Source organism: Quercus lobata, chromosome 1 (assembly GCF_001633185.2).
Source record: "Quercus lobata isolate SW786 chromosome 1, ValleyOak3.0 Primary Assembly, whole genome shotgun sequence".
NCBI classification, from domain to species: Eukaryota; Viridiplantae; Streptophyta; class Magnoliopsida; order Fagales; family Fagaceae; genus Quercus; species Quercus lobata.
In genome coordinates, this window is record NC_044904.1 from 44,635,374 (window position 1) to 44,707,462 (window position 72,089).

A 72,089-nucleotide genomic window follows, 5' to 3' on the forward strand; every position below is an offset into this window, starting at 1 on the left:
GGATGGTACTATTAAATGTAAGAAAAAAATAAGAGAACCACCGAATGTGACAAAAGAACTGTCATATGTGATGTTGGAACTACACAATGTGAGGATGGAACTGTCAAATGTGAGAAAAAAGTAAGGAAATCACCCAATGTGACAAAAGAACTGTCACATGTAAAAGAGCAAATGCGATGTTGGTACTATTTAATATGACAATGGAACCATCGAATTTGAGAAAAAAAAAAGAAAAAGGAACCACTATATGTGACAAAAGAACATTCAAATGTGATATTAGAACTGCACAATGTGATAATGAAACTGTCAAAAGTGAGAAAAAAATAAAGGAATCACCGAATGTAACAAAAGAATTGTCAAATGTGATGTTGGAACTGCACAATGTAAGGATGAAATCGTCAAATGTGAGAAAAAAAAGTAAGGGATCCACCAAATATGAGAAAAGAACTATCCCGTGTGATGTTGGAACTGTATAATGTGAAGATGAAACTGTCAAATGTGAGAAAAAAGTAAGGGAATCACCAAATGTATGAAAAAACTGTCACATGTGATGTTGGAATTGCACAATGTGAAGATGGAACCGTTAAATGTGAGGAAAAAGTAAGGGAACCACTAAATGTGATAAAAAAACTGTCACATGTAATATTGGAACTGCACAATGTGACGATAGAACCGTCAAATGTGAGAAAAAAATAAGGGAACAACCGAATGTGACAAAAGAATTGTCACATGTGATGTTGGAAATGCATAATGTGAGGATAGAACCGTCAAATGTGATAAAAAAGTAAGGGAACCACCAAATGTGAGAAAAGAACTATCACATATGATGTTAGAACTGCATAATGTAAGGATGAAACCATCAAATGTGAGAAAAAAGTAACCTGGTATGGCAGATTATCTACTAGTGGGTATCGTAGCCCCCCCCCCCCCCTTTTTTTTTGGGTACCGTAGAATTACCCTCAAATTAAATATCTTCAACCATTTGCAATGAATGTTTTGTTATTCATACTTCCTTATTTATCATTTTATTTTGTGAGCCTAACTATGATGCTTAACTTACTTAATTTTTAATGAACACCTTTTTAAGAAAGAAAACAAATAAAAAAAGAACAAAATAAAAAATTAAATATGTGTCATTGAAGTTTCTATTAAGTAAAATTATAAATCTAGAAGATTTAAACCACTAATAAATTAGTGTTCTCTAGGTAACAAATAGAATACCATACATCACAATTTTTACTTTCTAAGTATGACTAACACATAAAATTCAAAATACACAAAAAAAAATTTTGGGACATTAAATTTACATGAGACAGTTTAGATATTGCACAATGAAATATTCTAAGAGTCATAAGATTTTGTTAAGGTTTAACTAAAAGAATAATAGCAGGGACTATATACTTCTCTACAAAATATAAAAGAGGAAATTATTCAACTTTAAAGTTAGGGGATGAAACTACTTCAAACATAAAGGGGAAAAGTATTTTTTTCATATATATATATTTTTTTGATGTGATCCATAATTCTTTTTTGTTAGTAAAACTATGTGTTTTCTACTTTAACCAATGTGTAAAAAAAAAAAAGTTAGCCCAAGAAGACTGTCTGTAAAACTATGAATTTTGGCCCAACAAATTGGCTAAACAAAAAATAAAATTAAATAAATTAGGAACATAATAAATGTCAGGATATTTTTCAATACCTTTATTTTAGCTATGGTGGGCCAATGTATTTTAGGGTAATTTTACATCCACAATATTTTCACAACAAATCCTAGGTGGTAAATTGTTATTGGTTTTCAATTGAGACAACCACTTTAAACTATGCATTAAAAGGAAAATTGTATGTGAAACAATGAATTTTTGCTCACTAAATTTGACTAAACCAAAAAAGAAGTTTAAAAACACAACAAAATGTCATAATATTTTCACAATACCTTTATTTTCAGCCGTGGTAAGTTTCAATCTGATATATTATTATTTATTTTATAGAAATACTATCTCTATAATATTTTCATAACAAATTGTAGAAAACAAGTTGTTACTGATTTTAAAATGGACCCATGACTGATATCACTTTTTTTATCTATCAATAGTAGCTTACCTATGATTTGTTTTGAAATTAATGTGAAAATGTTGGGGACTTAACATTTTTTTATTTGATCTATAAGAAACTAAGATCTCAAAAATTATGAAAATATTTTGATAACAACAAGTGTTACAACATTTTCACAAAATATTTATTTTCAGTTGTGGTTGTTCACAGTCTCATATTTTATTATTTTATTTCGACTTATAAGAAATTGACACCTCAATAATTGTGAAAATATTATGAAATTTGTTGTATCAGTATAACAATATATATGCCAACTCATATATATACATATATATATTTTTTAAAAAGAGCCAAACAAATGACTGGAAAAAAAAAAAGAAAAAAAGAAAAAAAAAAGTGATGAACAATACATATTGAGCAAACTAAAAAATATTTTAGCTTTTACACATTCACATAACAAGTGTTATAACATTTTCACAAAACATTTATTTTCAGTCATGGTTGGTCACAGTCTCATATTTTATTATTTTATTTCAATCTATAAGAAATTGAAACCTCAATAATTGTGAAAATATTGTGAAATTTGTTGTGTCAGTATAACAATATATATGTTAGCTAATATAAATATTTAAAAGAAAAAAAAAAAAACTCAAACTGATGACTAAAAAAACAAAAAACAAAAAAAAAAAACACTATAGCTACTGTAGCTACAGTGTCAATTGAACAAACTAAAAGGCATTGTAGCTACGCGCATTCACGCTTTATATATATAATGTTTTTTTTTTTTTTTAGAAAATTAGATAATAGGGGAAAGAGAGTTAGGGTTCTCCCACTGACTTCCAAGTTCCAACCATCCTTAATTTTTTTTGTTATTGTAGGGGTATTGGGCCTAGGAGCTCATTATCCATGTATGTATTAGGCCTAAAGCCCAAGCCGAGAACTAGAGATCATCCGAGAAGGGGTAAACGTTATCAAAAGAGTCCATGTTAGTAGATAACGAGGTCAGTTTTGGTCCTAATGGCACAATAGTGTAGGCCGAGGACAAATGTCACCTTGTATAACCAAAGTCGAGGTCCGAATAGGTGGTCTGCCATCCAAGGGGATGTTCTAGGAAGTTTTGCTGGCACAGATAAGCATTGCAAAACAAAGTACTGAGGGGAGTCTTAAAATATCTAAGGAGAAAGCTACTACTATCGCATTTACTGCCCTGTAGCTTACTCTTTGGTTGCATTAATATGAAGGTGATACTTGAATAGTAGTTTTCAGCCTTATAGCTACTACCTAAAGATTTCAGGAAGATGTTGATGGGACAAGGATAAAGACTAACCATCTAGCCTGCACGTGGAAGATGGAGATGAAAAGAGTAAAGAGTATAAAAGAAGAAAGAAGCAATGAGAGAGGGGGATCGGAAAAATCAAGAGAGAAACACTGTAGCAATTAAGAACCAAATCTGTAATCAAACTTGTGTGAAATATATAAGAACCGATCTCCTCGGATTGTGCCGAGAATGATTTTCTCTAGAAAAGCCAATCTATCTTCCTGTTCTTGTCATTTTATTTTACTGTCCAACTCATTTTAACCCAATTTTCTAACTCACTCTCTACAAATTCATTGTTTTGGATTTTTTGGGCTTAAGTCCATCAACCTTTAGGCTAGGAATTCAAACTTGGTCTTTACAATTGGCGCCATCTGAGGGAATTACTGGGGTTATAATGAGTCTAACGTTCAACGATGCTAAGTTTAGGTTCAAATCAAGCAGAATCCATGGGGTCTCAATGTCAAGATCACTTCCATGATCTTGAGTAGAGGAGAGATCGGGAGGGGAGTGTGCACTCTACCCATATGAGTAGGAGTTATTCTAGGGGTGGTAGGCACCTTTCTCATGAGAAAAATACTAAAGCCACGCAGTTGGAGATTGATCACTTGAAGAAAAGCTTACGCCATGAGTGGCGAAAGAGAGCTCCTTCCACTTCTGACTTCTCTTCCGATGGTGAAAAGGATGGTAGTTACAGGCGCAGATTAAGGACTCCTCCTAGTGAGTCTTTCTCGTATGATAAAGACTACCATCAAAAGCGCAAAAACAAAAATTTATCTGCGAGAGGCTTGGGAAATGATGCTATGAGTAAAGCACTCAACCAAATTTTCAGATCACCTTTTACACGTAAGATTAAGGGAGGAAGACTTCCTCGACGGTTCACTTAACCTACATTCATCATGTATAATGGTCGAACAGACCCTGTGGAGCATGTTAGCCATTTCAACCAGAGAATGGTTGTGCACTCCAAGAACGAGGCCTTGATGTGCAAGGTATTCCCATCCAACTTGGGGCCTGTGGCAATGAGGTGATTCGATGGTCTGGGTGCAGGTTCCATTGATTCCTTTAAGGAACTCACTCATTTAGATCTCACTTTATCACGTGCAGTAGGGTTCCTCAGCCTTTAGATTCCTTATTGTCCCTATCCATGAGAGTAGGGGAGACCCTGAAAACATATTATGATAGATACTGGGAGATGTTCAATGAGATAGATGATGATTTTGATGACGTAGCCATCATGACTTTCAAGGTCAGCCTACCTACTAAACACGGCCTAAGGAAGTTTTTGACCGAGAAGCCTGTTACTAGCGTATGCCAGCTCATGGATTAGATTGATAAGTATAAAAGGGTTGAGGAGGACCAACAGCAAGGTAAGGGAAAATGTAAGATTATCCCTCAGGAGAGGAGGGATTTCAGGTCGAACCGCTACAATAATAATAGACCTCAGAAGGATTTTGCTAGGCAGTCAGGACCTATAGCTCCTTAGAGGGTTAACACCGTGTTCCGAGAACCGGTGCATCAAGTTTTGAAGAAGATCAAGAACGAGCCATACTTCAAATGGTCGAACAAGATGAGTGGAGACCCCTCGAGGCGTAATCAGAGCCTTCATTGCCAATACCACTAGGAGCGGGGGCATACCACTAAGGACTGCAGAACTCTGTGGAATCATCTAGATCAGCTGGTCAAAGAAGGGAGGCTATAGCAGTTTTTGTACTGACCCAGCGGGCAAGGAGACCAGTCAAGGTCAGGGGCTCAAGGGAATGCTTCCTTAAGGCCTCCGTTAGGCATAATCAATGTCATTTTCGCTGCACCTGGGAGAATTGGTTCTCAACCATCTAGGATAATGTCTATTGTTCGGATAGCTACTGAGGACTCTAATTCGGAGCCAAAAAGGTCTAGAATGAAGGTCTGACCGGTGTTGAGTTTTTCAAACGAGGATAAGATGGGAACCATTTAGCCACACGATGATGCATTGGTGGTCACCCTTAAAATAGGGGGTATGATGTGAAGAGGGTGATGGTGGACCAGGGTAGTGGTGTAGAGATTATGTACCCTGACTTGTACAAAGGGCTGAACTTAAAGCCTGAAGATCTGATAGCCTATGATTCACCTTTGGTGAGCTTCGATGGAAAGGTTGTCATCCCGAGGGGCCAGATTAGGTTGCCCATGCAGGCAGGTTTAGAAGTGATTGAAGTGAATTTCATTGTAGTGGATACTTACTCTCCTTATACGGCCATTGTGGCAAGGCCCTGGCTTCATACTATAGGGGTCGTTTCTTCAACTCTGCATTTGAAAGTAAAATATCCATCGGGGGACTAGATTGAGGAGCTAGTAGGGAGTCAATCCATGGCTAGGCAGTGCCTTGTGGCTACAATTATGTATCAGCCTACAGCTGATTCCTCGACCTCTACTGAGGAAGGCTTATAGTAGTCAAAGTCTTTGATTCCACCTATAGATGGGCCAACCGAGGATGCAAAATGTGAAGATTTAGAGAGAATTGTCGTAGGTGATGACCTAGAGAAGTTTTTTCAGGTTAGGGCTCGATTATCGCCTCAGGAGAAGGAAGAGCTTGTGGAGTTTCTCAAGAGGAACGTTGATGCGTTCGCTTGGAATGCCTACGAAGCTCCGGGGGTGGATCCAAGCTTCATTTGCCATCATTTGAACGTTAATCCATCTATCATCCCAAGAAAGCAACCACCTCGACACTCATCCAAGGATCATTTTAACACTGTCAAAGACAACGTGATGAAGTTTAAGCAGACTGGGGCTATTAAAGAAGTGTTCTATCCTGAATGGTTGGCCAATACTGTGGTTGTGAAGAAGAAGAATGGAAAGTGGCGGGTGTGTGTGGACTTCTCAGATCTGAACATGGCCTACCCAAAAGACCCTTTCCCCATGCCTCGGATAAACTAACTAGTGGATGCCATTGTAGGTCATCTTCGGATGAGCTTTTTGGACGCTTTTCAAGGCTACTATCAAATACCTTTGGCTTTAGACGATCAAGAAAGGACAACCTTTGTTATTCCTATCGGGAATTACCATTACAAGGTGATGTCCTTTGGTTTAAAGAATGCAGGGGTCACTTACCAGATGATGATGACCAGGATGTTTAAGCCACAATTAGGAAAAAACATTGAGGTCTATATAGATGATATGGTGGTCAAGAGTAAGCTGGAATCTGAGTATGTTAATGACCTCGGGAATATCTTTGAGATCTTGAGGAGACACAAACTGCGACTTAACGCTTCCAAATGTTCTTTTGGCGTCGGATCAGGGAAGTTCTTGGGCTACACGGTCACACACCGCGGAATTGAAATAAACCCTTACCAGATTAAAGCAATTAACAATCTGTAACCACCTCAGAATCTCAAAGAGGTCTAAAGGCTAACAGGGATGACCGCTGCTTTAAACCGATTCATTTCTCGGTCAGCAGACAGGTGTAGGCATTTCTTTCAGTTGCTGAACAAATGGAAGGGATTTAAATGGACCGAGGAGTGTGTCTTGGCTTTCCAACAGTTGAAAGAATATCTATCTTGGCCACCCATTATGTCCAGACCCGAGGTGGATGAGGTTTTGTTTGTCTACATTGTTGTGGCCCCCCATGCGGTAAGCTTGGTGCTGATACAGATTGATAGTGGTGTGCAGAGGCCAGTTTATTACGTGAGCAAGTCACAACATGAAGTCGAGGTTCGTTACTTACCACTAGAGAATGCCATTTTGGCAGTGGTGCATGCATGCTACACGTAAGCTCCCCTATTATTTCTAATCACACACAGTTGTCGTCCTAACCCAGCTCCCACTCAGATCTCTACTTCGAAGTGCTGACTACACAGGGAGAATTGCAAAGTGGAGTACGATCCTAGGGGCTTTTGACATCAAATACATGCTTCGCACCTCTATCAAGGGTCAAGTCCTCATCGACCTAGTAGCCAAGTTTGCTGAAACTCCATTAGAAGAGAAAATATAGGAACAAAACATGGATGAAAAATCAGTTGGTGCAATCTCCCTACAAGAACTTTTGTCCTGGAAGGTCTATGTTGATTGCGCAGCGAATCATAGAGGATCTGGAGTGGGGCTAGTGATGGTATCCCTAGAAAGGATCACAATTGAGAAATCATTGAGATTAGGATTCTCGGCCACGAACAATGAAACTGAGTATCAAGCTTTGCTAGTAGGGATGACCATGGTTCAGAAGATGGGTGGAAAAGTAGTGGAGATATTCTCTGATTCGAGGCTGGTTGTAGGCCAAGTTCAAGGAGAGTTGGAAACTAGAGATCCCAGAATGTAGGAATATTTAAGCCAGGTTAGACATTTATAGTCTGGATTTGAGTCTTTTAATTTATCACAAGTCCCTAGAAATAGAAATACACATGCAGACTCTCTTGCCACACTAGCAACTTCCTCGGCACAAAGTTTACCTCGAGTGATCTTTTTGGAGGACTTATGTAAACCCATTGAGGTAAGAGGAAATATGGTTCATGTTCATCAAATAAGGGTGGGTCCTAGCTGGATGGATTCTATTGTATTATTTCTTAAGGAGGATGTCTTGCCCGAGAATAAGTCCGAGGTTGACAAGGTATGGAGGAAGGCTCATTGGTTTTGGCTGTCCAAGGACCAAAAGTTGTATAAGAGATCCTTTTTTGGCCCATATCTGCTATGCATACACCTTGAAGCAGTTGAGCTATTCCTGGAAGAATTACATGAAGAAATTTGTAGAAGCCACACGGGGGGCAGATCTTTGTCTCACAGGGCCTTCACATAAGGCTATTGGCGGCCAAATATGCAAAAAGAAGTACAAGACTATGTGAAGAAGTGTGACCAATGTTAAATATTTGCACGAAGAGAAAATGCTATGGTTCAATTGGCCTATTATCAGCACAAGCTTAAGCAGGGGTATGATGCCAACGTAAATCTAAGGCCATTGACGGTTGGAGACTTGGTCTTAAGAAAGGTTTTAGGAATTGCAAAGAACCCAGCATGAGGAAAATTGGGACCTAACTGGGAAGTGCCATATCGTATCACATCAGTGGCTGGAATAAGTGCGTATTATCTTGAAGATCTAGAAGAAAAAGCTGTACCACGCCCCTGGACTGTAAATAACCTGAGAAGGTATTACAATTAATGAAAGCTTTCTTCACCATATTTGGGTCTGTTATATTGCGTGTCACGCGTACTACAATCTATCTAAGTATCAAATAGAATCTTAGTCATGCTTGGCTCCTCAAACCACATACCTTAGGTAAATTGATATCTTTTAATCATTGTTCTAAGTATTAAACATAACCTTAGCTATGCTTGACTCCTCGGACCACATGCTTTGGGTAAATTAATACTCCTTAACATCTATCTAAGTATCAAACAGAACCTTGGTCATGTTTGGCTTCTCGGACCACATACCTTGGGTAAATTGATATCTTTTAATCATTATTCTACGTATTAAATAGAACCTTAGCTATGCCTGGCTCCTCGGACCACATGCTTTGGGTAAATTAATAGTCCCTGACATCTATCTAAGTATCAAACAGAACCTTGGTCATGTTTGGCTCCTCGGACCACATACCTTGGGTAAATTGATATCTTTTAATCATTGCTCTAAGTATTAAACAGAACCTTAGCTATGCCTGGCTCCTCAGACCATATGCTTTGGGTAAATTAATACTTCCTGACATCTAGCTAAGTATCAAACACAACTATGGTCATGCCTGGCTTCTCAGACTGCATACCTTGAGTAAATGGATATTTCAAGCTATTTACCCACGCATCGCACAAAATCCTAGTTATAATTAGTTTCTCGAATTGCATGCCCGAGGTAAGTAAGCCTATCTGACTATTTCCTCAAGGTCTGTAAGCCTATTGAAAATGATGTGGATAAATATTCTATTATGATATATGGATTTGGAAGTTAAAACTATGTTTTAATGGTGTTGTGGACTTAGTAATTTTTCATTTGTTCTGATGACTAGTCAAAAAGGCAGAGGAATTGTGTTACCATTCATGCAGATAACTAAATGGGGTCATATCTCCCTGTCATGATTAGTCAAGTACTAAGTAAAACAGAACTGAACAAGCCAAAGATACAAGTATCACAAATATGAAAGAAATATATATATTTCATTAAACTGTGCCTTGTAAATGGCAATTTACTTACAAAATGTCGGATTATATTACAAACAAAAAGCAAAACAGTTCAAAAAACATGATAAGGACAGGACAAGGACAATTCAAGATTTCATTTTGATCACTAGCTTGTCCTTAGGTGTCTTAGTAGGTTGGGTGGTAGCTGCTATGGAGGATGCCACCTCTTTGCTTTTTGGATCTTCCTTGGCAGGGATGGGAAGAGTTGCCAGGACCAATTCAAGACTCTGAGAGGCTCCCCCATCCTTGGAGGTGTCCTTGGGGGCGTCCAAGGGCTTTGTCATATCAAAGGGGGCTTCCTTGAGGGCTTTTTGCTCTTTGGCCTACTCTTCTTTTCTCTGTGGGTTGCTAGGAGGGGGAGGGTCCTTGGATGGGGCCTCTTCAGTGGGGCTAGCAACGTTGGGAGCTGTGTCATCTTGGGAAGGTGAGGGGCCTGAGGTCCGAATGGCAGGAGGGTAGTATAAGTTTTATGGCCTCCTAAGTGCTGAGGAGGCTTCAACCCCTGCCTGGTTGAGAGCCTCGTCCCACACTTGGGATCAGTAAACTCTACACACCCCACTGACCTCAAACCTGAAGGCTTCTTCAGTTTCAGCTACCCCAACGTTGTAGCCGTCCTGCTCAGCCTGGTCCTTAGCTTTCTTAGCCTCCTCTAGCTTTTTCATTAGGATCTTGTTTTGCTCCTTGGTAGAGGCAAGGTCGAGCTCGGCTTGGCAAAGCTGTTTACGTTGTGTCTCGGCTTGCCTCTCCACCCCCTCTAGTGCAGTCGTTGTGCTTTTTCTATCGTTCTCGGACTGGGAGAGTTGGGTTTTAAGCTCCATTAGGCTTTTCTCAGCTACGTTGAAGGCCTCCATAGTAGCGATCCTCCTCCCTTCCTCACTTTTGTATTGCCGATGAGAGTAGTCCACTTACTCCTCGACCTTAAAGACAGCTTGTACAGCCTACGTAGGAAGCACAATAAATAGGTAAAGGCATAAAAAATAATAATAATAATAAATAAAAAGAGAGATAATGAAAAGAAGAAAAGATGGTGAGTGTCAGACTTGACTTAGCTTGGCGAGGTCTCTCTTCAGACCCAAGAAGACCTCATGTGTCCTTAAGGTCCTCATCTCGGTCATGTCGTTGGGTAGTAGCAAAGCTTGCTCTACAGCATCTGCTACTTACCCAGCTTTCCTTTGCTAAGGGTCCCTGATGGAGGAGTTTACTGGGAGAGGGGACCCATCCAACACCAGGGCTGGATTCTAGTCGGGAACCTTAGCGCGGAGGTCGCGTCCTCTGTCTTCGGGAGCCACATCGGTTTGTAGCTTGGATTAGGTAGTCTTAGCTACCTTAGCTCCTCTTTGAGGCTCAGTTTCCTTGGAGGAAACATCCTTGCCTTCCTCTAGCACGTCCTTCCCTCTTTGCTCCCTCTTCCTTTTCTTATCTGCTGCTTCTTGCTGGGTGTCATGGGGAGTAGGGAGAGGAGGGAGTTTAGCTTGGTTGGCAACCTCGGGCGCCTTATTCCCAACTTGGGACTCCATCATTTCCATTAGGCTGCCCCTAGGTTTGTGTTGTATCCCCATCTCGGCCGGAGATGAAGTAGCTTCTTCAAGATGGCTGGATTGAGTTGAGGTAAGCTGGCCGAGGTCACCAGTTGAGGTCTCAGGGGATGAGGGCTGATTAAAAACTTCATAAATGTCTTTTGAGTCTGAAACGTCTACTACCTCTTTTCCTTTTTCTTCTTATTTCTCTTCTTCTCCTTTGGGGATGGGTTGGGAAGAAGTAGTTTCACCAGATGTGTGTTGAAGTGGAAAAGCTACTTTGGGCACACCTTCTAGGATGGGTTGAGTGGTGAGGGTGCCTTCAGGAAGGAGAAAACCAGGGACGACGACGCTTATCCAATGCAGGTGGGGGTTTTTAGCTTTTATGATGCATTTAGGCACTTGAAAACTAGACGAGATCGGCGTGTATCCTAGGATCAAGTGAGCTGCTTATAATTGACCATCCTTGTTTACAAATACCTCGGCCTGAAGAATCTTGTCTAGGTTATCTTTGTTGACTAGGTTGAAATTTGGCTCGGTAGCATGTCTATCTGCAAAATCATCAAAGAAACAAAGAGTCGTTAGAACCAGGAACGACACAATCAAAGGGAACGAGTTAATTATAAAATAATCTTCCTAAGCCTAAATCCCCACCTGGTTACCCCTCTCTTATCGGGCAAGGGAGGCCATCGTGCCATTCCTTTGATACGATCAAAAAATCTTTATTCAGCCCTTTGTTGGATTCGGGAGGCATTGGATAAGCCTAACCTCGGGGTGCCTTGATTTTAGGTAGTACCCCTGTCCCTTTAGATGGTGAAGGTTATAGACCTAATTGACGTCGTGGTGGGTCAACCTTAAACCCATTTTTTCGTTAAGGGCATTTACAGAACCTAAGATCCTAAACATATATGGGGCACACTGGGTAGGAGCTAACCTATGGGCCCTAAGATAATCCCTGGTCACAATGCCCATAGGGATTCTCATCCTGCCCTATATGAAGGCAATCATCGGGATCACCACCTCTCCCTTTTGCCTGTCTTCATGCCATTGCCCCTCTTTATAGTACCTAATTCCTACCCCTGATGGGATCCTATACAGAGCTCTAAAGCTCTCTATCCCCTCCTCAGAGTTTACCAGGCTTTTGAATCTACCCATTTCTAGGAAGGTTTGGGGGAACTAAGAAGATCAAGAGAAGAAAATGGAGCCGAGGAGAAAAGAAGTATAGAATAAAGAAAAATATACGGAAAAACAGAGTATTAAAGTTTATAAAGACTTACAGAAGGGAGAAAAGTATCCTCGGACAGACTTTTAGGATTTATAAAGGAATGAATGAGTGGGGAGGGATTGGCAGGTTCAGTGTATGTATGCTAAAGTGAAGTGAATGCTAAGATAAGATGATTAATTGATTTGAGGGGTATTTATACCTAGGAGAGAGCTAGGAGCGAGAAAATTCCCGCTCGGTTCTCAATGAAATCCTCAACTTTTGGATTCGCATTACACAGTAGAACGTGGGGGACAGGGAGCTGTAAGAATTTAATGAGGACGCGTCTCGAATGTCAAAGCACCAGAAGCGTGTCTTGGGCAGTTAAAAAAGCGTCTTCATAGGAAGAGGTGGGATGCAATGGGCTTAGAGCAACTATAGTAATATCAAGATCCTCCTTTCTTCCCGAAGAGCCAAAAAGAAGAATCTCGAGGGGCTATTGTAGGGGTATTGGGCCCAGGAGCTCATTATCCATGTATGTATTGGGTCTAAAGCCCAAGCCGAGGACTAGAGATCATCCGAGAAGGGGTAAACGTTATCAAAAGAGTCCGTGTTAGTAGATGAAGAGGACAGTTTTGGTCATAATGGCACAATAGGGTAGGCCGAGGACAAATGTCACCTCGGATAACCAAAGCCGAGGTCTGAATAGGTGGGCTGCCATCCAGGGGGATGTTCTAGGAAGTTTTGCTGGCACGAATAAGCATTGCAAAAACAAAGTACAAAGGGGAGTCCTAAAATATCTAAGGAAAAAACTGCTATCACCGCATTAATTGCTTTGCAGCTAACTCTCTGGCCGCATTAATGTGGAGGTGATACCTGAACAGTGGCTTTCAGCCTTATAGCTACTACCTAAAGACTTTAGGAAGATGCTGATGGGACAAGAATCAAGACTAACCATCTGGCCTGCACATGGAAGGTGGAGATGCAAAGGGAAAAGAGTATAAAAGAAGAAGGAAGCAATGAGAGAAGGAGATCGGAAAAATCAAGAGAGAAACACTGTAGCAATTAAGAACCAAATCTATAATCAAACTTGTGTGAAATATATAAGAACTGATCTCCTCGGATTGTGCTGAGAACGATTTTCTCTAGAAAAGCCAATCTATCTTCCTGTTCTTATCATTTTATTTTATTGTTCAACTCATTTTAGCCCAGTTTTCCAACCCATTCTCTACAAATTCATTATTTTGGGCTTTTTGGGCCTAAGTCCATCAACCTTTGGGCTAGGAATTCAAATCTGGTCCTTACAGTTATAAAATTATGAGGAGAATTTGATCTTAGACAACTCTATTGAAAGAGTAATGCTATAATTGTAACAACATATTTCATGACAATTGATAAATTTTTATTGATTCTCGTATGAATTTCCATTGACATCATTTTATTATTTATAATCATTAAAGACTTGTCACAACGATTATTGTGAAACATTTCGTGAATATTTGTGTGGCTTTAAAGTTATCACCATTGGAAAACATATAAAGATAGTATTAATTGGAGGGGTAAAGCTTGTGTTTAGTGCCTGGAAATGATACGGTTCAAACATGTTTTCACATCTTAGCATGTCTAGTATAAAAAAGCACTAGACACAAGTCGTATCCTAATTGGAGTTACAGACTCTTGTCTTGAACAAACAAGAGGCCTTAAAAGAAGTTAAAATGCAAACTACACTCCTAAAATTTAGGATTTTTGGATTTGACACTCTGAAATTTTAGAATTTAGATTTTACCTCCTGAATTTATATTTTGTTTGCATCAGCAATCTTTCTCTCCATAATTTATGTTATATTAAGTGTCACATAAGCTTATCAGGTGTATTTAATTCATCCAATAAAATAATATAAAAAATGATGCTACTTTAATGTGACATCATTTTATTGGATGAACTAGATACACGTGACAAGTTTATGTAGTATTTAACAGGAAATATGAATAGATGGATTGTTGATGTTAACAAAATATAATTTTCAAATGTAAAATTTAAATTATAAAATTTCAGGGTGTAAAATTTAAAGACTGTCAAATTTTAAGGGTGTAATTTGCAATTCAGCTTACAAAACAAACAAACGAATAAGAGGATGATTTAATATTCAAAATAAAAAAAAAAGAAAAGAAAAGAAAAGATGAGGATGATTGATTTGTTAAAAATAAAAGGGTAAATTACAACTTATCCACTTGTGGTTTGCCCAAAATTTAAATTGCCTACTTGTGGTTTGAAATTTGACACTTTACCTACCTGAGGTTTGACTGAAATTTAAATTGCCTACTTGGGGTTTGAAATCTCACGATACAAGTGTTCCATTGGATTCTTTTTGAACTTATTTAATCTTGTTAGTTTATATTTTTTGTGTTTTTGGAGAAGAGAAACATAAAAGTGGAGCAAAATTGCATATTTAGCCATGTTTTTAACAAAAATGAGTTACAAAACTTTAACTAGGCTAATTTCGGGTGGATAAAATGTCAAATTTCAAATTACATATAGGTAACTTAAATTTTGACTAAATCACGGGTAAGTAAGTTGTAATTTGCCCAAAATAAAATAGTAAGTTGGTTAATTTATTAATTGTGTTTTGGTAACGACTACAGTAGTTATTATTTGGGTAAAGTGAGTATAAAAATGCAAGAGAGGCCAAACGCACAAGTTACGGAACACAAAAGTCAAACACACGCACACATCCTCTCCTCTATATTAGTATATCATTTTGCTGATTTAGAAATTTCAACTACTCTCGGCTTACCGATCATACAGCAGAGACTCTTCTAAATACAGAACTAGAGAGAGCGCAGAGAGAGAGAGAGAGAGAGATCCAACGCCTTTCTTTCACACTCTCATCTCTCCCAGAAACCTCCCCTAGGGTTTCTCATTCTCTGCTCTCTGCTCTCTCTGTATCAGAGCAAAGATGAGCTCAGTCGTGCAGGTTCATTCGCTCATTACTCATATATCGATCTATAAGCTATGCAAAAAATGTTCCTCTATTTTTGATTTTTTGACAATTCGTTTTTGTTGTTGTTTCGATTGGTTATTCAGGGTTTCACCAAGTCGCTAGCCATGACTGTGCTCTCTGAGATCGGCGACAAGACCTTTTTCGCCGCCGCGGTTAGTAATATACGCTTTACTATTTATTTTATTTATTTGGATTGATTCTGTAGCCACTTCTGTTTATTGCTTTGGGGAATCTGACTCTTCTTTTCTCGGAAAGCTTTGGGTATTATTATATTTATTTATATGATTAATTAATTGATTTTCACTATTTTAGCATTTTGAAAGTGATTCTAATTAGATTACAGTTTTTACAATATGTATATATTCGTTCAAAGGAGTTTAAAAAATTATTTGTTCTTATCAAATTGAATTCTTTTTAATAAAGCTTAGCATCTTTTTTATTTATTTATTTTTTTAATTTTTAAATAAGAATTATGGAGAATTATTCTATGTAGCTAAGCACAGCACTGATAATTGGCTGGCTGGGCTCAATTGGGCTGTGAAAATTAATCCCACATTATTGACTGAAATTTACACAGTAATTACCTACTTTAGCATCTTCGTTTTTGAATGATTAATTTTTATTCTATGGTTAATAATTTAATCTAGAACCCAGGCGGTTTTTATTCTAATGAGACGTGTTGCTGTTCTGCAACCCATTTCTCTTGACCCTTTACCCTATTGTTTTAAACTTGCCTACCCTGGTGGCTTTTTTCAGTTCTATCCCAATAAGATCTGTTGTAATTCTGCAGCCCATTTTTTTCCTCTATTGGTTAACACTTAACCCAGCTGCCTTCCCTAGTGGTTTTATTATGATGAGATGTGTTGTGATTCTGCAACTCATTTCTCTTCCCCCTCTGCTCTAATGGGTAACACTTTTTTTTGATAAGTAATAAGCTTCATTGATAGAAAAAACAAGTAAAAAAAAAAATAAAAAAAATCAAAGCACACAGTATGTGTAATAAGGAAAGCAGGATACAAACAAATTGGACAAAGAATTAAAAGAGAGAACAACTGACGCATTTATCCACCCAAACAAAGTCTGGAAGAAAGAAGTCTTCAAGTCTTGAATTGAACTTTCGGTTCCTTAAAAAATCTGAGCATTCCTCTCACTCCAAATACCCCACATCAAACAGTGAGGGACCATGTTCCAGATCACCCCATTTCTATGTTTACTAAACTTGCCTGCTTTCGGTTCTATTGGTTAACACTTTACTTAAAAACTGTTTCCCTAGGGGTTTTTTTTTTTTAACTTGCTATATAGAAGTCTACACTGATGAGATGTGTTGTGATTCAGCAACCCATTTTTTTAGCCCTTATGCTCTATTGCTCAGCAGCACTTAACCCAAAAGCTTCCTTTTCTGGTTTATTGCTGTAGATAAGTTCTCTTCCGCTGAGATATTTGTGATTCTGTAACTCATTTCTCTTAGCCATCTGTTTATCAGTTAACACTTCACTTGGAAATTGCTTACAGTTTTTTTTCCTTTTTCTTTTGTTTTTTCATAGAGAAGTTCTGTACGGATGAGATGTGTTTTGATTCTGCATTTATCAGTTAACACTTTACTTGGAAATTGCTGAGGTTTTTTTTTTTTTTTTTCATAGAGAAGTTCTATACTGATGAGATGTGTTTTGATTCTGTAACCCATTTCTCGTCCCTATGCTCTATGGCTTTGAAATTAACCCCAAAATGGCTGTTCCTTGTGGATTTTTTTCTGTAAAAAATTCTCTTCTAATAAGATATTTGTGATTTTGCAACTCATTTCTCTTGTCTTGTTAATCTATTGTTTAACACTTAAACCTAACCTGAAAAATGCCCACCCTAGTGTTTTTGCTGTAAAGATGTCCTATTCTAATGAGACATCATGTGATTCTGCAACTCATTTCTGTTACTCCTTGGCTCTATCTAGTGATTTTATTGTTGCAGCCTCTTCTGATGAGATATTTGTGATTCTGCAATGTATTTCTGCTGAACCTTTACTCTATTGGTTAATACTTCACTCGGAAATTGCCTACCTAGGTATTCTTTTGGCCATAGTGAAGTTCTATACTAATGAGATGGGTTCTGATTGTGCAACCCAACTCTTGCCCCTATGCTCTATTGCTTAGCACTTGACCTGAAAGCTGCCTTTCCTTGTGGTTTCATTGCTGTAAATAAGTTTTCTTCTGATGAGATATTTGTGATTTTGCAACCCATTTCTCTTTTCTCGTTGCTCTATTGTTTAACACTTAACCTGAAAATCAAGTGCCCACTTGTTTTGATAATTTTTTCTGGTTTCTTTTTTTGCCATAGAGAAGTTATATACTGATGAGATGTGTTGTGATTCTGCAACCCATTTCTCTTGCCCTTATGCTCTATTGCTTAGTACTTGACCTGAAAACTGCCTTTCATGATGGTTTTATTGCATAGAGAATTTCTCTTCCTATGAGATATTTATGATTCTGCAACACATTTTTCTTGTTCTGTTGCACATTGTTTAGCATGCTATATTGCTATAGAGAAGTTCTCTTCTGATGAGATATTTGTGATTCTGCAGCCTATTTTTCTTGTCCTGTTGCTCCATTGTTAAATAGTCAACCCAGAAACTTCCCACCCTAGTGCTTTTTTGCTTTGGAGAATTTCTATTGTGAGGAGTTGTGCTGTGATTTTGCAACCCATTTCTCTTGTCCCTATGCTCAATTGGTAAAAAACTTCGGTCAAAATTGCCTACTTAGGTGTTTTTTTTTTGGCTGTAGAGAAGTTCTATGTCAATGAGAGGTGTTGTGATTTTGTGATCCATTTCTCTTGCCGAATGCTCTATTGCTTAGCAGTTAGCACTTAACCCGGAAACTGCCTTTCTTGGTGGTTGTTTTTCTGTAGAGAAGTTTTCTTCCAACGACATATTTTGTTGTTCTATTGATTTATACTTAACTACCAAGAGCCTTGTAGCTCAACCGGTACCTTCTAATGTTTCCAATTGAGATGTCTAGGGTTCAGATCCTCCCTCATTGTAATTATTATGACCTTGAACGAGATCTGTTCTATAGGCTTGTACCTCTGTATCCTTGTCCACTAAGGAGACAGGACGTGTGATCAGAGCATGATTAACGGTCTTGATGCCTTTGTATGGGACCCCAAATTGTAGAGGATTGTTCTCAGCTTGGTCTCAGTCAGTTGGGATGGTCATATGGCTGTCTGACAGGTTCTAGTATTTTTTTTTTTCAATTAAAACATTAGAGGCTAAAAGCGCTCAACCTATAAATTTTACTTGGAATAGTAATGGTTTAGTGGTTGGGTGTAAGCTAAATAGCAGAACAAGGGTTCGAGTCTCTGTACTTGCCAATTTTATTTTTTGCCAAGAGTGTTGTAAGTCAACTGGTTGGCACCTTCTGGTGTTTCCAGTGGAGACATCTAGGGTTCAAATCCCCCCTCCTCCATTGTAACAATCAAAAAAACTATCAAATTTCCCCCCCCCCCCCCCCCCAAAAAAAAAACACTTAATCCAGCAACTGACAACCCTAGCCTTCCCTGGTGGTTTTATTGCTGTAGAGAAGTTCTATTCTTAGAGACATGTTCTGATTCTGCAACCCATTTCTCTTGCGCTTTATTGCAGCTAGGTTGTGCTAATTTTGATGCTTTTTGCTGGTAGAGCTGAGTGTTTTTCCCAAATTTTTTTGATGATTCAAAGTATATATTAAAAAATAAAAAAAAGCTCTGTTCTCAAGGGTATGTGATGATAAAGTGCATATTTCTCTGAGTAAAGGACTATTTTACTTGAATAATTGTTTAATATTTGGGCTAAGCATCATGTTGTTATATAGAATTTTTATTGAATTTCCTCTTGTAAGTTACTTTGAGTGAAAATCAGAACCCTGATTTCATGCTTCTTTTGACACAAATGCTGTTTCCACTTGCTTCATTTTTTCTAACATTGTGATCGTTGTTTTTTAAGATTCTCGCTATGCGTCACCCTAGGAGACTTGTCTTGTCTGGTTGCCTCTCAGCTTTGATTGTAAGTTTGTTTCTTGCATCTATTACCCTTTTTTATTTTTTAATTGGTTTAATTTCTGATCTTTATCAAATTTAATTCCTCACAGTGTTGGAAACATTTGTTGATTCTTAGGTGATGACTATTCTTTCTGCTCTTGTTGGCTGGGCTGCTCCAAACCTGGTTAGGATTCTATTTCTGTTTCATTTCTTAAAATTACTTGTCCTTGAGGATTAACCTTTATCTTGTCCTAAAATTACTTGTCCTAATTATGGTGATTAAGTTTCATGTCTTATGTAGAATACTAGTCAATATTAGAGAGTCAATAATTTTTTCTTGAAATTTGCATATTTAAAAAAAGGATGCAAGAATGGCAGATATATGTTACTGGTGTAAATCTAAAAAATTTTATTTTTTCAGTTTCTTTGGTGTTAGAATAATGGCAAAGTGATTAAATTCATCATGCGATCCTGAGTTTGAGTCTTGTCTCCTTTCTACCGAGGTGGTATATAGTGGCTCTCTGCATGCAGTGGGAAAACTATATACTTTTTCCATTCTACCTTGTATTTAGAAGGTTAGAAATTCAAATTGTTGGGCCGTACTTATTGAGGGGGAGCATGGGCCCATACATGGGGTGATTAAATTTATCCTTTCCTATCAGTTTAAGCGTTTGAAACTAGTGGTAATTTATCAGTTTGTGCATTTAATAAATTAGGCTATTCAACTAAATGAAAGTGAACTTGATTTTTCTTCTGTTAAGCTTTTTTTTTTTTTTTTTTTTTTTTTAAAATAATAAAAAAAGTAATTGCAATTTATTAAAACTGAAATGCATATACAGGAAGTATACAAGGCTAAAATGAAAACAGCAAAGTGAAAATTAAGAAAAAGAGAATGAAGAATATCCAAGCCGTGGCATTAATGGCAAAGACTCAAAGAATCTAGGAACTCCATCAATGAATACGTTGCAATAGTAAATGACTTTGATGCCCGTTCAAAAATTGTCTTTAGAAAGAGAAACTCGAGATTTGGCAAAGTTAACTCCTCTCAAACATCCGTTAATTTCTTTCTTTTCAAATGCACCACAAAATACATGCTGGGGCTGCCCCACAAGCTGTCACACATCTACGTGTTCCCATTACTCCACTACAAGACTTGAACATAGAGTTGACAGAATTTGCATAACCCAAGCAAGCCCAATTTGGCAAAAGAAAAAAGCCCACAGATTAGAACCAATAGGACAATGCAGCAGAAGATGACTTTCTGTGTCACCATCTGATTTACACATACGGCACTAATCTGCTATAACAATATCCTTTTTACAGAGATTACTTGTCGTCGGAAATTTTTCCTAGGGCCACCTCGCAAACAAAAAAAGAAACTCTAGGCGGGGAGAGAGTTTTCCAAATTTGCTTGGTATTGGACTTATATTTTATATTTTTATTCATGATTAACAATGGTCAACATAACAGTTCTCCATTGCTCATCTGGATTTGGATTTCAAGAACTAGATTTATGTCTCTAAAATTAGTTGTACAAAAGGAAAAGAAGAAGGTTCATAAAATTTGCTTAAATCTTGTTGAGCATCATCACGCTAAAGGTGCTGTTCATCGATTTCATCAGATTGGTTGTTGTGAGATACTACTAGCATAATCAACATCTAAGCTGGCTAATATGTCACTGATAAACAGTCCAAAGTTCCAGCATTTGTTTCTGAAAACACAAGGCGGCATCAGGTTTTGTTTCTTGGCACAATGTTCTGATGTGCATGAACTGCAACACTTGATGCTAGATGTTGCAGCCTAAGATCTTTGGTACAAATATTGGTGTCACTATATGCTATTAACAATACTGCTGAAGTTTTTGAGTCTTATTTTTGTTGTAGAATGTAGATCCAAGCTCAGTTGTCATGGGTGATAGGTTTAATCACATACTTTACAACATATGGTCAAGTGCATGTATCTTTTGAAGTTGTGTGAAATAGGTCCTCACTCCTTTGTTACTTTTGTGTTTTAATATGTACATGAATGCTTTGTGATGTAAATTATGCAGATCTCTCGTAAATGGACTCATCACGTAACAACATTTTTGTTCTTTGGGTTTGGGCTATGGTCTTTATGGGATGGATTTAAGGATGAAGGGTAATGGTTTATTTCTTTCATTAAATCACTTGTTTTACTGCCTTTTGCATGAACACGAGTTTGTATCTAAAAGATTTGTACTGGAATCTAATCTTGGTTCAACCTATAGGGAGGCTGAAGAGTTGGCTGAAGTTGAAGCAAAATTGGTAGGTTTTCTGACTGCTGATTCACACCTAATATATTTTTCAAGGCCCTTTTTGACATACCTTTATGATTTGATTAGAATGCTGATTGGAAGACTAACACAGGAACCACCAAAAAGAATAGTAAGGTACAGCATATTACGTTCTTATGCATTTTAATGGCCTAAAATGATTTCATCTCTGTTGCTCTCTTCCTGTGTCTTCTTTTCAGTGACTGTTGCCATGTATCTCATTTTGCTAAACAGCGGTGATACTCTGTTGGAATTCAGAAGATTCTGTACTCTTTACATGTTTGTTAAATCTTGAGTCATCTTTAATTTTGTAATTATGGTGATTGAGTGGTGCATTATGCAATTAGGTTCCTTTTTAACTTATCAGCGACACCGTGCTTGTCTGGACAATTTATAGCAAATTTGATTTTCATTTCAGGATGTTGATGATATTAAAAAGCAGAAACGGCCATTTCTCTCACAATTCTTTTCGCCAATCCTTTTGAAGGTTGTATTTCTATGGATTACTAAATGTAAAATTCAGCAAGGCTAACTTGCACCTAATCACTTCCATCACTTTCATACTGCAGGCGTTTTCTATTACTTTTTTTGGTGAATGGGGTGACAAGAGCCAGGTAAACAATACCCAAGGAATGCATTGTTTGTCTGTGAGTCATTATTACATGGTCAACCATATGTTACTGAGCCTAATTTTCTTTTCAGCTAGCTACCATTGGTTTGGCTGCAGATGAGAACCCATTTGGTGTTGTTCTTGGTGGAATTCTGTAAGTTATGCCTATTTATCTATACTGTCTATAGGAGTCTTGCTGATGTGAACCCCTTCCAGTTATTATACTTGTCATTAGCATTTTGTGTGCGTGTATGTGCATATAAAAGATGTGGACATGTGATATGGAATATCTTCATTATGCAATGCTCCATCTATGGTCTGTTTTCTAGTGTCAGATGCTTTGAATTTCTTAAGAGGTGGAGGATTTTCCAATAATGTTTTAGAGAAGAAAAAAAAAAAAATCTGATATTTAATCCTATTAAGCACATCGAGGGTCTTAATAGTAGTATATGGTGTATACATCTTATAGACACTCAAAATATGAAGTGTTTGTGTTCAACACATCACAACATGATCATAGGTGTGCCATATTTGTCCAACACAACATGATGATGGATGCGTGATATATCTTTTCATGCCTCTTGTCTAGTATTTGCATAACAGGTTCCTCCAACAAAGTAAGACAGGAACATCTTCCTAAATTTCTGTGTTTACAATGTGCTGTTGATTTTATTATACATGTAAGTACACGTAGCCATGTCAAGCATGTTATGTTACACATACACCTTATTTTACCTTGGGTATACAAAGAAGAAAACCAATTTTCTAGTGCATTGAGGTATGGGGTTTAATTTAATAATTCCTACAATCATTTGTGAACCACCCTTGACAGTCGTACCCTTTTCTGTCTACATGGTCCCATACATTTATCTGTTTTATCTACTTTTTTGTGTTTCTGTGCATGTTTGCCAGTGTTCAGACATCAAGGCGTGCACGTAGGCATGTTGACCAACATGTCAGACAGGAAGGCCTTAAATGTCTTTAAATCTGTATATTTATCTCTGGTAAATCTAAGTATGATGTTTCATTCTTTCAGAGGACAAACATTGTGTACTATTGCAGCTGTGCTTGGTGGCAAGAGCTTGGCAGCTCAAATATCTGAGAAAATAGTAAGTCGGGAACTTGAATCTACGGATCTTTTCATCTTAGTCACGGTTGTGGCAAGCAATTTGTGACATCCTTTTTCTTTTCCCTTTTGCAGGTTGCACTCTCGGGTGGAGTTCTTTTTATTGTTTTTGGGATTCAATCCTTCCTTTCAACGGTTGATTCATGATGCCTATAATCTTGGTAATGGTTAGTAATATATTGGCATTTATGTTACATGTTTTATGAAATATGCTAATTAGAGTGGTATGGTGGGAGAAAAGTTGGTGTACCTATCTTAGCCACATTGGAAGGATTATGTATCACTGGTTAGAACACATTTTTGCTGGTCCCAAGTGATCATTCCAAATTGATTTCTGTGGTGAAATTTTGTACTGATGTGGGCAATGATTTCAAAAATTGTTTTCCATTCAAAGTGCGACTCTCTCTCACACGCACAGGGTGCGCGCACACACAGAATTGCAGGATTCTAACAAACCACATCACAATTGCCTCTTGAGACAATGCTAAAATTGGTTTAGCAAGGAATGATATGATCCTTTTTAGTTAGGGTGTCCTGTTAGTTGTGCTTTGGGGAACCCTACTAATTAATTATTGTATTTATGCGTGCCCCACCGCGTGCGCACTGAACACACACACACACACACACACACTCATAGATACATGCATTGCAACTCTATTGATGACTTTCTCTTGTGACAACTGCTTGCATTCAGGGGTTGGAAGATGGATTCTTGAAATAAAGAAATTATACTCTTGACAGTGGGAGAGTTAGTCATGTGACAAATCCGATGAATTATCACTATTTACAAGAACAATGACTTAAACCACGAAAGAACTGTTTCAGATAGCTATAGCATGTTATACAAGATCAAGGCTAAAATGTCTTGTTGGCATCTATGGCATCACTATATTGCATTTTCTTCTTTACTCTGCTATGATGTATGCCACTATTCAGATATATTTAATCAGAGTAGGCATTTTGTTCTTTTTGCCAACTTCACTACTACAAGATGCAAGGCTAAAAATCTAAAAACTACTGTTTTGGCAAGGTTTTGTTTGAAGTTTGAACTAGTTGTAGCACATTAGAGCATTTGTTGGGAACGCACATGACAGGTACCTGTATGTTGCCCAGTGATATAGACATGGGGCTATATCTCAGTATATCCATATTTTGGAAGATCTGGCTTTTTCCCGTATTATATTATAATTATACTTGGTATTAAAAATTTAAAATTGTCTAGGATTATTGATTTGAGAATGTGTTAATCAAAGATGGTTTGATGCATCCTTAAGTAGTCCTCAACTAATCTTTGCTACTTGTCTAATAATCGTTGAAAGTTTCAAATGCCACTGCTTATCCAAGTTTGACTTGATTAACAAACGACAGTGAAATGAATAGATTTCATTGCTTCTAATCTCCGAGTTGTCAAAATGTTCTCTTATTAGTGCCACTCGTCTATTTGCTTAGCTAACATATTTTAAGCCTTGTTGATTTTATTTGCATGACATGGTGCTGAAGGTATCCATTTCAATTGAAAGGGAGATATGAATAGGAACGAGAGTAACGTGCCTGATGGGGGCAATAAAATAGGTTGAATGTTGGGCAATAAACTATTTGAGATGGTCTTATGATGTTGCATGAATTACCTTATGGTTGGGTTTAATCATGATTTACCTTGCATGAATTACTTTTTTCACTTTTTACTAGCAAAAATAAATAAATAAATAAATATAAAAATACTAGTTCTTTCTAGCAAAAAGGTAATTCACAACCGAGCAAATATTGAAATAGTTTCCAAATTTCCTGTTCTTGCCTAAGAAAGGGTGACGCAACCAAATAACCTTTCTTCTCACATAAATAATAACTGCCCAGCAGTGCAGTGTCTCCACCATAACCTGTCGAATCTCTCACTCACACTCAGAGCCTGCCTGACTGCCATGATGAACTCAAAACACCGTCGCACATCAGGAAAATTCGTGCAACGTGGGTGGGTGTGTCGCTTTTGCTTTTGCATTTGCATTGAAAGGGGAACTTAACGTTGTGGCCAAATTTATTTTGGGGGAGGGAGGGAGGAGGAGGAGGAGGTTGCATTTGGGGAATGTGAAGGGACATCTGAGGGAGGTTTTTCTGACTTTCATAGGCTACAAATGTGGTGATGATTTATATTATGTAAATTACTTATAAACAATGATTCTTTTTTTTTTTTTTTTTTTTTTTTTTTTAAATATATGAAAATGAAAAAAGATTAAAGAAGGGTAGAATTGAAAATCTATGTCGAAATAAAAATTTTACAATAACAATACTGTCCTAAATTAATGGAAATCTTCCGAACCATGTAAAAAGAAGAAAAAAAAAAAAGGTATGTGTTGAAGATAGAGAAAAGAACAACAGTACTCACTCACTCCCATGCACATGTAATCCTAGGAGTCTCGTCAGGAAATCCTCGTATCCTAAAAGCATCTCTTTCTGGCTTTGTTTTTATTTATTTTATTTTTAACTATATTCTAGGATATGATAATTAGGCGCCAAACCGACATTAATAAAATTAAAATTCTCTCTCTTCTATTATTTTATTTCTCCTTAATCCGAGTTAGTAAACTATACACGACACAGAATGAGTGATACCCCTCTAAGTTGTAAGTGTCTTAAGACTCTCTAAGCACTACCCTCTACCCAACAACCAAAAATCAGAGAGAAGTGACTTTTAGACTCTTCTGATCTCAGCTTTTCTCTGTGATAGAAGAAAGCAAACATGAGCTCTCTTGTACAGGTTCATCATTTATTTACTAATTAATCATGCTAAAACTATTCAACTTTTTCATCTATATTGGATTTATATTTGTTAGCTCACAAATACAAACGATTATATATGTATTTTTTCTATTAAAAAAAAAAAATTTGGTTCATTAGGGTCTCATCAAGTCGCTTGCCATGACTGTGCTCTCTGAGCTCGGCGACAACACATTTTTCGCCACAGCAGTTAGTTACCTATGCATTGCCTTTAGTTACTTTTGTAGTTAAGAATCACTGTATCAGTATCAGACATAATCTTGCATAGCACAAATTTCTCTCTCATTTCTAAAAAATTTTCTACCTGTGAAGCTAATAACTTCTAATTGGCTTTCTTACATAGAAGTTATCGTTCCTTTTAGCTTTTGTTTTTATATCTTTTAAGCTAAATTCATAATATGTACTTAATAAAATTTTTTATATTAATTAATAAAAATTATCCATAGCACATCATATCCTAAAATTTCAAGAATTAATGTATTATTGTGCACATAATGTATTGTCTATGCATTGCGTATTTGTATGAGTGTTTCCTAATTTGGCTAATGTAGCAGTTTGAAAGTGATTTTAATTAATTAGTTTTTCAAGATTACACTATATTTGTTCAAAGGAGTCAGGAAAAAAAAATTAAATTGATCTTATGAAAAAAAATTAAATTTATAATCAACTTGCAGAGACATTGTTTCAGTAGTTCATGAACATAAAGCTAGACCTTTTTATTTTTGGGGGGTGGGTGGGTTGTGTCAATAATAATTGTGGAGAATTACTTTTTGAAGTAAGTTACGCCCGAATCCTGATTGGTTGGCTGGACTTGATAGTGCACACGCATGTGCGGATTAATCTTCACATTATTGGCTGATATTCATACTGGTTCAGTGTCAATTTCTCCGTAAGGAATGGACTATTCGTTACAATGGTTTCTCTTTGTTTTAGTACTTGTATGTATGGTTGTTTAATTTTTGGGCATCATGTTGTTGTTATGTAGAGTTTTTCCTTAAATTTTGCTTCAATAAGGTACTTTGAGTGAAATCAGAACCCTGATTTCATGTTTCTTTGACATAAATGTCCACTGGCTTCACTTTTTCTAACATTATGATGATTGTTTTAAGATCCTGGCTATGCGTCACCCTAGGAGACCTGTCTTGCTCGGTTGCCTCGCATCTTTGTCTGTAAGTGTCTTTTTAGCATCTATTTTACTTATATTTTTATTTCATTTCAGTTCCAATCTTTGATGAATTTTAAAGGCATCACAGTGATTGAAACATTTGTTAATTCCTAGGTGATGACTGTTCTCTCTGCTCTCGTTGGCTGGGCTACTCCTAATCTGGTTAGGATTCTGTTTTCTTTCAAAATTTACTTGTCCTTGTGCATTAGTTTTTTTGATGCTTGTGGAAAAGTTGATCATGAAAGAATAATGGAATTGTTTCATGTCACTTACCAAAATGATTATTGTATAAAAAAAAAGGATATGTTTTATGTCTTACGTAGAATATCAGTCAACAATGGACATCTGGTTATTTTCGTATCCGTCATGTTTACTAGAAAATTTTATATTTTAAAAAAGTACGCAAGAGCAGATCTATGGTACTGGTTTAAATCTGAAGTTTTATTTGCTTAGTTTCTTTTGTGATGTGCATTTAATATTTTTAGCCTGTTCAGCTAATTGCAATTGAGCTTGAATTTTCTTATGTTAAGCTAGTTTTCAAAAAAGTTGCTTGGTGTTGACATATCTTTCGTGATGAACAAGGATCACACCTAACAGTTCTCTGTTGCTCATATATATTTGGATTTCAAGCATTAGATTTATGTTTCCAAGATTGGTTGAGAGTACAGAAAAGGAAAATAAGATTCACAAAATTGGCTTAAATCTTGGAGAGCATCATGAACACGTTGTCATGCTTAATGTGCTGTTTAGTTATTCTATCAGTTTGAGGATTATGAGATAAAAGTAGCATAATAGTGGCATTATCAATATCTAAGTTGGCTGAGATGTTGTTACTGATAAACAGCCCAAAGGTTCTGCTGTTGTGCTGAAAACATAAGTTGGCATTAGGTTTTGGTTCTTTATGACTATAGGCTAATAATGTTCGGATGTACTGATGTACATGAATGCTTTGTGATCTTAAATCATGCAGATCTCTCATAAATGGGCACATCACATAACAACATTGTTGTTCTTTGTGTTCGGGCTATGGTCTTTATGGGATGGAATTAAAGATGATGGGTAATGTTTATTTCTTTCATTCATTCACTTCTTTTCTGCCTCTTGCACATGAGTTCTCATCTAAAAGATATGTCCTCTGAGTCTATTCCTGGTTCACCCTATAGAGATGATGATGAGTTCGCTGAAGTTGAAGCAAGACTGGTAGGTTTTCTGACTGTTAATTCATGCCCAATATTTAACTCAAGGCCTCTTCTGAATTTACCATTATGGTTTGATTAGGATGCTGAATTGAACTCTGACAAATGAACTACCAAAAAGAAAAGTAAGGTACGTCATAGCACAATCTTCTGCTTAATGCCTCAATGTCCTAAGTTGATCTCACCTCTTTCGGTCTCTCCCTAAGTTTTCTTTTTAGTTATTGTTGTTATTTGTTTCATTAAGCTAAAAAATGATAATTATCTGTTGGAAATGTTCAAAAGTTCCTGTGATCTTTACGTGTTTGTTAAGTCCTAAACATCTTTATCTGTTGGAAATGTTCAAAAGTTCCTGTGATCTTTACGTGTTTGTTAAGTCCTAAACATCTTTTATTTTGTTATTATGGTGGCTTAACTGGTGCATTATGTAACAGGTGCCTTTGTCACTTATAATTTACAAGATACATCATGCTTCATGTTTGAACAATTTATAGCATTTTTTTTTTGTCTTTCCTTGCAGGATGATGATGAATTGAAAAGGCAAAAACGACCGTTTCTCTCACAATTCTTTTCACCAATCTTTTTGAAGGTCGTATTACTAGGGATTATTAAATTTAAAACTCAACCATGGCTAACTTATGCCTTACCATTTTAATTATGCTCATACTGCAGGCATTTTCTGTTACTTTTTTCGGTGAATGGGGTGACAAGAGCCAGGTAAGCATCACCTAGGCAATGCATATTGTTTGTCTGTGAGTCTTGTTACTTTGTCAATATATATCACTGAGCTTAACTGTCTTCTCAGCTGGCTACCATAGGTTTGGCTGCAGATGAGAACCCACTTGGTGTTGTTCTTGGTGGAATTATGTAAGTGATGCCAACCTATCTATCCATTTATCTATTGGAACTTCTCGGATATTTTAGGTTTACAACGTGCCTTGTTTGTTTTCTTAGACAATTCAGTACAGGTAGCCATGTGAAGCATGCTATGTTACACATACAACTTATTTTGCCACAAGATATACAAGAAGAAAATTCAACTTTTGTATAACATAGTGGTTTTCTAGTCTTTTGCACTATGAAAATTTAATAAACGCCAACAACTGCACAGAACCACCTGTGACACTCATGCCCTTGTTTGTCTCTATGGTGCCATCTCTTTATATTTTTTTGTGCGTGTGTTTGTATTAGATTGCATTAAGAAATTAAGGAGTGATGTGTATGTGTCCTAGCAAGTCAGACATTAAGGTCTTATAATCTTTAAATCTTTATGTTCATCAGTTCTTTTGTAAATCTAATTGGTGTTTGTTTCCTTCTCTCAGAGGACAAGCACTGTGTACTGTTGCAGCTGTCCTTGGTGGGAAGAGCTTGGCATCTCGAATATCTGAGAAAATAGTAATTCGGGAACTAAAAATCTATTTATCTTTTCATATTATAGTGACAGTTGTGGTGAACAAGTTGAAACATCCAAATTTTATATATTTGCAGGTTGCGCTCTCAGGTGGAGTTCTTTTCATAGTTTTTGGGATTCAATCCTTTCTTTCAACGGTTGAGTCATGATGCATATGATCAAGGTATTGGTTAGTAATATCCTTAATGCATTTACTTCATACATATTAGGAGATTGGTGCCCATTAGTGCGGTAAACATCTGATGAGAATCAACAAGCATTAAAGGATCTATTGCATGTTCCAGTTGGGCCTTGTTATGAGTAATAGGGGCAAAACAGTAATATCATGTACTTTATATATAAATAATATTTTATGTGTTAGGGTTGACTGATCAAAACCCTAAAACACTTTCACAGTAAACAACATGGTATCAAAGCCACCAACCCGCCGTTGCCGTTAACCCTCCGACCACCACCCATTGGCAACCATATCCTTACTCGCTAGCTCTGACAACCCTAATAGAGACTCTAATGATCTCAATTTAGTGGTTGAAGGAGTTTTCCAGTGCCGGTGACCCTCTCTCCTGTCTTGCGACACCAGATCGACGTTGCCTGATTGCGAGAGAGACAGGGTTTTACTCGCCCTCCTTCGGCGACCATCCTAGCTTACTCACTGGTCCTCACGCTGCCACTCCTGCACCCTAGCGTCACCGCTAGAGTTTTTCAATTGAGGGTTTCAACCATGGTCTGATTTTCTTCTCTTCTTCAACACGTTCTCTGCTTATCTGTTCAAGCAGCCTTAGGTTGATGTTTAGTGGTGGATTAGGCTTTTTTTTTTTTTTTTTTTTTTGGTGTTGGTATGGATTTGTTGCTGCCTTGTTTTTGGAATAGTTTGGTGTTGATTCTTTGATAGATGAGTTACTGTTGGCGTGGCTAATTGGTTGAAGTACATTGGTTGCTAGTTGGAGTTTGTTTTAATTCAGTCCAGCTTATTTCTTTAGTGTTAGTTTGTTCTTCAGATTTCTATTATGGAGTCCAAAGACAGTGCTCAGCCTCCTAATTATTTCTTATCCCCTGATATGTTATCAATTACCTCCATTCGTCTAAATGGTAGTAATTATGCTCAATGGGCACAGGTAGTTGAAGTTTTTCTTCTTGGTAGAAAGAAGTTTGATTATGTGATTAAGGAACCTCCTGTACCTACAGACCCTAAATTTGCTGATTGGAGAGCCGAAGATGCACAAATTAGGAGTTGTTTGTGGAATAGCATGGAGTCTAAGATCAGTTGTAGTTTGGTTTTCTTACCAATTGCTAAATTTGTTTGGGAACAAGCCAAGGAACTTTACTCTGGTGTTAACAATTTGAAGCGGATTTATGATCTTCATCAAAATTATTTCTCCTTGAGTTTGAGTGATATGTCTTTAGAAGACTATTATAACAAGTTTAAGGATGTATGTGAAGAACTCAATATTTATCAGCCTATCTCCTCTGATGTTAAAATTATGAAGAAACAACGAGATTCTATGCATGTTGCTCACTTCCTCTTTGGATTGCCTAAAAGTTTGAATCCAGTAAAATCACAAATTTTAGCTAGTCTAGACCTCCCTTCATTGAGTGAAGTTTTTGGTAGACTTCGACAGGCCACATTATCTGATTTGAGTACTGACCGTTTCTCTTCCTCCAATACTGATGCATTACCTTCTGGTGATAAATCTGCCTTTACCACTTATATGGGGAGTAATAGAGGTGGTCGTGGAGGTGGAGGTTGAGGTCGTGAGGGCCGAGGCCATGGAAGTCGTGACCAAGGGGGTCATGGGAGTGAACAAGGGGGTCGTGGTAAAGGACGTAGTCTTCGTAAGTGCACTTATTGTCATGGTGAGAATCATACAGTAGACTTTTGTTAGGAGTTGTATGGTAAACCCTCGGCTTACTAAGCTAGTTTTCAAGTTCAAGAACCACCTTCACAGTCATTTCCACCAACATCTAGAGTAGTCTCTATTCCTGAGGAAGAGTACAATCGCCTCTTGTCTTTGCATTCCAACTTTGTTGGGTCTGATTCTACTGCTACTTTGGCTCAACAAGGTACTTTGGCTCAACAAGGTACTTCCGTTGCTTGTCTTGCCACTCAGGACCCTTGGGTCATTGACTCAGGTGCTACTGATCATATGACAGGTACCTCAGGTTTACTCTCTGACCTTGAGCAATCTAGTAGTTTGCCCAATGTTACATTGGCAGATGGCTCAGCCACTACAGTTTCTGGTTTGGGCACTGCCAATCTTATTCCTAATCTTTCTCTCTCTTCTATCTTATATATTCCTGATTTTTCTTTTAACCTTTTGTCAATTAGTAAGCTTACTAAAATTTTGAATTGTGCAGCCATTTTTTTATCCACTCATTGTATCTTTTAGGATTTCAAGACGGGGAAGATTATTGGTAGAGGGCATGAAGCCGGTGGACTTTATTACTTGGATTGATGTGGTTCTTCTCGTTTAGTGGCTTCTCATTTGTCTATCTTGCCTTTTCAGCACCATTGTCGCCTTGGTCATCCATCTCTCAAGAATTTGAAGTCATTAGTTCCGTCGTGTCATCAAATTGAGTCTTTACAATGTGATGCATGTCAGTTGGATAAACACCATAGGGTGCCTTTTGCCCCTAGGCGTGAGAGTCGTGTTCATAGTCCTTTTCATTTAGTTCATTCTGATATTTGGGGTCCAATAAACACTCCCTCATTGTTAAAGAAGCATTTAATGGGCTGATTCTAACACAGGACATTCCAAGCTTGGCCCAAAGGAAGATGAAGACGTAATAAATTTAATCCAAGCTATTGAGGGTTGATTTGGCTTAATTGGACGTGATTTATGGAGTGGATTAATGACTGATTGATTTTCCAGCTCCATAACAATTAATAGATATTTTTCCTATTTTGGAGCTGCTAATTTTAGACCAAATCTACCTTAATTTTAGGCTTCTATTATTTAGAACGTTTTTTTTAGTTATTTTCCTATTTTGGAGCTGCTAATTTCAGACCAAATCAACTTTAATTTAGGCTTCTATTATTTAGTACGTTTTTTATTTTATTTTATATATTTTCCTATTTTCAATCATGTCTTATAAATAGCATGCACTCATTGTAATAGAGGATTTATTTGAATAAAAATAAGAAAAACGTGAGTTTTTGCTTCTTCTCTTGGTTCTTCAAGAACTGTTAACTTATCAGGGATTCTTCCTTGTGGCGTTCAAATTTTATACCTTTGGTTCGTGACTCAGTTATAATCATTGGGTCGGGTCTGTTACTTATACCTTTGATTCACGTTTCATTTATAAACATTGGGTAATCTGAATTTTAGCTTTCTTGGGAAAGTATTCTAATATTATTTGTTGGGTCTCAAAGCATGTCGATTGAGGTTCGCATCAACTTCCCAATCCTATTTTAGCCACATGTGAAGGCTTATATTACTGTAGGTTTGAACAAATTTTAGCTAGTCTCAAATCATAATTCCAAACTAATTTCAGTGGTGATTTTTTATACTGTAAAGAATGATTTCAAATATTCTTTTCAATTCCAACAAGCTCTCTCTCTCTCACACACACACAGAATTGCAGGATGCCTGAGCACCACATCCAAATTGCCTATGGAGAATTGAAACCGTTGGTTTAGCAAGGAATGAATGATATTGTCATTAAAATTAGGGGGTCTTATTATTGTGGTACCAGGGACTGCTATGAATACTGCCTCCAACATTTGCGCACTCACACACATGAACACCCAAGTTATTGGAGCTAGCTAGGCAATGCATGTCAACTCTACTGATGGCTGTATTGTTTATATCGCTTGCATTCAGGGGATGAAAATCCTCTATTGAATAAAATAAATTATAATTTGATATTGTGAGAGTTACGCTCACTCCTTAAATCTGATGAAATATTATTACTTACAAGAGCAATGCTTTAATCACAAACTGACAAAAGAACATTTAGATATTAAGTATGTAGACTTGATGTTGCATGCAGGCTGGTGTTGTTGAAGTTTTCTTTCTTTGTCTATAAATTCTGGTTCATTGAGAACCAATTTGTGTTCACATACACACACACACACATATATATATATATATATATATAGAGAGAGAGAGAGAGAGAGAGAGAGAGAGAGAGAGGGTGGCATATGTGTGCATTTCTAAGAAAAAAATGCTGAAATTCAAGGTCTATGTTGGGTTTAAGTGGAGGCAATAAAACCTAAACTAGTGATATGCTTGAAGATTTAATTCCATTGAACTCTCTTGTTTGCTGAGTTTAAGTGGAGGCAATAAAACCTAAACTAGTGGTATGCTTGAAGATTTAATTCCATTGAACTCTCTTGTTTGTTGAGTTGAAGATTGCTCTCAAGATGTGCAAACTTTTTCAATAGTTACTTTGGGAGAAAGGGGATTTGAATTCTAAATGTCTCCATTAAAAACACCAAGATGTGCACATTTGATGCAAGGAAGATGCAATATATGTCTTATTAATTTATTTGGCTGTGTTTACATACGTAACCGTTGCTATGTCATTCATGGAAATTATTGAAGCACAGTTAAATCAATATGAAATTTGGGCTGCATTTGGTTGACATTATATTGTGGGTCTAAATGAGTTTACATTGTGGTTTTCCTTTTTTTGGGTAAGCTACACACATACCAGATAGGTCTTGAAACACCATTTTCTATCTCGCTTTTATATAAGGACAAGAGATGCCATGAGCTAGGGCTCATTGGGTATATCGTGGAATATTATTGTTTGAGGTTTTCATACGACGATCTTATTTTTTAGAGATACGGTAATTATAGAAATTTTGTTGCGGTTCACAGGTTGGTACCTAGGGACTAATATTTTATCTAATCTGATATGAGAATTTCTATTTATTGTTATTTTTATTACAGGTAACACATTGTAGAGAGATCGAGTTGGATCATGAGGCGGCTTCATTTCCCCTGTTTTAAATTTTCCACCTTGGATATGTTTAATATGTTAATTAGAACCTCTCATGTATAACATTTTTGAGTACTTTGTACCATGGAAAATGCATGTAATGTTTGATTTACCTTTGCAATATGACTACTGACTAGCGCATTTAACTACTTCGAAGTTGAAAGCTGAAATCATTGATTTTTTGGGATCCCTAAAGTCAAAGAATATGGGAAATACCTTGGTCTCGTGGTTGGGAGAAATAAGAAAGCAAGCCTAAATTATATAAAAGAGAGATTTTGGAGTAAACTCCAAGGGTGGATGGAAAAGTTATTGTCCCAAGTGGGTAGAGAGATTTTACTCAAAGCAATGGTCCAAGCTATTCCAAACTTCGCAATGAGTTGCTTCAAATTGCCTATTGGATTGTGTGATGAGATTGAGGCACTAATAAGGAAATTTTGGTGGGGACAGAGAAGGGGAACAGAGAAAGATCCATTGGAAGAAGTGGGAGGTCCTTTGTAAGCTGAAAGCTATGGATGGAATGAGATTCAAAGATTTGGTCAAGTTTAATGAAGCTATGTTGGCAAAACAGAGTTGGCGTTTACTGAATGATCACAATTCCCTGTTCTATCAAGTGTTTAAAGCAAAGTATTTTCCTAGAGGTTCTATCCTTGAGGCTAAAACTTCCTCGGGTTTCTATGCTTGGCAAAGCATATTAAAAGTTAGGAATATTATTTCACCTAGGATGTTGTGGAGAGTTGGAGATGGTAAAAATATTCGGATCTATGATGATAAGAGCATCCACAGCAGTTGAGCAAAAAATATAGCTATTTGGCACCTACAAAAGTCACTTTATCTATTTTACCCTTTCACATCCCACAGCAATAGAGCTATATTTTTAGCTATTTAATTAAAATAATACAAATAACTCATTAAAATAATAATAAAAATATCCACAAAAAAAAAAAAAAAACACCAACACAGCACAAACATCCACCACCACCAATCCACAGCAAGAAAGAAAAAACCACCAACCCAAATCTTTAATCTTTTTCCTCAACCCAGACCAAACAAAATCACCAATCACAAACAAAATAAAAAATCACCAACATCTACATTTTTTCTGATTATGTCAATTTGTTGGGAGTCATCATCAAAATGTGGAACTCTTTGCTACAGTGGCAAGGTTTGTATGGCACCGTAAAAAATAAAATATGAATCAAGGAAGCAAGTCTGCCCACTGGAAAAGTTCTTGAAGTAGCTAGAAATCTCCTATTAGAGTTCCAACATAGACCTTTATTACCTGTAGAAAAATCTCGACAGGTTGACAGTAAGTGGAAACCTCCAGCTATCAATGGTTTTAAAGCAAATTACAATGGGGCAATCTTCGAAGACTCATTTGAAGCTAGGATTGGGGTGCTTGTCCGAAATGAGAGAGGTGAAGTAATAGTTGCATTATCCGAGAAAATATCCCAACCATCATTAGTGCAAATTTTGGAGGCTCTAGCAATGCGAAGAGCTACCAAATTCATTGTTGAACTAGGTAGTCGTCATTTTGTGTTTGAAGGGAATTTAGAGCTTATGTGTAAGGCTCTCTCAGTCGCAGACTTTTCCCTTTCAACTATTGGTCATACTGTAAAAGACTCAATGTCTATTGCGTGTTTGCTACGAACTCATTCATTCTCTCATACTAGGAGGCATGGTAATTCTGTAGCCCATGCCTTAGTTAGGAGAGTTAGGTTGTCTTCTCCTTTGTTAGTCTAAATGAAGTTTATTCTTCCATGCATTTCTAATTTTGTTGTTTTTGATCTTCCAGTTATTTGGATAATACTGCTCTGACTCTTTCCTTAAAAAAAAAAAAAAAAAAAAAAAAAAAAAAAAAAAAAAAAAAAAACTACTTTAAAGTTGCAATCTTATATATTTTGGATTGCAGTCATTCCTTGAATTATAAAGTTTTGGTCTGTATTAGCAATTCTAGACTAGGAGTTACAAATATGTTGATACTATCTTTACATATAATTAGAATAGAATTGTTTATTGTCCACTTCCCTGTACTTCAAAAAATAACTCTATTATCTAATTGAAAATGAGTTAACAACTATGAAGCATGGGTGCGTTTCCGGATTCGGGTGCGAGTTCAAGTACAGGTGCAGGACTCAGCAATTTTTGAAAAAGTAGGGTTAGGGGTGTTAATTCGAGTTAGCGTGTCGAGTTCGTGTTATGTCGGGATAGAGGTTGTGGGGACGCAGACCCAAATATATATTGGGCCTTAGGCTTGTCTGAAGAGGCACAGTGGTCCGAGAATAGATCAACAGTAGGGAAGGAGTAAGACCAAGAACTTCACGAGCAAGCTATGACTGTAAAGGTTGGGAGAGATAAGATGAGGAAAAGTATCTCCTCGGCTAAACAAAGAAAGTGTCAAAAGGTGAGCTCTATTATCCAGAGTGACATTCTAGAAAGTTCTGTTGATAAGGATATGCATTGTGAACGTACGGGACAAAGTGGGAGTTGAAAAATATCTAAGAAAAAGCTACCACCACCACCTTTAACGCTCTGCAGCTAACTCTCTGGTTGCATTTATGTGGAGAAGACCTCTGAACAGTGCTGCCTTGGTCGCCTCAACTCACAGAGGGCCTATGAAGGTGTCCGATGGGACAAGCACTCAAGTGGTGGCTTGGACGATCGACAAGTGGAGGGCCAAGATCATTCAAAATGAGATATATAATGTAAGAGACCGCTGATGAAAGGGGGAGGGAGAAACTAAGAGAAAAACATTATAGCAATCAAGAACTAAATTTATAATCAAACTCGAGATATATATATATATATATATATATGAATTGATTTCCTTGAACTTTGTCGATGATGATTTTCTTTAGTTCGAATCAATCTATCTTCCTTTTCCTGTTATCTAAATCCATTTTACTTGTTGTCCAACTCATTAAAGCCCAGTTTTCCAATCCATTCTCTACAAATTCATTGCATTGGGCTTTTTGGGCCTAAGTCTGTCCACCCTTTGGGCTAAGGAACTCAAATCTGGTCCTTACAGGGGTATTCGACTAAATGACTCAACCTTAACCCGACCCATTTAATAATCATGTCATGATCGTTCAACCCTAACCTAACCTGTTAATAAGGCGGGTTGACTTGACCTAACCAATTTGACCTGCTTAATAAATAAGTAATGTTAGGTTGACACAAATATAACACAACCCATTTCAACCTGCATAATATAACATCTGATAAGCCAAAAATGTATTGACCCATTGTGATGAATTAACCAATTAATTAGCCAAGTTAATTAATTAATTTAATTAGCATACAATAAGCGTGGTAACACAAACAAATCACAAACTAAGTTAATATGCAGTGAAAAATAAATTGACACGGTGATTTGTTTACGAATGTGGAAAACCTACACAGCAAAAACCTCACTGGGTGATTCTAAAGTCACCACTCTCGAAAATCCATTATTATCACAACAAGCGGTTATGAGTAAAAGAATTTGAATGTTCAAATAGCGTGTAAAACACTATGAACGTTTAGACCCCCAAATTACAAATTACCAATTTAAGCTTATTATCAAATAATATATGTGCAGAACATGAACATAAGTTAAAACAGAATTGATAAAACAATTTAAACCAAATAAATCACAACCACAACAGAAATTAAATGGTAAAGATTAAGGGAAGAGAGATGCAAACACAAGGACAACACAACGATGTATTATCGAAGAGGAAACTGAAATTCTCGGCGTAAAACCTTTCCGCCGCCCTCCAAGCGGTCAATAATCCACTAAAGAATGAAGAGAAGACCCTCCAAGTCTAATCTACCCAGTGTACCTAAGCCCTCCAAGCTTCTTACTCCAACGAAGTTACGCCAAACCTTTATCTTTTTTAGCTTACCGGATTCCACTATAATCCATAGCATCAACCAATATCAATTGGTCCTTTCCTAATTGCTTTCCAAGTACTAAATAGCCTTCTCACAGATATGGGTATGGTGAGAAAATTTTTGGGCTAATGTACCTCTCAAGGATGTAATAATGGAGAGGGTGAGAGTTGAGGAATTTGAAGAGTCACTATGTAAAGATTGTAGATGAGTCAATCTTGTTTTTTTCTAGGGTTTCTCTCTAGAAGCTCTCAATATTTCGTGGGTATAAGAGGTATTTATATTGGAGTAAGAAAGGAATGCGAAGAGTTAGTTTTTCCCAGACAGAGTGGACTAGCGACTTGGTCTCGCGACTTGACTGAGTTGTGAGTCCAAGCCGCGAGCTAACTGAATGGTCTGTCTGGACTTTTTGTTCTGTAGTGGTACAACTAGCATAACAGTTCAGGTTTTCTGCATGCTTCACTCATGTGCATCATCTGGCGGCTTGCCAGTCGCGAGCCACTCGCGAGATCCAGTCGTGAGTCCTTACTTCAATGCACATTCATGAGTATTTCTTCACACACTCTCACACACTACCCTTACATGATTCCCACCTAAATACAGAGTTTTTAAGTGCTGAATTACAAGCAAATTAGTACGGAATAAAGCCAACAAAATGGTTGATTAAATTCAACCTTACAGAATCCTAATACCTTATACCAACCTACAGTTCCCCAATACCCAATTAGACTTGTTTTGTAGTGACAATCTCTCCTTTTAATGCACGGCTCCTAGTACGTGACTAACCAATTCGATGTGCGGATTCTAGTACGCGGTTTACACACCAACTTAAGAAGGATGTTGGTTGCAAAGTTCTTCAGTTCATCAACACGATGAAGATCACGAAACTCCTTGGTTACAGAATTCTACAGCGTACAAACACAGTAGCTTCTTCAAGAAAAAGATGAACTAGGGCATATGTCTCTGGTTCACAATATGCTTGTGGAAAACTTTTGCATTGAGGTGCATCCACTGTGACGGCCCTTAAAACAATCCTTATATATGTTTAGGGTTGTGAGAAAAGAAAACCCAAACATCTACATATGGATTGGAGTGAAATCAAATCTGAAAAGCTGATTTTCTTAAATCTCGATAGATACCCTATTTATCGAGCAACTGTTGAGCATCGGGCTTAAACAGCCTTTTAAACCTCAATAAATACTAGCTGTCAAGCTAGTTGTCGAGTTTTAAAATCTAGCACTTCTTCACTTGATTCTTAGACAGACTTGCATGGTTTTAACATTTTGACATGAAACCTTGTTCCTTGAAGTATTAAACACATCCTAGATCTACCCAATTACAAGTAAAGTGCGTTTTGTCAAAAGATTAGCCAATTCTATATTGACATATGTTCCTAATATGATTCACAAATGTCCTAACAACATTCATCTAGAAATAATTTTTTTTACATCCCAAAAGCAGTGCATACACTTCAAGTTTTTAACCCATATTCAAAATAATATAGTTCAACAAAAATATAACATTCATCTAGAAATAAGTTTTTTATACTCCAAAACAAAAGTATACACTTCAACCCAAATTCAAAATAACATAGTTTAACAAAAATAAAATAACATAGTTCAACAAAAATATAATATCCTTTGAACTTTCCAAATGCTAAATATCAATATTGAAAGAATTGGAGTAAAAAGTAGGCTAATCCTGACTATGCTACAATTATCATCCATAAATTCTAGTTTATAAACTATCTCAATAAACCCACTTGCAAGATATGCAAATGGTGTCCAACGCTAATAAAAAAAAAAAAAAAAAAAAAAAAAAAAAAAAAAAAAAAAAAAAAAAAAAAAAAAAAAAAAAAAAAAAACATGGCACAAGAAAAAAGCTACAACAGTACATAGATTCAAAGTTTATAGAACAAAAACATTATGCAAAAAAAACTACTGCAAAATTTTGAAACACCAAGAAAATGGTTTTCTTAAATTCTATAACTCACTAAACACATGAGAGAGAGAGAGAGAGAGAGAGAGACTATAAGATAGTAGAGTGAGTAGTACGGCTAAAATAAAAATAAATAAATAAATAAATATTTTTAAGAAGGTTTAGAGATTTAGGGTTTGTAGGGTTTAGAGATCTAGGGTTTGTAAAGTTTCAATTTCCAATTATATCATTTGTAAGTTTTTGTAATTACTCACTTTTCTTTTTAAATTTAAAATAAATGTTGCATATAAAATGTATTTGACAAATCTAAAATGAATATTTATTTGTTATATGAGTTAAATAGGTTGTGTTAAGTGGGTCATTTCGGGTTGACAAAATAAATTGACGTGTTAAACATTTCTATTGTGGATTGCGCGGGTTGACCCGCTTATGATACGTTTCTTATCATGTTGCTTTTGGGTCAACTCGTTTATGATCCAAACTCATTAAGGTCTAACCCTAACCCGTAAAAACCGTTGTCGAGTTCATGTCGTGTTCGCGAGTTGGGTCAAACATTGACACCCTTAAGTAGGGTGGGGTGCAGCGGGGTGCGGTGATTAAAAAATTATTAAAAATATTTTTATTTTTATTTTCTATATATTGCTAAGCATATTTTTTTCACATTATATAAACATATACCAAATTTAAGAGCAACAGTAGATGATAACTAAAACATGATGTTCATAAATTAAATACAATCCACAAGTTTGAAACTAAAACATTGAAATTAGAATGCAGAGAGAGAGGGGCAAAGAGCAGAGAGTAGAGAGAGGTAGAGAGCAGAGAGAGGCAGCGATGGTTTTAGGGTTTTTTTAAAATAAAAAAAAAAAGTTTTTGCACTTTTTTTTTTTTTTTTTAATAATTCTTACTTGAATTTCGGCTTGATTCAAAGTCGGTATTGGCCTGAATCAGCCGATAAGGCTTGAATTGGTTGGTTTCGGTCGGCTGATACTAACCAATTCGGCACGAATCGGCACTGAGTTGATCCAAGTCGGCGCGAATCCAAAAAAAAAAAAAAAAAAAAATGAAAACGCTTGGGCAACGGCGTCAAATGTCGATGCAGCACCCCTGTAGCTGCGTCGGTGCTTTCCAGGTTAACAATAAAATGAATTAAGGGTATAAAGGTAAATTGAGAAATATAAAATTCAAATTCCACAAAACATATGTTCTAATTTAAAATATAACTACTTCACATAAAAAATAAATAAAATATAACCACTTGAAACTTTAAAAATTTTGTATTTTTTTTATTTAAAATTGAAGAGCCTCTAAACACACATATTAGCACGTGAATATGCTAGTTTATAATCAATAAAGGCTTTTAGATATACATTTAATTCTATGTTTGAATCAAGGGAGATGGGAGAAAAAGAGAGTACAAGAGAGAGGAAGTTGTGCATGGAATATTCCCATCCAAACATACTCAATTTCCTACCAGGCATTTCTAGCTATTGTTGCCGTGGACTGATTTCCAAACCACATGTAATTGCATTATATGACCAATAATAATCGTCCAACTCTAGAAGTCCAGTGAGTCAGTGAACATGAGTACCAGAATCATTACTGGATGGACATGGGAGCTAGCACCAACTGATGTTCCTATAGTATATGCTTGAATGAGGTGATGACTTGAGAATAAAATGTTCATGAATATATCCTAATTATCTTTAATTAACTCATGGGTCAGCTTAGGTTTGATTCCCACAGAATAACTTGCTTGAAGTGGTAAGAGGATGATTTCGTGTATGCATAAGGATTAGTCTCCACTCAAATGGAGTAGGAATATCCTAATGCGATTTCCTAAAATAACACATTGTATTCTAGGTCGTAACTGTAAATTAAACCAATTTTATTCGAATCAACAACCATCCCTGTCTTAATTTGACAATAGGATGAGCAAGATTCATTAAAATATGAGTACTGCTGGTTTATGTACATCGAATACCTTACAAGAGAGCAGTAAAATCAATAAACCATGTGGTTTCACTGGGCCTGTCCTCGGCTCCCGCCACTTGCAGGTTCAATTGAGCTGAGAAGTCCATTGCCCCTTAGTTGCATGCAGTGATCTTCGGCATCTGCCTGGGCACAAATTATCACCACTGCCAAGCCATTGTAGTGTGCTTCTTGCATAATATTAACTGCATTATCAAGAGTCATCCCAGGGATAACCTTCATCAGTACTTGGACAACATATTCCCGTTTATTGTAGTTGTCATTATGCAGTATAACATGATAAGGTGGAGCCGTTTTCCTTGATTTCCTTAACAGTCAGGAAATAACAACGTTAAAACTGCTGCATTCCATTTCATTATATTCTATGAGAAAGAAACATTTAGCACCATGTTTAGCGCAAATGCATTCTAATACAATATATCCTTTACTCAGAGAGTTCAATCTGGTGAAAAGAAATGAGGATGAATATTTCAATCACCGAACTACTAACTTGATTCAGCAGGGGGATTTCATATTATGAGGGACTTTGAATATAACAACAGATGTCTTAATAATCACATCAACAAATTATAAAACAAATACTTAAGTGGTTAAAAACCAACATTTAAATTAGAAACATTACCCAATTAATGAAAAGCAACAAACTATATGTACAAGTAATTAGAATTGGCTACAGGAGTTCTTTGCAGTACCGCCGTTAAGTCCTAATTACCATGTCCTCTCCTAATTTCAACCAAGTTCTTTTTGTCCTTACACTATCTTCAGCCTGCACACCACCTTTATTAGTGCATGCATTGCCTTTCACTCAACATTGCACATAACAAGACGACCTGAACTGACATTCCTTTGTCTTACCCTCTATTGGTTTTTGTAACTCCTCACTGCCATTCAATCTTTAGTCAGAAAAGTAACTTAAACCATAGTATTTAACTTATACATTTTTTCATTTTAATAATGGTAGAATAATGGTACTTCTCCTTTCAAACGTCTAGCTTGATTGAACCCATAACAGGTGCAGAATTCATGGGGTTAAGGATCATTGAATACAGCACTTGGAGAGAGAGATAATTGAGCCTTTAATGTGTTGAGCTTTCTAGGAATCAAAATCTCTATTTGATAAGTAGGAAAGATAAAAGAGTCTATTTTTGAGATCTTTATATGACTGGATTTCTGCTTTTGGTAGTATTACTTTTTCTTCTTCTTTATATTTTCTTGAATTTTATATTATAATCTTTAAAAACATTTCTTATTCTCTCTGTTTGTTTCGGCGATAATGTTTTCTAGAAAATGAATCATTTTCCAAAAAGTATTTTCTATAAAACCATCTCATTTTCCTATGTTTGGTAGAAATCTTAAATTAGCTGAAAAATAAAATTCCCTTATTTAGCTTATTGTGAGATACAGTTGTTTTCAAAAAAATAAAAAAAAATATTGGAAAACAATCTTTAAAAATAAGCTATACTTTTTTCTGTTGATCAAAAATAGTTTTTCTTTGACTTATTTTTTCTAATACTACCAAACACTAGAAAAGACAGAAAACTATCTTTATACAAGGTTTTCTATCCAAACAAATAGAGTGTACTTGAGGTTTTTCCTCTCTTTTTAATAAAGGTTCCTATTACTTATCTGAAAACAAGAGTAAAGATACAACTAATTACATGTCAAAACTATTTGAAAATAAGCAGCATCAAAATTTTGCCTATACCTCAAATCAAACTATGATTCACGGCCAGGAGTAGTTTTCTCAATAATTGGTCTCTCCAACAAACCTCCTCTTTTACCCTGTCCTGTTGCTGATACAGCCATGGGAATCCCATGATTTGTGCATTGTCCTTTACATAGGGAATTTTTGTCCCCTGTTGTAGATATTTTCAACTATTATCATCAATGAAAACCAGTCAAACATTTGTTCAAGAAGACAGATGACCCTCAAATAATGCTCTATTCATTTTTTTTTTTTTTTTTTTTTAAAGGGATTGACATGTGAAGCTCTGGGGTTCCACTATTATTTATTAGTTAATAAAAAGAAGGCGAAAATACTGTTTTGGTCCCTATATTTTGGTATCACGGTCAATTTAGTCCTTACATTTTAATAACAGTTAATTTGGTCCCTATTATTTTTAACATATAGTCAATTTGGCCCCTACCGTTAACTTACTAACGGAAAATATCTATGTGGCAAACAGTTCGTAAGATTGACATGTCTAATATTAAAAAATTAAATGAGATGAGGACGTGTCTAAATTTTATTGGCCATGTCAGTGATTAGTTGGCAAAAAAAAAAAAAAAAAAAAATGCCACATTAGCTTTTACAAATATATTTCTTTTCTTTTCTTTCTTTCCTCTCTTTATTTTTCTTTTAACTTTCTTTAATCAAACATAATTTTCATTTTATTTTCATTGTATACCAAGTGAATGTATAGCAGCCTAGGCCACTAGAAACCCATACAGAGGATAAAAACTTTCATATGCAGTTGTTAACCAAACGAAGAGGACATGGATCTGATCCGAGTTGCATGTCAAATTGGCAAACTTGAATAGAGCAATCGTTCTAGACCATTTTGAATTAGAATTGGAGGTCCACTAAGGGGCTGGATTTGGAGCGATTGGGATTTGGATCCGCATGGGAGAGGAGGATGAGGATGAGAAATCCCAAGAAGGTTTAGTTTCTAAGGCATGAGATCCGGATTTGGCTCAGTTGTGGTAGTTGATAATGGGATTTTTCTTCCTAATTTTGTTTTGAGGGAGTGGTTTGGAGAGAGGGAGAGAACCCATAAAGGACTTGATTGTGCTATCTAGAGAGATAATAGTTGCGGTGAGTGCGGTTCTTGTGGTGGCGGTCAAAGATAGGTGGCACAAGCACCAGTCGTTAAGTGAGGAATAAGAGATTATGAGAGACGGAGGGCTATCCTGGGTTTGGGGAAAGAACAACGAAGAATTTTCTGGGTTTGGGAAGAAGAACAATGAAGAATGTGGGAAAATAAAATTAATTTTTTAAGAAATCGTAGGAAAATTGAAAGAAAAAATAGAGTAAAAAAAGAAAAGAAAAGAAATATATTTGTAAAGGTTGATGTGGTTTTTTTTCCAACTAAGCACTGACATGGCCAATAAATCTCACTTAATTTTTTAATTTAGTCATGCTTACTGTACAAACCGTTTGTCACATAGACATTTGCTGTTAGTAAATTAATAGTAGGGACTAAATTGACTACAAGTTGAAAATAATAGGGACTAAATTGATTGCTACTAAAATGTAGGGACTAAATTGACTATAACACTAAAATATAGGGGGACCAAAATAGTATTTTCACCTAAAAAGAAAAAACTAATCTCAATTCATGCTATTAGGTTAAAAAGTAAAAAGAAATCAGATTAGGCAAGGCAACATGAAAGGAAAAAGCTATTAGAAAGAAGTACGGCAAAGCATATTCAGCAAAAAACTAATAAAAAAATATGAACTCACGTCATCAGGATTTTTGAACAGTAATGATTAGAAATCACCAAGCAAAATGTATATCTTATAAGCATTCCAAGTGCTTTTAATATAATCTATTAATGTTTAATCAAGAATTTTAATATCCAACTGTAAAGTTTTAACAAAAGAAAAAATCATTTAACCTAGATAAAGGTCATAAAATTAATACTAATATTTTGGTTAAGACCTAGAAGAAACGCTTAATGAAATCAATACAACAACTCCATCTATGTCTGGGCTTAGTGTCAAATATTTTGTTCACAGCCAGTGTCAAACCCAGAAAAAGGAGAAGGGTTGTCATAGATTGACAGCCAGTGTAAAATTTAGTTACTTTATTATGATTGGATCCACTACAAGTTGGTGAAAACAAAATTCTAGCGCAACTTACAAGTTACAAGTATAATAAAGTGATGGAGAAACTTAGTCCATAAAATCAAGCACAGCAACCACACTTTAAGGAGTCAAAAAAGCAACCAACTTGTGGAAAAACATGCATCCTTAAGCAGTAACAGGTACTCCATCAATTACCACTAATTGTCACGACCCAAATCCATGGAACATGAATTTTGATGCATGACTAACTTGTTGAACTAATATCACTCAATAAACATGATTAATTTAAACATAATTCAAAACTCCAAATAAACAATGCTATTGATAAATCTCTTACAAAAATCCAAACTCCTCAAATTTAGAATAATCTCCAAAATACAGTGCAATCTAAAGCGGAAATAAAAGAAATAACTAATAATCTTTTAAGACTTCAAGTATTATTGACTTTGCCTAAAACTCCCACGCTCTACCTTGCACCTTATTAAGCAATCCAAAGGTTCTGTTCCCCAACCAACTTTAATCTGAAAATTGTAATTGATGGGGTGAGCCACACATCGAATAAGTAATTATACACAATATACAACAGAATAGAGTCAAGCAAAGCACGAGTTTGATTTCACAATTTCACTCAAAATATTCGATATAGTTTTCCAAACATATAAAGAACCACTAAACACATGTATATAATCAAATCTTAAAGTTATTCGAAAACACATACAGATAATTGATCAGAGCACAGTGTCACATATACACATCACATATTCTCACATACAATCCTGTGAGCGGATATCAACATCTAACCCCTGTTGGTGAGGGATCAACACATATTCTCACATACAATCCTGTGAGCGGATTTACACACATATCTGATATATCTGATCAATTCTAAAAATACTTATTTTAAGTCACATATCACAAAGCAAAGTTTATACAAAATAAAATAATTTACTTGATATTAACAATTTATTTTCAAATACAGAGGCATATCAAAGATCACAATATTGAATAGAATATAAATTAAAGGATGCTTGACTCTCTTGGGAAACGAATAGCGACTGAGGAGTTTATGTAAATATATTACAATTCTTTAGTAAATATGAAAATTTAAATTTGCTAAAAGAAACATTTTAAATACCATTTGGAGAATAGGAATATAACCTTAAAATCACTTGGTTTTAACAAATTTAAAGAACAAACACCATTTTGGAAACTTACATTGAAACTCAATTATTTTCTAAAAAGAGTTTAGTTTAGAAATCATCTTTTAAATGAGATTCGGACATTCAAAACATTAATTAAAATTCGAAATTTCTCTTTTAATGATATAAAAATGCTTTCAATAAACTTTAGGAAACTTTAACTTAAAAATATGACTTTTGAAAAAAAAAACCTTGACATCTAAGAACCTAAACGACAAAACTTGTGCATATTTTGCATAATTACTTACCTCTCTTGCTAATATATTCGAACACAGCTGAGCACTTTTAGTCTTCCGTAAGCTCTAAACAGAAAATTACTTTAATCAATAAGCAAGAAATTTCATGATCATAAACTACTTCCTAAAACACTATAGTACTCCACAACCTTCTCTTTCTATTTTTTTTTATTTTTTTATTTTTTTCCTAGAGTCATAATATAGGCAAAACTAATTCCCACACGTAGAAACATCAATCTGAATATAGCTATTAGTTATTCTAAAACAATCATCCAGTATATCAAATATCACATATAACCAACTACAAGACTTCACGTTATGATTGACCGCCACCTTCTCTTTAGGGTCAATCCTAAACTAGTGATATAATCAAGGAAAACGTGGGAAATCTAGTAGGACCTAATATGCACAAATCTAATAGAAGACTTGATGGCAATATATATAATTTATACATGCAAAACCGAAGAAGACTTAGCCAAAATTACGGATTCTAGAAATTCCGTGGCTCAATCTAGGATTCAACGACCAACTTTTAGGAAAAGATATCTCTTAGAAACAATTCTACATATCGCCAATGTTTCTAAGATAAAATTTTAAATCCTTTAATTCTTTGTTTCTAATGGATGAAAAATCATACCTGAAACAATCAGCTGCCTCTTCAATTAACTCCAAGGAAAAAATACCTCTTAGCCTCTTTGATAAAACCCTTCCTATGAAAACCCTGATTATCTCTTCCTCTACCCTGTAGTTTGTATTAGAGATGTGGGCTTAGTGGGCTGTAGTTACTAATAAAAAGAATACTTATGGCCCATCAATTATCTTTAAAATAACAAAAATAATAGTAAACTCAAATAAAAGTATGCAGGGTATTACACTAATGATACTCACTTTCCAATCAAACTATCAAAATCTGGTGTCTTTCAATGTTTGATATAGGATTCCCAAAGCACCAAGTAAATATAACCCACTGAAGTTCAGATACAAAAACATGATGAAAATCCCAACATATAGAATGCAGCTAACAAATTTAGATTCAGTTTCTACAAACTGCAGACCTATTGTGATTTGTGGGGGAAGATAACACCTTTTGTGTTGCATTGGTCAATGCATCCACATGGTTTAATTCAAATGAGGAATTTGAAGTACAACACCTAAGGAATTGTACCTAAGTTTTGCCATATAAATATACACTTACATATATATTATACTGTCAAAGGCACTGCTCAATCAAGAGGCCATTGCATAAACTACATGTTTACTGCCAGCATAAACTAAAGTTATTTCTTAACTTGGAGGTTGATTTTTTTATTTTTCTCTTGGTTAGAGGCCGTTGTATAAATTCTGAGCACCTGGGCTTCACCCTTCTTTACTTTCAGAATAAAGCTTCTACTTGAACTTATTCAGAAAAACAAAAAGGGGAAATTGCAATTAATCCACCAATGGTTAAGTTCGAATTGTCCACATATGGTATAAAAAGTTAAACTTTACCTATTTAAGGTCTAATTGTATTTGATTTTGGTTCATGAGTTTAATTTATTCAGATTTTAATGAAGTTGTTATTAGGACAAATTGCATTTAAATCCTATGCTTCAGGGTGATTTCAAAATAAGCCTTATAGTTTCAAAAGTTACAAATTAAACCATGAGGTTTAAGATGATTGCACATTGAACCCTATAGTTTCATTTGTTTCAAATCAAATCCCCCATCAGATCCAAATATCAAACTAAAAGAGTTCAGGGTTAAATTGATATTATTTTGTAGTTCAACTAGCAACTCCTAGTACTTTCAATTGAGACGTCCAAAGTTCAAATCCTCCTCCCTTTATCAAATTATCAAAAATTGACATTATTTTAAAAGTGCGGAGTTCGATTTGAAACTAACGATATTACAAGGTTTAATTTGTAGCTGCCTAAAAATTCAAGGTTAATTTAAAACTTTTGAAATCATAGGGTTTAATTTGAAACCACCCAATAATAGAGCAATTTTTATTGAATGTCACTAGGATTTATAGAGGGTTTAAAAGGTTATTTACCCTTGTCATTATGTTCTCTTTTCAAAGCATGTGACTTAAAATTTGCAAATGTAAATTTTATAGATTTGGGGTTTAAAAAAATATTAAAAGGGAATATTACAAATTACACCCTTAAAGTTTGGGGGTGATTGGATTTTACACCCTGAAGTTTGGTGATATTTGGATTTTACATCCTAACATTTCAAAATTTGAATTTTACCCCCTATATTTTATATTTTAGAAGTGTTTGGATTTTATTCTCTAAAGTTTTGGGGTATTTGGATTTTACACCCTAAAGTTTCATAATTCTGGGGTGTAAAATCCAAACAAGTTTAGGGAGTAAAATCCAAGTTTTGAAATGTCATAGTGTAAAATCCAAACACCCCAAATTTTAGAGATAAAATCCAAATTCTGAAACTTTAAGGTGTAAAATCCAACCACCTCCAAACTTTAGGGGTGTAATTTGTAATTTACTCATATTAAAATATATAACCTTTGATGGATAAAGTATAATTTTTTTAAGCAGATATGGTAAATCAACTCAACCCATCCCAACCCATTTGGGATATGAGGGCTAGGAAAGAGAAGCTGTTGTCAGCTCCAGTTGCCAGTCCTCTCTATCTTTGTTTTTTATTTTTTATATAAGTACCAGTCCTCTCTATCTTTGTGGATAAGAAGTAGGAACAGAGCCCTTAGAGCATAAAAATCTTACATATATTTGTATTGCTCCAGGTGATTTTGGTTCTCTAAGAATACCTCATAAGGTGCCCTTTGTTCAAAAAAAATAAAAAAAAAAAAAACCCAGAAGGAAAATATTACATATATTCTGGGTATGCAATAAAATTTTTGCAAAAAAGAAATACAGTTGTCCAAAGCTAATAGAACAAATATTAAGCACAAAAAATGTAAATCAGAATGATCAAGCTTCGGATTTTAAAGTGAATTAAAGCAATCTGACCCAGATAGAAGATCAATGAAAGAAAGCATTTGGAATTCAAGCATACACAAAAACAATGAATTTGAAGGGAAAAAAAAAAAATACCAGGTTTGGAGACGAAGACGTGGTTGGGTGAGAGAGCCAATCTGCCACATATAGCAGTCTCCATCTCCTTTTTCTCACGCTTTTTATCTCAATCATGGAAATTGGATATTCTTCATTCTTCTTCTTATTCTTCTCTGGATTTTATTTTATTTTTTCATTTTGGCCATTAATGAAATTAATAAATAAAATATATAAATATAAACGGGTGGCTTTTTTTACAACAGAGAGAGACTCAGAGAACTACCAGGCAACTGAACGAAAGAGATGTAGTTTGTGCCACACACAATTAGTTTATCTTAAACGACCTTTTTTGTTTTCTACCAAGTACCTAATTAACCTATTTTTCCTATTAAAACATAAAAAATAAAATAAATAAATATATTAAAAAAAATAAAAAAAACAAAAAAAACAGCCCTCTTAAAAATCCTTAACTAGAGTGAAGAATTAAAATTCTAAACGTTGACATAATAGAGGTAATAGTTGAGAGTTTTTTTCATTTTTTTTTAATTCAAATACACGGCCTTTACGTAATTTTAATGTTATCCTTACATCATTCATTTTTTTTAGTATACTGTTTTGTACTCTCGTCAAAAAAGTTAAAAGGTTTTTTTTTTTTTTTCTTCATAGAATCTGTTCAAAAGTTAAAGTTATGGTCCTTAGGTAGTTCTTGCAAAGATCAGCATTAAACTTTGAATCCATATGAGCTTTAGAGGTGTGAACCAAATCTTTTGTTAATATTTTTTAGTTGAGGTGTAATTATCTATCACATGATGCGTACAATAATTAATAATAATGACATTTCAAAATTACTTATGGCATGATATAAAGCCTTTTTTTTTTTTTTTTTGAGAAACATGGCATGATATAAAGCCTGAGCACATCACATGATGTGAATATGAAACGAGCACATCACATGATGTGAATATGAAACTCTAAATTATCATCAATTTCTCCTAACATTTTGAAACTTTAAATTTTGTAAACCATTATTTCATGTGGAAAATTGTCAATATTAATCAGCTAGTCTCTTACATGGCAACACATCAAACAATCTCTCTCTCTCTCTCTCCACCAAAATCAAAAATTGAAAATTTGATTTCTACCTTCCTTAACCATGCATTGTCTTACCCGGGATAAAATAAACTTTCTTTTTCAAAGACCATCTATATTTGTTAAATGTTATGAATAAACCATGATATTTTGATCTTCTATATGAAAATAATCTTGTCTTGGTTAGTATTAATTACGTGTTTAATCCACCTTTATATTGGCAGGTTGAGACTATTAAGTCATTACGTAATTTTATTGCTATGTAAACTTGCAATAATGCCTTTAATAAATTAGATTATATTATTTTGTGCATTAAAATTTATTTCTTGCCATATCATTTTTTTATATATTGTAAATAGTTTTCTTTTATTTGCAGTTATTTATTAATTATAAATATATAGTAGAAAATATCAATATGGATATGAAAGTTTTTAAATAAAAAATACAACAAACAATTTATCTATAAATCTCATAAATGGACAAGAAATTTATCAAAAGGAATTAGAAAATGATGACAATGAAAATTATGATGTTCACATATGTTTTTAAAAAAAAAACTAGATTTTTTAAAAAGACTAAGTTTTTTCAAATGCATGAATAATTGTATAAAATTTTACTGGCACTGGCAGTTCTTGTTATGGTTGTTTTTAAATTAAAAATGATAAAATTCAACTTAAAATTGGTTATGTCATAAAAAGATTAATTTAATTAATTTTTATCTATTGACAAAGAGATATTAGCAAAAATTAATTAGTAATTTTGCATCTCCAAAAGAATGCAAATGGTTGTCATAAAAAGATTAAGTTGATTCATTTTTATCTATTGAAAAGTAGATATTAGCAAAACTTAGTAATTTTGCATCTCCAAAAGAATGCAATAGAGCTTTTAAATAAATAATAATAACATAGAAAGTTAAAAATTATAATTCAATTGATATTTAAATATTAAAAAAAAATTCTTAAATTTATTGTCTTAGGCATAAAACTGTATAAGTCGACATTGTTTATCACAGACGACAAACCTAATGTTTAGTGAGTTAATTGCTCAAATTGAAAATTCAATACCAAATTAACACTCATTTTTGCAGGTTATTTTAGCTTCTTCCCACACATCATTTTATGATGATTATTCTTTTTCATCAAATCCAAATACCAATTGGTTTTTGAAGTAGGCGGGATTGAATTCCGAATCATTTATTCGACGATAATAGATTTTACTAGTTGAGCAAATTGAAATTCATTGTCCAATTATAAGTTTGTTGTTCTCTTTTTTCTTTTTTTCTTGTGACAACAAAACACTTTATTCAAATGAGCTATGTATGGCCTATAGGTAGGATACATCCTCACTCCGTGAATTATCCAATAGAGTTTGTTTCGTTGAGTAGTTGTGATATATGAACTGGAACACTTTAGGTTGATGGTCACCCATATAATATGTGCCATGTGTGTGAGAGACCACAAAAATATCTTTCAAAAAAGAGATTTTTGGGTGCTTTGAAAGACACCTCTTTTTTTGGGTAAGTGGTGTGGAGTCGCCACTTATTTTTTTTATACAAAAAAATAAGAAAAAAAACTAAATACAAAATAAATGACTGAATTGTTCCATTCCCATTGATTGAATAAAAAAGAATACATGTTTGATAAATTGAGTATTACATGGCTTTGGGTCCTAGTTACAATTTACTAACGATACATGTTTTTTTGTCCTAGTTACAATCTACCCAAAATAATAAACAAAGATAAAACCTAGGTCTACCTATCTAAAGACACTAAATTCGGAGGCTAGGTTACGAAATGGGAAGGTGTTAGGCACCCATTCCGCCTAAACAGAGTCTGGTCTTCTAGACTCTTGTAACCAATGTACCCCTTTATGCATGACATAAATGATATGTTGCACACATGAACAAAACTAAATCACATAAATCTACTTCATGAATGTGTCCCCTTCTTTAAAAAATTCAGATCTGTTTTTTTGAATTTTTTTTTATTTGATTTATTAAAAAAACCCAGATCTGTTTTGGTATAGGTAAAAAATTAGCTTTAAGTGAAGAAAAATTAGATTTGTTTTATTAAGTAAAACAAGGTTTTTTGCTTAAAAAAATATCAGATTTGTTTTGAAGTAAAGTAAAAAATTGGTTTTCGGTTTGTATGTAAAACAAATTAGATTTGTTTTGTAAGTCAAAAAATCAAGATTTGTAAAAAAAAAAAAAAAAAAAAAAAATCAAATTTGTTCAGTAAGTCAGAAAACAAGATTTGTAAAAAAATCAGATTTGTTTTTTATATTAAATAAAATAAGAAAAAGATTTCTTTTTTATAAAAGGACTACACCCATGAAATAAACCTACGCTACTTGCATTAAACAAAACAAACAAAATATCACTACTTATGAATCAAACAAACAAAACATCACTACTTATGACTTTCTTTTTATTTCAAAATCTGCTATGTTTAGAAAAATTCAAATCTGTATTTAAGAAAGATACAAATCAGTTTTTATGTTAAAAAAATTTTAGATCTGCATCTAAAGAAGATAAAAATCAATTTTTATGTTAAAAAAAATTCAGATCTGTATCTAAGGAAGATACAAATATGTTTTTATATTAGAAAAAATTCAGTTCTGCATCTAAGGAAGATACAAATATGTTTTTGGATTAGAAAAAATTCAGATCTGCATCTAAGGAAGATACAGATTAGTTTTTGGTTTTGAAAAAAATGTGATAATGTGCAGAGTTTTGAAACTCAAAAGGTAAATCATGACAACAAAAGCATTAAGAACATATTTCAACAAAAATATTAACAACACATGGCATGAACATTATAAATTGAAACTAAAAGAATATCTACATCATGCATCATCAAAATAAAATAAAATAAAATAAAAAACAGAAAGAAGGGTAAAGAAAGACAACCTCTTGCATGGACGTACTCTTCTTATTCAAAGAAATTTATTCAATTATCTTTGAAACCTAAAATACCTTGCTTACAAAAAAGAAATTCTTAAGGCTAGGGCCTCCAGAACATCTTTAACATAAGAGAGAAAATAATAGAAAAGAAGAATAAAAAAGAGGGGAAATCAGAGAGCGTGAAAAAGTGTGCTGAATTTTGAGATGCAGTCTCTACTTATAGAGGTTGGGAGACTCGAAAAAATAGCTTAGACGATTAGGATACGAACCGAGATGCGTCCTTCTGCTAAAAAATTGAAAATGGTGTGTTTTAACGTCACCCGAAGACCGTCGGGCCAAAACCCAAATGTGTGCCATTCGGGTGCATTTTGGACTCCTTTTTTAGGTTTTCTTGAGCTAGAATTTGCACTAAGACGTGTTTTTTAAATCTGTATTCTAAAATTTTAACTCTTTTCTAGATAATTCAAGTCTTTTTAGCAACAATTATCTTGTAGATAAATATTCTAAATTAAATCTTGATAAAGTCTAGATTATTCATAATTTTATTGTTATCCAACTATCCCCTTTATTTCCATGCAAGAAATCTTATTTTAGACACTAACTATCAACCAATCACAGAATTATTAATTAATTTTAATTGTTTAACCAATCAAAATTAATTTAAATTAATCATGTGTGGTCGACTCTACCTAGATACAATGCATGCTGACCATGCAAACTTGATCATGCGATATCTTTCGATCCGATGGTCCGATTTGGAAACCGGGCATACCGTCATGACCATTAGAACTTCAAGATCATTTTTATGATACGCAATGAATGAATTAATGCATGTAATGCAATTATGAATTTTGGGTATATGATTGGTCACTCTAGTCATCTTCCTTGATTAAATCATGGGTGCAAAATCGAGTATCTACAATGTGTATGCATCATAATCAAAAGTTATGGCCAAATTTTGTTGCACGCAAAGGAATAGGTTATGGGTTTGGCTTGTACCCATCTTGTATTGTTTTTATTTCTTCTTCGGTTTCCATCCTAATCACTTTATAACAACTTCATTTAAAAATTGAAAGCTCACTTAAAAATGAAACCACAATTTGATATATGACTCTCCTATGCTTTTTTCTTCTCCGTACCAATTGTATCTTAAAGCAATGAAAGACATTCAACAAGTGAGCTTAAAATATTGATTCTCATTACTCAATTATCCTAATCTATATAGGGTCTACATCACTTTCCACAACCACTTAAAACTTTTTCTTTAACACGTTTAAAGGTAAATAAATGAAAGGGAGTTCCAATTAAAAATTAAAGTATGCGTTTATCCCAAACTAAAGTTTAAAGTGTTACGTCACTTTGAGTGGCTGTCTATTTTGAAGGACCCACTCCCCCCCCAGATAGCTTTAAGGCTAGGCTAGTGTATGTCAATCTTGTAACATCAACTTAATGTGAGGTGCCTTTTTTTTTTTTTCAATAATTAAATGCCTATGGCATTGGCAAAAAATTCTTTATTTGGAGAATCAAGTATATGTTGGAGAGAGAAAACACACAAACATGGGGATTGGGGGTTGGGTTCTCCATCTTCAACTTCAAGTTCACACTTATTGTTGGGGATTTCACCAAATCAAGGAGTAATAATAAAAGAACAAAACGAATACATCAAGTAAATAGAAATTAGTAATTGACTTGGAGGCACAATTGAATGTTATTTTTAGACAATATTTGTCCCCATACGCAAGTTGCTAAAGGGTTTCTATAAACTTGTCCCTAGGATATAACCAAGTTTATGGGTTCTACAAATAGCAATTTTGGAGAATACCCATAGGATTTTTTGTGTTTCTTAGAAACTAAGGGTATGTTTGGTAACTGTTCTCAAAACTCAATTTGTGAAGGAAATAGGAAACTGAAAACATGCAAAAGTTTGTTTTCAATTTCTAATTTTCAAAAGTAAATGAAGACACGCATTTAATTTAATGAATCTATCTCATTTAATGAGTTAGCATTAGAGTTCAAATCCTAGTAACAACATATTTTAGTATTTTTTATTTTTTTTCTTCAAAAGACTATCTTTTTAATTTCTACTAACCAAATATGTTTTTGATTTTAAAATACAAGAAAATTGTTTTTTCTTTATATTCCCAAAAACAAGTTTTTGAAAATAGAAAATAAAAACTGTTACCAAACATAACCTAACTTTTGGGAGAGAAAAAGTATTTATCAAATAAATATAAGCCACTATTTATACCCAAATAATTATAACCCTTCAATAAGTACATTTTCATTTAATAGGTACCTTTTGGTCAAAAGACACTTTTGATATATATCCAATATGAAAGGTTGTGTCCTTTCAATGGACACCTTTTATCAAAAGGTATTTTTGATATATATCTAATATGAAAGGTTATGTCCTTTCAATAAACACCTTTTATATAGAACTTGAATTTTCATAAAGAAAATTCCAGTACTCGAATTTTCCACTTTATTCATTTTACAAACAAATACTCTCCAACCTTATATCATTATTATATGTATACACATAACAATCCTCCACTAGGTTGTAATAATATATGTCTCATTTGATTGATATTCTATCATTCATAGTGGAAGGTGTCTTTCAACTTAAACCTCCCTTTAGTGTAATTGCTCAAGAAATCAACAGAGTTAATGGTAGCTTAGTGCTTAGACCAAAACTCTTATGTGTTGAAATCGGAAATAACACACACATGAGAATATCCACAACACATTTAGAAATCCATGTTGTTAGCACTATTATGGCCTTGTGCTCTTCCCGGTTTAGTGAACATGTACAAGAGAAAACCCTTTTACTCTTGCTAGAAGCCGCACCACTCTTATGTTCACAAATGTGAAGTTCCTTCTTATGTCCTTGTTACATAGACATTTATGATTTATGAACTTCATTAAGAGTTTAAAACATATCCTCTATTTTCATTGTAACAGTCTGCACTAATTCATCTTGAATGAGACACAAATGTAGTGCTCTTACTAACCACGTATCAATAGCTTGTTGTTACCCTTTAAACCTCTTGGATTAAATCAAGTCAAGGCTGGGTTCCCACTATTGGTGATTCTCTTAAAAGAAGGGTTTTAATCTCATTCCAATGGATGTTATCCTTACCAAGTCTCGAAACACATTTTGGTAAAGGATCTATTTTGAATTTACGTAGGCAATGGACTAGTCCAACCACACTTGACTTGCCTTACGTATTCTTGTCTTAGACTTTTAAGTCTAAGTTCACTTTGTATACAACTCATGTATACCATACGCATTGTGGTTTCACAACTACTGTACAAGGAATGGCTTACTATGGTCGTGGCCATGACACTTTATCAAAACCTTTGCTATTTTCCTTCCTTGCCCATTACCATTATAATCAATGCTTTCAATTTAATTCTATAGTAGAGTAAGAAATACACCTTATTTCTTTAATGCTTACACATAGCACCCCTACATGTAGTGATTATCTAAGTAGACATAGATATTATCACTCACATCAATAATAGAATTAACTTTAAATATTCTATATAATAGATATTCATCACAATTAATTACTTTCTAGTGATCAACCTTAAGTTTTAGAAACTTTGAAAGTCTATATACTGTGAAGGCAATGTCTAGTTTTGCTTCATACATGACACGAAACATGTACTTAATTCACTAGCAAACTCGAGCTATGCATCCACCCTTCCAGTAATCTCTTTATTTATTATTGGAATTAGAGTGTCTTTGCTTCTTTAAAGATATTAAAATCTAAGAAGCAAGTTTTCAACACTAATCTCAACACAATTCCCAATAGAATGAGACAACACTAATCTCAAAATGAGATTAATATAGTGTACATCTTCACTATATTTCCTTACTTGATTCTCATTCATAAAAGACTTTCATTTAATTATTTAAGGAAGTACAAACCCACAGGTCTTTCAAGCAAACTTCCTTACCAAGATCACTATTTAAGAAAGTCACTTCACATCTATATGATGCATACTCAAATTATATGGGAGACACAATTCAATATTTTATCATTGATCCTTGAATGTTTAATTAATGAACTCACTTGTACTCTCTTTATTTCACAAAGAGATACTTTCAAAATAGGATCACCACATGTGCATGATTAAACTTGAGACATCTACCGCACATGGCAGAATTTAACATCCCTAGATGTTAATTCTCAATATCTTTAACAAGCACATATTTGATGCACATTAGCATCCTTATGAGTCCATGACTCTTTTGAGGGTTATATCCCCTCACTTCTTGGATATCATAATTCTACAATTTGAGTTTCTAAACCCCCACATTTGGGTTTTCAATCATTCCAAAATTCACATATATTACACATTGTAATTACATACATCAAAATGTAATAATCAAACATAGTTAATTTCTTTAAAATTATATGAATGTTTTTTAGAAAATATCAAACTAATAATACAAATATTTATTAGTGCATAGATATCAAAATCTATCTTTTCCCTTTTTTTCAAACCTTTTACAACTAACCTTAGGCCAAAAGATTTTATATCTTGTTCTAATGCCCCACTCTCAACCAATTGGTTTTGAAACTAGAGGTAAATCCATTAAGACCCAATTATTATTGAGTCTATCTCAACATTAATAGCTTTTATATCAGAAAGCTACATCTTTTAGAAGAACAAAGCTTTCTCAAAGTTTAGGATCACTTCCCTCAAAGAATATTATAGGCATTTGTTTAGGACTACACTTTAATTACCTTCAACAATGTAAACAAGAGCTCCTCATGAAATAAAATTTGGATCAAAATCCTTTTATTTCTTAAACTTTGGCTCCACCTTTGTTTACTTGGTGAACCTCATTTAAATCTTCAATACCACTTAATGTGATATTTAACATTGGAGTCATTTACTCGTGTTTAAGTAGATATTGGGGTATTTTTGAAATTATCTTTGAATTTAAACTCAATAAATTCAATCTCTTTTGATTTCACTCTTATATTAGACATTAAGTCTAATAAATTATATACCCACAAATTTACACAAAACCTACATATACACTTTATATAGCTCTTTGAATAATTAGTCCTTTTTGGTTTATCATTTTACAAAAGGTTAAACACCCCCGCATTTTAAAATGATAAGCATTTGGTCACTTTCTCATTTCGTAGCACATGAAATACCTTTGAGATGGAACTCTATTATGCACATAGTATATACTAAGCAAAGCTTCTTCCCATTGATCAAATAGGAATTTAGCTTATTGCACTCAAGATTATAGCATTCACCATATCAACTAGAGTTCTCTTCTCTTTTCTTTTTGACCAAAACATTTTATTAGGGTGTATAAGGGATTGCACTTTGGTTTATTATGACATGTTCCTCACAAAGAAGAATATCCATTTAGAAATGTTCACCGTCTCTAGTTAATACATCATTCAACACCATTCAACTCAAATCATGCTTATATAAAATTATATCATGCTTTGATATAAACTTCAAGAATTTGAAATTTAAATGTTCCAGTCTAGCATGCCATAAATAAAAGAATCAACAATATAAGCACAACCAGAAACATCTTAATTAATAACACTCAATTTGAACATATCATTAGTAGCATATCCATTGCCTACTAATATCTGTAGATATTGCATTCTGTACCCTTTACGACTTGGGCCCTCGTTCCCCAATGATACTCGAACTCTAAGGCCTAAGGCCAGTTTAGAGCCCAATCAGATATTAAGTTGACTCGAGGAGTGTTAAAATGGAAAATATAACCTTTTGAATGAACAAAAATCTATTTTTGGAAATAAAATGACCGAAGTAGCCCTCGACTTGCGTACGCGAGCTAGAGCATGCGTACACAAGCACATTCTTGTGTATGCAGCTAGGTTTTCGGAAGTATAAAAAAGACAAGTTTTCTACAATAATGACTGAGGTTTGGAATGAATCCCACATCGTTTGGGAGCTGTTCCAAACCCAATTTTTTCCACTATAAAATGCCTTACATGGTACATTTTCAAAACACACAGAAATCCCACAGGAAAAATCAAAGATTCACTAGAAAATAGTGAATCAAAAGGGAGTTTTTCACAAAACACCCTCAAGTCTCTTTTTATTTGATTGAGACTTTTTCTAGTCCTAATCCTTTGAGTTTAAGATTACTAATCACTATTTCATTGAATTGTGATAGATTTGACTGAAGGGAACGGTCAAAAATCAAGCCTAGGAGTTTTTGCTTTAAGGTATGTTTTAAAAACTTTTCCTTTCCTTTTCTACCTTAATCTTTGTTTTAATATGTTTCTTTGCTTAGCCTGTGTTTACTTTTGTTTGTTTAGGTTAGTTTTAGGTTTTCTTTCTATCTTTAAGCATAATAGGTTGTTAGATTTTACGTTTTTGGTTTTTGCTCTAATTCTGTGTTGATTAGGGTTTCTGGGTAAGTATATACATACGCATGATCTAGCCTGGCATGTAGGCTGGACTCATGCGTAAGCAGACCTGTTCTAGCGTGCGTGATGCCGTTACCCAGAAAACCTTAATTCTTTGTTTCTTTTGTTTTGCCTTCACATGTTTGTCTGCATAGCCTCTTTTCACATGTTTTTAACCCCCATAAAAATGTTTGCTTACCTTTTTAACATGTTGGTTGTGATCACATGCTTAGATTAGGGTTTAGGTTGGGTTTTTCTTAGTTTTAATGTCATTCATTCACATGTTCATGCATTGATGTCATAGGTGTTGTGTTGTTGAGAGGTAAGTAAAGGGTAAGTCATGCATTAGCAATGTTCATGCATTTGTGTTAGGGTTTTTAGAAGTATGATTAGGGTTTTTAATATGTTAACGTTTTGTTTGATGATATGCTTGCTACCATGCTTAAGTTTCTGTTTTGTCTTAGATAAATGCTAGGGTTTTCCTTTATATGTTTGGCTCCCTTTTGTTTGGATAGATGGATAAGTTTGTGTTTAGGGTTAAGGATGCCATGTTGTTTTCTAGGTGCATGTTAGTGTGTGTGTGTGTGTGAGTCTAGAATACAAGGATTTAAATGGTTTTTAATAGGGTTAAGACATAGGACAATGATGGGATGCCAACCTTAGGGTTAGGCAATCTTGGGTGCCTAACACCTTCCCAAGAGCGTACCTAAACACCGAATCCAAACTCTGGTAGTAAAATCAAAGGACTTTCCTTGAAAAGACGCTATATTCATGGTTCCTAGACCATATAACTAGGTGGCGACTCCATTTCAATTTCCCTTTCCCTTGCACCCACAATATCCCATTCTTGGAAAAGACCTTTCTTAAATAACAAATTGGCTTTTCTTAATATCAGGTACGTGAAAAACATTGGTCACAAGAACTTCTTGCCAAAACTCTATTGCACTTTAACAATGCACTTTCCATGAACTTTTGTCTTATTGTGGATGCCCACAAGCAAATCTAATTCTATGGAAGACTCCTCATAAGTCTTAAAATATGTCTTGTAGTTGCACACATGCAACATTGCACCTGAATCAAACCACCAATCAGAAGGATTTGTAATTACAACCATATGAATTACAGTGATCATATTATTGCATATGTCACTCACTATAGCAATAATGTCCTCAATGACAATTGCTTCATTGGCATTTTTATCGTCATCCTACTTATTCTTTTAAGAACTTACATTCTCAAATGTAATGGTCTTTCTTTCCATAAAGGAAACATGACATATTCTACTTGTCATCGTTGGGAGTTGTTCTTTTAAAACCATTCATACTCTTATTCACATTCAAGTGCTTACTGGTTTTACTAGAGCTTACTAGAGCTTCCACTTTGAATATTGTTCACAATCACTTTTGAATTGATCTAAAGTGAGATCTTCTGACATGTTATTTAATCTTTTCACATAATTTAGAAAATCACTTAGGAAAATATTCACATACTCTATCACTTTAAGAGTTTAAATTCTCATTCTTTAGATTTTCTACTTCACTTTATAACATTTAAACATGTAAAAAGTTCATTCTTATTTCTCAATTCATATAAATTTGCAACACATGCAAATATTCTAACAAAGAAACTCATTAATCAATTTGAAATTCAAATTGTCCATAAACAAGAAATCTGTACCTTCAATGTTCAAACTAAGAACATGGCTTTTAATGCATCCACAATATGAAAGAATCATCACCTTGCGTTGCCAACAATGAAACTTTGTTTCTTTAAGCCTTGTTCTATTGAATCTTTATTATGATTGATTCATCATTTGAAGACCTCTTCAAATCCAAGCCAATTGCTCTTTCCACCAAGTATAATTAGTTCCATCAAAGCGATCCAATTTCATCAAATCATAGTTCAACATCTTCAAAGTTGTACCATCATTCACTCCTTGTCTTGTAGCAAATATTGTCTAAGATTGTTGGGGATTTCACCAAATCAAGGAGCAATAATAAAAGAGCAAAATGAATACATCAAGTAAATAGAAATTAGTGATTGACTTGGAGGCTCAATTGAATGTTATCCTTAGACAATATTTGTTCCCATACATAAGTTGCTAAAGGGTTTCTACAAATAGCGATTTTAGAAAATACCCATAGGTTTTCTTGTGTTTCTTAGAAACTAACTTTTGGGAGAGAAAAAGTAGTTATCGAATATAAGCCACTATTTATACCTAAATGATTATAACCCTTTAGTAGGTACCTTTTCATTTAATAGGTACCTTTTGGTTAAAAGGCACTTTTGATATATATCCAATATGAAAGGTTGTCCTTTCAATAGACATATTTTCATCAAAAAGTACTTTTTATATATATTCAATATGAAAGGTTATGTCCTTTCAATAGACACATTTCTCATATATATATATATATATATATATGGAACTTGAATTTTCACAAAGACAATTCTAGTACTCAAATTTTCCACTTTATTCATTTTACAAATGATTACTCCCAATCTTATATCATTATTACAACCTATTCTTGTATATACATATATACATATATATATATATATATATATATACAACACTTATGAATTTGGACTAATTATGTTATTATCAACTAACTCATATCTAAATCCCACTCTTTTAAGAGAGTATTAGTAAAAAATTTACAACAGACGTGTAAGCCCGCCCCCCCCCCCCCCCCCGGCGGGCGAAGTCTAATAAAATGCACACATTATTCAGGCAATGAACAAAAAAGTTGTCTTTTGCTTTGTCTTATCACTATTCACTATACTAGGCTTACTATCTAAAACTAAAAGAGGTTCTATAACTATACTGCTTTCCAATTTTAGAAATTTCGCTAATCACTAATCCGTGGGAGTGGGAGTGGGATACATTCACAAACAATAAATGTAACTTCCCTCATACTTTGAGCTCAATGATGCATTTATGCATCGTCTAAATCTAATATTGTCGCCAAATTAAAATTTTTTCACATCAATATTAAATTATTAAAACTAATAAGCACTATAACTTTTGTAATTACCCTTCCAATAACAAATGTGGAGCACGGTTGGAAACTTGGAATAGTAAAAAATTGACTCTCTTTTGAAGCATATTGCATGGAAACACATTTGACCCACATGTGAAAACAGCTTCTTTGTAGTTTAATTACTAAGAGATACATGCTTTTTACATTAATTAATTTGTTACATCTTGAATTTTTCTAACAAAATTGCTAACGTTGGATATGTAGAAATGTATTATCAAACAAAATTTTCCAACGCGTATTAAATTTTAATGTAACATACACAATGAAATCAAAATTATACAAAAAATTACTTATGTTTTAAACGAATCTGATAACTGATATCATAATTTAATAATATAAAAAAAAATCACTATTAGAAACATAAAATAAAAATAAAAAATAAAAATGTTGAGATTGAACATGAAGGGGATAAGGTATTGATGAAATTAGGCATTTCTCTACTTTTCCAGTTTTCCTTTTAAACTCGTTTGGATTTTAGAAAGCATGGAATAGATTTATGTTTAAAACATTCAATGTTTTATTGGTCATTGAATTGGAATTAATCTATGTGCATAGAGGATATAAAATATTGTAATTCATGAATAATTTAAATATAGGTAATTAGATCATCACCATTAGGTGTGCCAAATGTCAAATATTTGGCATTTAGCACACTAAACACCCAAAAAACCTCTCTCATAAGGTGTTCTAAATGCTAAAAGTTTTGGCATGGATGAATAGTACAATTCTAAATATACACTTGTACAGATCAAAATGATAAAACTTTTTAATATTTGTTTATTCTACTTTTCTCTCTCTTCTCTTACCTGTGACCCAGATCATTCACTCTCTCAGCCTCTCTTCCTCTTCATTGATCCTCTCAATCGAACATCTCAGCCTCTCTTCCTCTTCGCCAATCCTGCTCATTCACTCTCTCAACCTCTCAACCTAGATCATTCATGCGTGACTCATTCTTGCTTATCCCTCTGCCACCGTCCTCCTTGCTCGTCCCCTAAAGTCCACCTCGCGCCGCTACTAATGTCTGATCTTGCCTCCAATCTCATCGCCGATCTCTCCTCTGAACTGGCCGTCGATTACTCCTCTAGTCTCACCAACACCGCGGTCGATCTCAATCTCAACATCACCGCTAGTCTCACCAAACGACTCTCGCCAAGCCGCCATCCTCACCCAGTTGCTCTTATTCGCCGAACCTTCTCTCCCTAAACCGCCACCGATTCGCCTAACCTCCTCTCCTCAAGATCTCGGTCGTGGTGGTTGTGGTGTTGTTTTTATTTTTATTTTTATTTTTTGTGCAATGGCTGATATTGGTTGTGGTGGTTGTTGTTGTGGTGGTTTTTTTTTTTTTTTTTTGGTTGTAGCAGTGGCTGATATTGGTGGTCGTACGTGGTTGATTTTGTGGGGTGGTTGTTGGCTGTGGGATGTGGCGGGGTGATCTGTGGGTGGTGGGGTTTTAATGTGTAGGGGTTTTTTTTATATATTATTTTAATATGTTGTATATATTATGTTTGTTTTTAGACCCCTTAAAACACAATTGGATTAACCTAGTTAATTTGCCAAGTGATTACTTAATCCAAATTTCAGATCTAGGTTAACACAATCATATAATCATATCAATGTAAAGTGCAAAATATAAAGAACACAAAGATATGATGACCCAGGAAACCAAACCGGTAAAAACCTGGGGAGGATTTAACCTAGTTATCCTCAAGGTTATCCTCAAGGTAAACCTGAATCCACTATGAAAGAATCGAAGTTTTACAATAGCGACTTAGACCACTAATATCTTATTACTACCCACCAGTAGAAACTTACTGACATGACCACGTGCAAGCTCCGAGACCACGAACTCCTTATTTCTTGGATTCTCCAGCAAGTACAAGCACTCCCGCTTGTGTATCTTTAAGCTTTTATTGCAGCAACCGAATGATCATCAAGTTCTTGAATCGAATTCTCCTTCTTGATAATCCTAAGTATGTGTGAAGGCAAATACCTCTAGATCTCACAAAAGATTCACACACACAGCAAAAGGAGACACCTAAAACATGGCTAGGGTTTTCCCTTTTATACTTAAGGCAAAACATAAAACCCTACACGCCATATGGGCTTAGGGCTGAGTTGGAAAATTCTGCAGAAAAACGTTTTGCCCGAATTTCGATCGGTTGAGCCTATTTCTCGATCAACCGAGCTAGGTAGAATCATACTATAACTTCTGCAGTAACTCGATTCCAACTTTACATAAAACGCATTCACTTTGAGCAAGTCTAAACAAGACTATAAAACCTGTTTTGATCATGGTTTGCCAACAATACAAAATAGAGTTCTAATACATTAGTTCCTAAGTACTTAGAACCTAACATATTATTTTAATGTGTTGAAGGGAAGAATAGAATATCTGATGAATGGTGTAAGTGGTGTGTTAAAATAGAAAAAATAGGTTTTTATGTGTGAAAATGGCATTTGGGATACAACACCCGATGAGAATTCTCCTATACCATGACCATTTTAACCAAATGGTTTATAATTAGTGTTAGCAGATCATGTACTTGATGTGTCAAGTAGAAAATTTGACTATATGGGTTATCCCAAACACAATCCATTTAACAATCAATCCAAATCCTTCAATTCTTACGTGATATATTTATTAAGTGGATTGATAAGACATGACTAATGTAACATGCTTAATAAACAAGTTGTGCTGGGTTGTTATAGACTCAACTCATTTTAGCACTTTTAAAATATAAAAAAAAAAAAAAATTGTTTCATTGGCATAGATGATGTGACATATTTTTTAACTGTTTAAAAAATATGAAAAAAATGATATAACATATTTTTATATTCTCAAAGCACATAAATTATAAAAACTAAAAAAAAAAAATCATAAAAATTATATATATATATATATATAAGCAGAGACCTCATGTGGGAAAACACAAGGTTCTGCCAAGTGACATATTCTTGGTAAAGAGAATTGAAATATTCTTAAGTGCCACATCAAAGATAAAAACAAATTAAATATTAAAATTTTGAACAAAGGAGAAACTCTTCAAACTTCAAACTCTTCAAACTTCTCATATATTTCTTTTTTGGGTGTGAATTTTGAAAATCTAACCGTTAAATTTCATGTTCCTTATGTTCTTAACATACGTATCAAATTTTGTTCAAATTGGATGTTATTTATTATTTGATCAATTAACTTATTTTTTATATACAACTTTAGATCACAAAAACTTGAAATTATAACATTTATTTGATGACATAGCAATTGATCTTTGATCTTCTTGAAATTTTGTAAGCATTAAGAACGTAATAAGAACATGCAATCTAACAGTTAGATTTTCAAAATTCACACTCAATATAAAGATATATAATGAGTTTGTAGGGTTTTTCTCCAAACTAGTTTGGAGAGAAACTTTGTTCTAAAATTTTGTCTTATTTGGTTCAATGTTTCAAGACTTTTCTAATTAAAAAAAAGTTAATATTCTTTGCATCATTTGGTTCAATGTTTCAAGATTTTTCCTCCCTCACACATAAACACAAAATTTTTTGCATTGCAATTCACAATTTTCATATTTTGCACTTCTACTCCTTTATATATATCTACTTATAGCCCTTCATGTCATCCCATTTCAAATACGACAGACCAAAAATGATTTTATTTACCTTCAATCTTTTGACGACACCTAACTCTAACATTATTGTCTCATCTAATTCTAACCCGTTTGAGTTGGCTACAACCAGGGAAGGGGGGCTTGCATTTTATATTGAGTGACAATGGCAATTACGCTCTAAAGGTTTTTTTTATTTCTCATTATTTAAATTGAATAATTATAATAGATATGTGTATGCAATTTATAATTGTTTCTTCTTATGATAAACTCATTAATAACAAAATTCCATAACAATTATGTTATAATATATGTACAACATTCTCCAAAACCATCTTTCATAAAATATTACAACATTATCTGTGCATCGCATGGGCAACTAACTAGTAATAGCAATTAAAGTACTAATAGCCGCATACAATCTAAAAATTCTTATTTTAACCCAAAAAGTTCTATTTAAATTTAGATATACACCAACTAAGAAAAATAAAATAAAATATGATTTATTTTCTTTGTTTTGGATGGAAGCAGAAGCGTAGCTAGGACTTTTAACTTGGGGGCTGAGTTATAGCATTTATACAATAATCATAATTCATAAATATATTGAATTCAAAGTTATCAACTCTAATATATCCATAAATTGTCTAGTTTAATATAGACATACAAAATATCCACAAAAAAAAAAATATATATATATATATATATATTGCATGAAATTTATGTATGACGACAATCTTTCATAGAATAAAATTAATTTATTATCATCAAATTATAAATTCTAAATGTAGCGTCCTAAATTCATCCACTGTCATCAAATCATTAAAGAAGAACATTTTGCATTAAAAAAGAACATTTGTTGTTACAGGTGTCCTAAATTTGAAATTACTATTATCTTTTTTCTTAAGGAATGCATCAATTGTTTTTGGCTTTGCTCATATTTTTTTTAGCTTTAATATGACTCAAGAATTAACCTAAAAAGAACCTTAACTTTTTTTTTTCTCAATTATAAAAATTTAACTCACATTAAAGAAAAACCAATTCCACTATTATTTTAAGCAACATCCACTTCATCATTCTTATTATATATATTTTAAAATATTTTAATGAAATATCCCCTAACATAAACCCAAATCCTCACACACTTCCTAGTTCACTCTACTATATGGAAAAAAAAAAAGGGACAGATTTCTTTTTACAAGCTGTGAGGATTTTTAGTCTTGTGTGGCTGTGTTGAGTTGAGCTTTGTTTTGTTAATAATAACCAAACAAAGTGGCTAACAGCAACATTGAGGAGAAAAAAGCAAAAGGCACGTAGCTTGAGAATGAGAATGAAGAGGAAAATGTAAAGCTTTGTTTTGAAATGGTCTGACATCTATTCTATTTGGAGAGAGTAGGTAATTGTCCATTAGATTAACTAGCTTGTAACTCCATGCATATGCATGGATATGCTTAAAATATTATTTAAATATTATTGATAGTCATTCTTATATAATTTTTTAACTCTTAAAATGTCTTGTAAGAATATTATTAGGTAGAAAATGTAAATTATCCATTTAAAAAAAAATTATGTTCATTAATTCTATAATCTTTAGTTTTTGTACGCAATACCTTACTTGGACGAATGTTTATGATGTGGTCCCATATTTGACTCCAAAATTAAGAAATAAAACTCTCTCTAAAAATAAATAATTTAGGACACATGACGCAAAATTGGACTTCAATTATAGAATCTAATTAGATTTTCTCTAAACTTTACCTTTTAATATATATATATATATATAGATTACAAGTCTTTGGATTAGAAGTATTTGGATAATCAAAGAGCTCAACTATTATTTTATTTGAGGAGAAGTTTTACCTGTTAGAAAAAGTTTAAGTTTATGGTGGTCCTTTTGTGTTGTTGGGCTTTAACTTCTTCTGTAGTACCATGGCCCCTGATTCTGGGGTAGGAGAGCTGGAGCTAGCCTAAGTGAAACACACCTTAGACCAGCTTATGCACAAGTTGGGCCATCCCAATACAGACGCGCCTCGGTCGGAGTATTGAGCATATGACATGTCCACGGCAGGAACAACTGTTACAAATACTACAGTAAGAAATACAACATGGCAGAATAACTATAAAATTTGACAAGTAATACTAACACCTAAATAAAAAGAAAACCCGATAGGGTCATGGCAAAATAACACAACCGCGGGGAACAATGTTGCAGTGAATAGTTCAATAATTAAATTAATCATTCATCAATCACAAAAGTAAAACTCGTTTGCCAGAGAAATGAGCATATCTTCTTAGCAAACGCAAATCCAAAAAGGGAACTAAACCCCAATGCGAGTAATCTCAAAGAAGGCTTCTGCCATAGAGATTACACACTTTGGAAAAAGGACCTAGATGACTTAAACTTTAACCCTTGATTTCTCAGAGAGTGGGTCTGTCAAAAGGGAGAGAAATGGGTAGCCTATTGATGTATGCCTTTATTCTTATCACTCATGCTTTTCTTTTGTTTGTTGTGTTTACTTTTCTTTTCTTTTCTCTCTTATTTTCCTTGTTCTACCTCTATTTCTTTTCGTGATGATGATACCTCCTCTTCTGATGATCCTCTATTGTTCACAGCTATTGCCCTTTATACTGTTGCTGTGATGGGATTTACCATTTTTACCCCTCAACCGCTTTTGGCTCCTTATGGTTGTTATTGTAAGACTACCCACTGGCCTACCGATCACCCAGCCACTATCATTGCACTAAATGTGTTGGTTGCACCACTCCTCATTTCCAGACAAAATAACTTGTCTTATTATTTTACCTTCCTTTATTCTTACTACTCTCATCTGGATAAGGATTAAGCCTCTCTCTCACCTACCTCTATGGCATAATCAAGTGGTCCCAGCTCATTCTTACTTCTTTTGGGTGAGATGCTATCCCAGCAAGACATTTCTCCTAAAGAAGTTTAAGCAGGAAGCCCAAAGTAGACCCCCTCTTTGTCCCTACCACCAGATCACACCCTCTAATACCCTTGTCCTGTGGCCCACATCCCATGTAATGGCTGGGTAAAAGTAGGTGGTGCTTGGGCCCTTTGTGCATACTCCACTTCTGTCTGAATTTGTTCTTTCCTAGCCTTCACGCCATTCCTGCTGCCTCTGTGTTTGTCTGATTCTGCTGTATGTTTAATGGGTGTTTTACTCTTGCGGCATGAAGGATACATTGGCTTTTGGGCTCATGTTCCATGCCTTTCACTCATTTCTTGGATTGGGTATTGCTTGGGTGATGGCCCTCACCTTCCTAGCCTATATCCTTTTATTTTCTATGTCCGTGGGCCTTTTGGCTGGGGATCTTGCCTTGCCACTTCATTGTTCCTACTATATCATTATCTCTCCTTTACTTCTTGTTATCCGTGGGCTTATGAGCTGATGCCTTTGCATGCCAATCCACTTTCCGCATCTTTATCACTTTTGGGCTTTATTGGCCAACATTCCTGTTGTGCTAGCCCATTTCATTCTTCGGGCTTCCTTGGCCCATTTACTTCCTCTTTACCTCTTTTACTCCCATAGATTTTTTGCTAAATCCTTTAGGCTTCTTCGGCCCAATTACCATATCTTTACCTCTTATTACTTTTTGGGCTTATTAGCCGTTAAGCCAACCCAATGAATTTACTACTTCATTTCCTAGGCATCCCCAGCCCATTTACTTTCTCATTACCTCTTATTCTTCCCATGGGTTTACTACTTCATTCCTTGGGCTTTCTCGGCCCATTTACTTCCTCTTTATCTCTTAATATTCTTGTAGGCCTGCTAGCCATTATTCCTACCATTTTGGCCTACTGGGCTTGCTTTACTATTTTTTCCTCTCACTTTTTTCATATTGTTGGGTTTCTTTTGCTATTGGGCCCTTTGTTAAAAGTGGGCATCAACATAATAATTTTTTCCGCGGGTTTTTTTAAACAGTGGACTCCGCCTTATTTCCTTTCTTGCCATGAACAGGCTTGTTTCTTCGAAATTCCCAGTTTAGAAGTTATTCTAGAACATAGCCTCCACTTCATTAATACAATGCTTCTTTTGACGGCTAACCCGTTGCTTCCTTTCGCGTTACTTTTATTGTCCTTAGTCCTTGTGCTTTTCTCTTTCTCATCATTCTCTCATAAATCCTCTTTTCCTTTCTTTTCACCATCTCGTCTTCCCCAAAACCTCATTACCCATCTTTTCCATTCAAACAATCTGTCATGTCGTTGGCCAAAGG

The 72,089-nt window shown here is 34.7% G+C and overlaps 1 protein-coding gene and 3 pseudogenes across 3 annotated transcripts; 3 read left to right on the forward strand and 1 right to left on the reverse strand.

Annotated features, from left to right (window-relative positions):
- Positions 1–14,938: 14,938 nt before the first annotated feature.
- LOC115990810 (GDT1-like protein 5) lies at positions 14,939–24,410 on the forward strand. 2 transcript variants are annotated; one of them, XM_031114600.1, is made up of 13 exons: positions 14,939–15,194; positions 15,305–15,373; positions 19,189–19,248; positions 19,360–19,407; positions 21,274–21,362; positions 21,472–21,508; positions 21,586–21,633; positions 21,935–22,003; positions 22,086–22,130; positions 22,219–22,280; positions 23,163–23,235; positions 23,328–23,419; positions 23,947–24,410. In XM_031114600.1, the coding sequence occupies exons 1-12, from the start codon at positions 15,177–15,179 to the stop codon at positions 23,397–23,399; spliced, it is 690 nt and encodes a 229-aa protein (XP_030970460.1). In that variant the 5' UTR covers positions 14,939–15,176; the 3' UTR covers positions 23,400–23,419; positions 23,947–24,410. The 2 variants fall into 2 exon arrangements, with proteins under 2 accessions (XP_030970460.1, XP_030970456.1); XM_031114596.1 differs by having other exon boundaries at positions 14,940–15,194; positions 23,328–23,413.
- On the forward strand, positions 18,256–18,436 carry LOC115956289 (annotated as a pseudogene).
- A 1,353-nt stretch (positions 24,411–25,763) lies between the features above and the next one.
- LOC115990827 lies at positions 25,764–34,886 on the forward strand (annotated as a pseudogene). Its single transcript, XR_004092163.1, has 13 exons — positions 25,764–26,004; positions 26,145–26,213; positions 27,134–27,193; positions 27,304–27,351; positions 28,160–28,248; positions 28,353–28,389; positions 28,468–28,515; positions 28,903–28,971; positions 29,055–29,099; positions 29,188–29,249; positions 29,705–29,777; positions 29,871–29,956; positions 34,689–34,886. The product of XR_004092163.1 is annotated as a GDT1-like protein 5 (transcript).
- Positions 34,887–42,418: 7,532 nt separating this feature from the next.
- LOC115990834 lies at positions 42,419–51,091 on the reverse strand (annotated as a pseudogene).
- Positions 51,092–72,089: the final 20,998 nt, after the last annotated feature.

Bases quoted from the DNA above. Each gene is read 5' to 3' on its own strand.
- LOC115990810 (XM_031114600.1), top strand. The intron at 21,634-21,934 runs GTACAGCATATT...TTTTCATTTCAG, and splicing joins CCACCAAAAAGAATAGTAAG to GATGTTGATGATATTAAAAA. The intron at 22,131-22,218 runs GTAAACAATACC...TTTTCTTTTCAG, and splicing joins AATGGGGTGACAAGAGCCAG to CTAGCTACCATTGGTTTGGC.